The sequence below is a fragment of the Chelonia mydas genome, chromosome 12 (genome assembly GCF_015237465.2).
Source record: "Chelonia mydas isolate rCheMyd1 chromosome 12, rCheMyd1.pri.v2, whole genome shotgun sequence".
NCBI lineage: Eukaryota > Metazoa > Chordata > Testudines > Cheloniidae > Chelonia > Chelonia mydas.
Window position 1 is genome coordinate 11362171 of NC_051252.2, and position 72089 is coordinate 11434259.

The window sequence follows — 72089 nt, forward strand, 5'->3', positions numbered from 1 at the left end:
TTGTGTTTCAGAAATCTCTCAACCATTGCATTTTACAGCTTTGTGCATACGAAGAGTGTGTTAGCAAAGAGTTTTGCAATATAACTAAGTGTTCCATATCCAACTGCTGCACTAATTCAATTTTAATGCTCTATTTAACTTTGGATTATACAAATCAGATGTGTAGTTTGAACTAAATTTAGATCCAACTGAATGCCTAGATCTATTCACGGGTGATTATCTGAACCAAACCACACCAGTCCTCCATGTCTTTTGTGGTTTGCCTACCAGCACTTGTAACCAAGTCTGTACTGTGCCATATATATGTGAATTTCAGTCTGTATCTCCATTTTAATTCTTCAAAATGTTTTAGGAGTTTTTTCAGATGGATAGGCTTCATTCTGATGGCTCAAATTAACATTTATTTGTGCCAGCCCGTCATTGAGTATCTCTGAATATAGGCCCTGATATATTCTTTGTCTCCCCATCTGCTTTAACTTCATCTGCAACATAACCTTACTTTCACTTTGTTTCATGAAGACATTAGCCATGCTCTATAAGATCTCTCATAGATTCATTGTGCATATGGCTTATTTGGAAAATATGGAGTCTTCAGACACTGAACAACGTATGCAAAATTAGGCTAGGTTGCTCCTTGAACTGTATTAGTTATCCAACATGTTGACTTTATCAGCCCATGTTAACTGGTCACAAAGATTCAAAATTGTATTTGAGACTATTGCAGGGCAACAAATGGTGATCCAGGGTCAACCTGTTTTGTTTTTGTTTTAATGGGAAACAGCCTAATTAATAGACTTGACTTCTACACAGGAAGTGAGAGGCTAATCTGGGAAGCTGCATGCACCCATTGCCCTGAAGTAAACAGACAGACATCTGATTTCCAAACCATTCTCATATGAATAGATCAGTGTTCCTAGAAGCAGAAAATTATACAGGTAGAGATCAATTCCCTGGAGATTTGTTCTTATAACTAGAAATTGCTTTTTCATCATATATTTTTTAAAAGCAGGGATACAGGTATACTACAACTGGTCTAAAGCAACTATAATAAGAAAGACTTTTTGTATTCATCCCCTCTTAAACAAAAACACGGTACAAAGCCATTCATTTCTTCGGCTGTTCGCGTCAACAAATGCTCTTTAATCACAACCCTAATTTTATTGCAACAAATACCAGAGACTATTAGGTCAGGGGTTCTCAACCTTTTTCTTTCTGAGCTCCCCCACTCCCCCAACATGCTATAAAAATTCCACGGTCCGTCTGTGTGACAACTGTTTTTCCACATATAAAAGCCAGGTCCAGTGTTAGGGGGGTAGAAGGCAGGGCAGCTGCCCGGGGCCCCACACCAGAGGCAGCCCTGCAAAGCTAAGTTGCTCAGGCTTCGGCTTCAGCCCCAGGCAGTTGGGCTTCGGCTTCCTGCGCTGGGCCCCAGCAAGTCTGATGCCATCCCTTCTTGGCGGACCCCCTGAAACCTGCTCGCGGCCCCCTGGTTGAGTACCATTGTACTAGAGCAGGCCAGCATTGTCAAATACTAGCGATCAACAATTTGAGCATTTTCCAGATGTACATGCTTATTTCTAATGTTTCTTACTCTATTTCTAAGTCAGATCCCTCTGTTTTTCAGTTTAAACACACTTAAATGGATTGAATGTGACCAAATTAGACATTCTTTAGGAAAAGCAACATTTAGGTTTCATATGGTTTTTAAAAAGCCCGTCTCTTGGACTTCTACTTATACTAAGAGTTAATTAGAAAAATGATTGCTCCCATCTTAGTTTAAGAAAGAAAATATTGTAGTCCATAGTGTGATTTCTTGTGCTTTTAAAATAATCATACCATTTATATTTTTTCCTCTATGGGTGCAGAAAAAAAGCATTGACACGAACTTTCATAGATTTTAAGGCCAGAAGGTACTATTATGATAATCTATTCTGACCACCTGCATCACACAGGCCATAAACTCTAATTAAGCTAGATCACTTCTTAATGAAAGTCATCCCATTTTGTTTAAAGAGTTCAAGTGATGGACAATCCACTACATTCCTAGGTCTGTTTTTTCCAGTGGTTCATTCTCTTTACAGTTAAAAATTTGCACCTTATTTCTAATCTGAATGTGTCTAGTTTCAGCTGCAAGCCATTGGATCTTGTTATGTCTTTGCTAGATTACAGGTCACTCTGCTATCAGAAATCTTCCCATGTAAGTACTTACAGATTGTGATCAAGTAATTTCTTTAGTCTTTGACTGTAAGATTTGTGTCCCAAATCTCAGGTCATTTTTGTAGTTGTTTTCTGAACACTTGTTAATTTTAAAACATTATTTTTAAAGTGTGGACACAAGAACTAGACACAGTATTCCAGTAAAGGTGTCACTAATGTTCTATACAATTACAATACAATTCAATATTCCCTTGTTTATCATCCAAAAATCACATTAGCTCTCTTAGCCACTACATTGTGTCGGGCACTTACATTTAGCTGGTTATGCGCCATGACCCCTAAAGTTCCTTTTAGAGTCACTACTTTCCAATACAAAATGGTTGCACCAAATTTTTTTAAAACCTGCAAAACACGGCAACAAAAACTCCCGGACACTCAAATATATCAGATTAAAATCTTCTGCCTAGCTCTGTGTATAATCAGTTTCTCCTGGATAAAATGTCAGACCTCAGGTGACTGGTCTACAGAGGACATAGCCCTAATCATACTGCAGCTAGCAGAGACTTCACCTTTACTCAAATTGTAGAGGTCTGGTCTTTGGATTAATTGCTATTTTTGAGCCCCAGTGCTGAAGGGGTGAGAGTTAGCTGGCAGTTTGTGTCCTGTTTGTGATCGTGGATTTATACACTAGATGTGTGCACATACCATAAGAGCTCTGTTCTGGGCCCTCCAAAAAGTCTGAGAAGTTGCTAAACCGCTTTCTGTACACTAGCCAGTATTTGGTCCCCAACAGCAGTGCTAATTCTAGTTTTCGGTTCAATTTTACATCCCCAGATTATTGGGAAAAGATGTGTTTTTGCACTTTGTTTCCTTTTGTGAGATTTTTTAAAATCACATTATTATAAATCAACAGTAGATAATTAGATGTGTGTGATGAATTTGTGATAAAGTTGACCGCATGTTAACAACTGGTCCTATGATTTTTTTGTATATTCTCAGTGTTCTCTTTTAACAGTACGTGGGGTTTGTCCATTTGAACTAAAATCACTAAACACTACACATTCTTGGTGGCCCACCAGCATTGCTTTTCAGATTGGGGACTTTGCATTGCTATTCAATTGCGTCTTTCTATGTCTGTGAAGAAGGCCTGGAATCAAGACTTGGGAGTGAATGGAGAACTCTTTGGGATCAGCAAGGCCATCTATTGTAGAAGCAATGTGTTTTGTCTCTTGCTCAGATGCCATACCCAATCTTATTCAATCATTTCCTGACAGATGCCAGAATTACATCATCAGCCATAGGCTGCTTACACCTTTAACCAGAGAAGTAAGTTGTAGATCAATGGCAATAAGAGACAAGGTGATAGGAGGCTATTGAGGGAATAAAGGCATGGCTAATGGACAAATGGCACTGTCTGGAAAGGCTACTGCAGTGGAAAAACATGGAAGCTAAATGTTGAAGTACAGTGCTCTCTTCTGCAGCTGTGGGTGAAATGTAAGGTGCTACACTTAGGGAAGAAAAACCAAATGCACAAATACAGAATAGGGGGAAACTGGCTTGGCAGCAGCATTACTGAGAAGAATCTGGGAGGAGTTGTGAATCAGAATCTCAGCAGGAGTCAGCAATGAGATGCTGTTTCAGAAAAAGAAAATGCAATTTTAGGTTGCATTAACAGAGGCGTAGCATGCAAGTCATAGGAGGTGATAGAACCGCTCTACTTGGCACTGGTTAGGCCTCAGCTGGAGTACTGTGTCCAGTTTTGGTCACCAATGTATAGAAAGGATGTAGAGAAACTGGAAAGGATCCAGAGGCAAGAGACAAAGATGATCAAGGGGATGGAATGCAAACCATATGAGCAAAGGCTTAAAGAACTGGATATCTTTAGTTTGGAAAAGAGGAGATTAAGGGGGGATATGAGAGAGGACTTCAGATACTTGAAAGGCTGCCATAAAAAAGATAGAAATAAGTTGTTCTCTTTTGCCACAGAGGGCAGGACAAGAGGCAATGGGTTCAAACTACAGCATAGCAGATTTAGATCAAATCTCAGGAAAAACTTCCTAATTGTTAAAACAGTAGGAGAATGGAATAGACTGCCTAGGGAGGTTGTAGAAGCTTTTTCACTGGAGGTTATTAAAAAGAGGCTGGATAGCCGTCTATCTTGGATGGTTTAGACACAACAAATCCCGCATCTTGGCAGGGGGTTAGACTAGATGATCCTTGCGGTCCCTTCTGACCATACGATTCTATGAAATATTTGGATTGGTGTAAATTGGTGCAGCTCTATTGAAGTCACCAACTGAGCATTTGAACCTGAGTTCCTAAACACTTCCGATATGCATTTCTGTTGTGGGTTAATATTGTCTTTCCTTTGACAGACACTCAATTTAACATGCTACCAAAATGCTTTGTAAATTCAAACAATTCAAGGAAGCATGTCTATGAGAATCACTGACAGCGTCATTTGGTTTTATTTGTATCATTGGCATTTTGTGTGTGGGATTTTCTTTTTTTTTATGAATAAAAACATTCCATCAGGCAGTAGATTGAAAATTTTCCATTGCCTAATGTATAAGCAAGCAGGTAAACAAATAAACAAACAAAGCCCCCAATGTTATAGAGAACAAACAAAACAAAATAAAATAAAACAAGTTAAACATTAGTACTTGCCTTTTTATGTATAATGCATCGACCTCAAAAATCTGAGTCATTCTGTCCATATACACAAGTGATAGTAGTAACAAAGTGCATGAAGCAAATTGCTAAATTTTAACTAAGATATTAAAATAAAAAGTACTTTAAAACAATACTTTTAATACAGTTTCTTGCCATGATTCCATCATGCATCAACACAAATCAAATCCTGAGGCAACCTGTGCCTTTGACAGTCTTTCTGTATTACTATGTAAATAAATGGAAACGATGACCAAAACCTGCAAGAAGGTGACAAGCGTTGAGACAAGTCCATCTATATTCAGAGTCGTATTAAAAAAAACTCAAAGTGCACTGCTGGTACATCTCATTTGGGCCTATTTGGGACTGGTACCCTACAGGAGACAGAACCAAGGTCCAAAGACGTCAGTTTCCATTGACTTCACTGGATTTTGATTCAGGCACCAGGGGAATAAAAGGTGATGGATGTTCTGCTACTAGCATCACTATGACGATCATGAAAATTGGAAAGTTGTACCATATTTTTGGGATACGTAAGTAAACATCTTTTGTATATTTAGGAGGTGCACGCTCTTAAATTATCTGATGAAAGAAAGTGTAGAGTACTGGTACTTAGTGTTTTGGTACCAGTACCAGACTGGTCCATTAATTAGCATTCAGATCTATCTCTAATTACAGAAAAGGCATATAAGAAAAAGAGTAAGTATTTGGTTATTAATATTTTATACAGTTCAGCAACCCAACCAATCGGATTTTACATTGCCGACTTTAACAATCTTCAAGCTAGTGTCTTCCAGTTTTAGATAATACCAGTCCTTGAAAAAGTAGCTGTACCCTGTGAAGAGAGAAAAAAAGAAGGATATATATTACGGAAAACACAATTCTTGATAATAGTTTTTGTTTGTTTCTTTATTATTTCAGCTAAACCTATAGGAATAGAAGAAATTTTTCTAAGGATATTTAGAAGAAATTGTGTTTTGTTTTTAACAGGGTTTTTAAAATTACATTTGTATTAATAACTTATATTTATATATGAAATCCAGAGTGGCTATCAAGAGAGGCCTTATTTTGAAGGAAGCCGATTTTGTGAGCCTATGTTTTATGCACACAAATATTTGCTGGCACAATTAATGTCATTTTAAAATTTAGCTACGTGGTATGAAGGTGCGAACAGGTAGGCACCTCCGTGACATCTCACAAACACTTGTGCCTGTGAAGTTGTCAGTGCAAAAATGGCAGGCCACTTCTGAAAACCATGGACTAGGTCCTTAGCTGCAGCTGAGATACATTCAAAGATGGAAGAAGCAAAGGTGGCTCCAAGCTACCTGTATATATTCCCCCAGTCCTGGAGTTTACCATGGTCTGATTCAGACCCTGGGAGAATTAGAGCAGTGCTGGAACATGCTCTAACTGGCCACCCATGATTCCAAGGAGCCATGTGGGGAAATCTCCTGGGCACAAGGAGTTCCTGGTCACACCCTTTCCTCTTGGAACACTTCTTATAGCAGAGGCCATGCGGCATGATCTTATGCTGACCCTATCCTGGACTAGAAGGAGAATCCACAGGAAGTCAGCTAATCTGGTTTTCAGGCTTCACACCACCAGAATGGTGCAAAGCCGAGAAAGTGGCTTCTTTCTCGACATCCAGTCATCCAGACATCCAATCCAAGCCTTAAGGACTATGTCGTACACATTTATAGTGCGTGTGTGTGACTGATTCTTTTTTTAAATTCCTCCACATATAGAACAGGTTTGTAACCTCCTGGAGCATAGTGACAGAAAAAAAACTAAGGCCTTCAAGCTACCCATGGACAAGACATGGCATATAAAACATAAAGCCAAAAAGAAGACCCAGTATACAAATTATATTGACAATGAGGTTAATGTCGGGTAAGTCCCCAACAGTTCAGAATTTGGATTCAATTCAAAAGTTCAGGTGTTTAGACAAAATCTAACATTGCACCGACTTTCTCATGAGAAGTCTCTTTCCCCATGAGGTTTTTGGCATTCTGGTTCTGGTCAAGTATTCTGGAAGAAGACCCTTTCCTGAGGTATATTATTACTTCCACTTCCGGTCCACAATGGAAACAAAGTGGAGAAAACTCCCCCAAAGTAGAGATATGTTCCAGTTGACAAAATTTGGCTCTGGGCCCAAGTTTGGATTCTGACTCCCCTCAGGATTCCATATTCCACAATATGGTTCAAACCCATCTCTACTCCAACCAGTTCTCTAATGGGCTGTTTTAAATATGGTTTTGGAATGGGGAGGAACTGTGTTATCTAATTTGGTTTGCCCATTTCTAAAAAGGGAAAATGAGAACTAAAAATCAAAGGATTCCTTTGCTACTAAATCCCTATTTCTAAGAGACTTCCTTTCCAAGGGACCGGTGTCAGGGGAGCTTAAATACTTTCAATATCAATGGTAGCAAACTTTTTAAATACATGTACTGCATGAAAGTGGTGCTGATTTGAAAGGATGATTGTTTTTTACAGGAACCAGAAACGTTCAGGAAATGTAATAATTCCTAAAGCTTTTGATAATTCCTAAAGAATAAATTGAGAGCAATGGGATATTTAACTGAAAAACTTATTTCAGCTGGCAGCATGCCAAGCAGAATGACGGAGTGGCTGCATGTTCATTAACCACTAGAATTGAATGTCTCCAGGAAGTCTAGAAGTAGACAAGGGCAATACACTCTTGAAAGGAAGCTCTATAATGACTTATGACAGACTGCCGCTCACCACTTCCACTATGATCCAGCACCGCATCTAGGTTATCTGGAACTCCATTCCAAGCATCAGCAATTAATTTAGGGAACCCAGGGTCCATTTTCTTCTTTACTTCATTGTACCTGTAGAAGATAAAACCCCATAATCACATGGCTTTATTTAATTGTAATGTCTGACACTACCTTTCAGGAAGTCACCAGTAACTGTGGCTGTACAAAACATTCACATGTGAAATTCAGTAACTCTGTTTTCACACTGTTTCAGTTTCACTAAACTGGTCCAATTTTGTGAAAATCCTGTGAATTTTTTCAGCTTTTCCGTTTGAAAATGCAATCAGTTCTGAACTGAACATGGACCTCGCTTTCACTCACAGATCGTCTTTTCTGAGCAACGCCATCGAGTTCCCAAAATTCATATTTTAAACTTCAAAACGTAATTCCAGTGAAGGAGCTCTGCAACCAGCAACTTTTCAAAATGGCACAGTTTGATGTATAATGGCCGTTCAAAGCGACATTTCTGAGCCATAAAAATTACCCAGAATGAAATTATAAATAGTTTTGCATGAAATTTCACCCCAAATCTCCACTGTTTTCACACAGCCCTACCAGTGATGATAAAAAAGGTTACAAGAGCTAAACTTCCTTACATGTGTTACTACCAGTAATACTTTAGCTTGGAAAAACAGAGAATTTAAACCATCCCAATTACTTTCATTCATTATACTTTTGGGGCCAAATCCTCAGCTAGTATAAATCAGTTTAGCTCCACTGAACTCATATCTACTTTCCAACATTCTTTTGAAGTGACTGGAGCTTTGCCGATTTCTACCAGTTGAGGATCTGTTGCTTTGTTCACTTTGGGCACTTCGCTCTAGACTAGCCTGTGCACAGGGAGAGGAAAGATGTAAGAAGCCTTTCCCCCATTTTCATAGCCCACATACAGTTAATCCACAAGTGACTGTCCCTATGCACATAGGAGCACAGGGACTAATCCCATTCTGTGACCCTCGGGATGAAGGATATCTAGGGTGACCAGATAGCAACTATGAAAAAACGGGACGGGGGTGGGGGGTAATAGGCACCTATGTAAGAAAAAGTCCTAAAAAACAGGTCTGTCCCTTTAAAAAAGGGACATCTGGTCACCCTAAGGATATCCCCAAGGGGGCAGGGAAGCTATAGCCGGGCTCGCCACCTCACATGGACCTAGTAACTGAGACTGATTCCCAGAAGGAGGAGAGAGGAGAGTATGCAGGATTTACCAAGGGACAGTAGCAATGGATGCACCTATGCCCCCAGTACAGGACTGCATCAGTGAGCCTCATTTTAAACTGTGATAGTGGACTGATCTCTTTATGGTCGTCTTCACTTCCTACACACAAATAGTCTACAGAAGTGTTTATATTCCTGTTCTATATAGAGCCTGATTCTCCTCTCCCTTACTAGTTTTACACACCTAAACTCCTCTCGATTTTGACTGTTACCCCTGGTTTATACTGATGTAACTTAGATCAAAATTAAGCCCATATATTCAGAGAGAGATTTAAAATCATGACTATTTTTTCTATTACTAGTTAAGCAAAACCTACTTTGGGGGGCTAAACCATCCTGCGGTGAAGTTTTAAAAGTTTAGCTGTGGAATTTATGAACCAACTCCCCTCACCACCAGCCCAGTAAACCTCCCTGGCTTAACCATCCTGTTCTGAAGACACTGAAAGGGAGGCAGTGGGCTTCCTTCTTATACCTCAGTTTAAAGCTTGTGATAATGACATGAAAAGGACTTTGCCAAGTAGTTATTTTCATTCTGTCTGGCAGAGTACTTGTATAAAATAAAGCAGCTGCATATTTAACGGTTATAATGTCTGTGTTAAACACAGTTGCCTTTTACCAAATGTTTTTTGATTGCTTGCTATCTTCTTTATACAGATATAAATCAGTTAAGCTGTTTAGTTGCTTAACAATAAATTATACATTCTACAGTGACTGCAACTGATAAGGAAGGGGCTTTGATCGAAATAGTGTCTGAGATCAGAGTGATAAATTTCTTGGAGACCCAAATGTACAGTTAATCAAAACAGCGAGTGCTCAGGAGCAAACTAGCGGCTTTGCTAACTCACGGTCTGTAATTTGAAGTATTACAAGTAGCTATACTGTAAATACTTGAAAACATGAAACATGATCAGCTGCATAGTTAATATTTTCAAAGTGAGCGATAAGCAATCTTTTGCTTTTTAAGATCAATGCCTGATTTTTCAGATAATGGGGAAAAGAAGAGTGCTATTCTCAAAGGTAATTAATCATACTTGTCTTTCAAATGGCAACCTTTCTGAAAGGATAGTTTATGTACTTATAGGAATTCATAGCTACTAGGATATAAAAAAGACACTTCATCTACTCTGTTCACAACATGAAATTATTGTTCATATAAAAAGGATTCACACACCGTAAATATACCTTTGATGTGTGATATAGCTTACATTTCACTGGAAGAATACTTGAAACTTTTGGAATATATTACATCTGTAGTAGGAGTTTCCTGATTTTTCCGTCTTTCTATATTATCAATTATGACTGGTTCTTATTTCTACCTGGAATGTAAAGTGTGTGTTCTCAAAACCAAACCCTGCCCTAATTCCATGTGCGAGAAAGGTCTGTCTGGAGATTAAAGCAGGAGCCAGGATGTCAGGACCTATGGATTCTGCTCCCAGCTCTACTCCTTTCTTGATGTGTATTCCTTAGGTAAGTCACCGCAGTTCAGCGAAGCACTCAGACCGGTGACTAATTTTAAGAACCTATTTTTGTGCCCAAACCTGCTGACAGTTATACTCCTGCAACTCCACTAAATCAAATAAAATGGGTCCAGTTTTCTTCAGATACAACATAAGATATTTGATACTATTTTAATCACACTCATAGACCCACGGTTAAAAACGTTTCCTTCTAGCATGAGACTCAGTTAGACTTTCTAGTCAGGGATGGGTGTGAAGGAGCTGTCCTTTCCTTGTAGCACAAAGTTAGCCAAAACTTCCTGCTGTGCAACTCTTTGAGTATTACTTTGATTATTTGGGAAGGAAGAATAATTTTCAGGAAATCTGGTTTCAGTCCCCAGGTTTACCACAGACTTTCTATGTGACTTTAGTCAAGTCTCTCTGTGCTTCAATTCCCTTTTGTAAAATGGGGATAATCCTTAATTTCTCCCAGTCTTTGTCTGTCTATTTAAAATATCCTTTCTATTTAAAATATAAGCTCTTTGGTGCAGGAACTGTCATTTACTATATGTAACTACTATGCCTAGCATAAAAGGATCCCATCTTTGTTAGAACCTCTAGGCAACATCATATCTGATAAATAACAAAAAAAATAATATGACATTTGAATTCTGCATTTGGTTACTTATGTTGCATAACATTTTAACTCCCTGAGAGGCATTTCCAACATGACTCTTAGGGTACATTAATATACACGCTAGTATTTCTGGGTATCTGTGGACATCCTTACAAAAGGTGCTTGCCTTGTTGTGCATAGAAAACATATGAAAAGGATTGCAGATGCTGTCAAAATAAATTTCAAATTAAGATTTGACAAACGATTAACAGATATATTGTGGCAGGATGTGCCCAGCTCCCCTCAGCCCCAGCTGGATAAGTAAAGCAAATATGTTAGCCCTTTGTTATTTCTGTTGTGACAAGAAGAGCAGTTATCCCAAAGTTTGCTAGCCTTATATCATCCCTTGTTTCCCCATTTTTATGTCCAATGCCCTTCAGGAATAGTGGTTTAAGGGGAGATTTTTCAAAGGCACAGATGGCAGTTAGATGCTTAACTGCCAGTGACTTTCACCTAGCTGCTGTATGTGACTTTGAAAATCTCAGAGATTTATTCCAGGCCTTGTCACCTGACCACCTTGTTTCTGTGCTGCCAAGGGATATAATCTTTTTAGGCTCTTGTCTGGCAAAACATTTTGCAGCAAACACCTGAGCCTAAATGAGAACAAGGATCCATCGCAACAGCTGTGAGCTTAGTTAAGGGCTCACCACCTTAATTGTAATGTGTCTCACCTCCAAAACTTGTCTCCTGCAAAAATGTATGTCTTCTTGTTTTTGCTCCAGTTAAAAGCTGCATTGACGTGTTGTACCTCGGGAGGTAACCCCAAACTGGTGAGTTTCTTTGGATATCCTCTCTCCAAAGTACTGGCTGAATAAACCCAGTACTCATTTCCTAAGTGGGAAAAACACTTAGTTACATGGTAGTTAACTCTGTTACAAAGTGGATTAACCAAAAAAGCTATTTCTGTTTTGTGACACTTTATAAGATCTTTTATCATCCTGCTTATATTACTAGTAAATAGTGTGTTCCAGTAGGCAGAGCACTGGACTGAGGCTCAGGAATTATGGTTCTGTTCCTGGTTCTGGCATTGACCTGATGCTTGGCTTTGGACATATAGCTTCCCCTCTCTGTTTCCCCTCCTGCTTGTCATCTGACTTGTCTATTTAGATTGTAAGCTTTCGGGGACAGGGAGTGCCTCTGACTATGAGCATGCATAGGCTTTGCTGTCAGTTGGGTTTACTGTAATACAAATAATTAACAATGATAATCTGGTTGGATGATGAAGTCTTAAAGCAGGGTAGTCTGAAGGCCAAATGCAGCCCATATCCCACACGCACCTTCTCCATGTATCTGTGGTTTGTTTATTTCAGAAATTTCTATTCATCCATCAAGTTAGATACAAGAATATCATATATTAATTGGTCGTCTATATCTCCATTTTAAAAGGCCCTGATTCTGTGGTCCTTGATTCAGGAAAACTTTCTAATATGACCCAAAATACATACAAATCAAAGGGCCAAATTCTGCAACCTTTACATTGATTGGTACCTTACTCAGTGAATATTCCCATTGACGCCAGTGAGATTACCCGCCGGTGACCATGGAAGCTTTCACCATGAGAGAATATTTCTATTGGCCACAATTATATTACAATAATTATGAATGTCAGAAAGCTTTCCATTGACTTCACTGGGAGTTGGATCCGGAAGTAAGTTATATAACACGAGAAAGGTGTAAGGTGCAACACTGAAGTTCCTAGCAAACTCATAGATTCACAGATTCCAGGGCCACAAGGGATCATTGTGATAATCTAGTCTGACCTCCTGTACAACATAGGCCATAGAACTAACTCAAAATAATTCCTAGAGCCGAGCTTTTAGAACAACATCCAATCTTGATTTTAAAATGGTCAGTGATGGAGAATCCACCATGCCCAGATTAGATTGTTCCAATGGTTACTTATTCTCACCATTGAAAATTTACTCCTGATTTCCAGTCTGAATGTGTCTAGCTTGAACTTGGATCGGGTTATACCTTTCTTTTCTAGACTAGAGCCCATTATTAAATATTTGTTCCTCTTGTAGGTACTCATAGACTCTGCTCTACTTCAGATTCCCCTGTTTAGGCATCTCAGAATTGCATTAGCTATCTTGGCCACAGAGTACAGAATGAGCTCAAAGTTGAGTTGATTATCCACTACAACCCCCAAATCTTTTTATAGTCACAGCTTCCCAGGATAATCTTCTCCATCCTGTAAGTTACCAGCGTGGCCTTTCAGGAGCAAAATGTGGATGCTCCTGTACAAAGGATTTTAGGGTACTTGGGCTACAGGCAGTTTCCTGCTGATCTTTTAGTGTTCGCTAGTCTTTCCTGTTTAGAATTCTTCCAAAGCAATTGCATTTCCCTGGAAAATGTAAAATCCAAAAGCAAAACAAAACAAAAAAACCAAACAAGCAAACAAAAAAACCCCCCACACCAAACCAAACAAAATAAATCTCCGAAGTCCCCAGCAACTAACAATAATATTTACTGGAGATGGCATATCAAAGCATTTTGACTGTGCTGAGTTTTTATTTTTTATCATGTAGCTTAATCCAATAGCCAATCAAACGTGGAATAAATTACCAATACTTTCCCCTCCTGTGCAGAAAATGTACAGCAGCATCAACCATGTGTTTTTTCCATGGTTGGAGATGTTTAGTCATGTTGCAATGGATTCTGGAGCTTAGTTTTTGCTGGCTCGGTTTTCCAAACATTGAAAACAACCTCCCAGCTGCACTAGTTTGGCTAGGCTAGCTGGAGCATATATATGACTCCAACCGTGTTAAAATGGATAGTATATTGATTTGTATCTATTATTATCCTCTCCCATCAAGCTAGCTAGCATGCCCGCATGCATTCTCTCTGCCTCTCTGAGTAATCCAGGTTCTGCATGTTGCTGAGCTTTTCTTTCAAGATGCTAACAGCCTTTCAGCTCCCAGGGGGTTAATGGCAGTGGAGGGTGCTCAGCAACTTGCAGGTTCTGGACCTTTAGTCCTAGGAAAGGAATGGCTGAAATCTGACATTCATAACAGATCTGATATGGCTGTCCTCAGAGGTACATGTCCCTGATCCAGCTTAGCATTTAAAAGATCGAATTTGAATGCAGTGCTTATACAGGCTATGTTTACAACTTGAAACCAATACCTGAAAAAAACACTGTCTTCTCTTCCTGAGGGGCCTCATAGACGGCATCGATTTTTTCTGGCACCTCTGGCCAGAATGTAGCAACAAGCAAGGGACCTGTGGGTTTATTTCGGGGGTTTACAGTCCTCCACATGAATCTGAACAGAACAGAAAATGGCACAGGCTTTACAATGAACTGATTCATCAGCACATCTGTTTCTCATAATATCTGGCAAAGACCTATGTGCAAGCACACGCACATGCTCTCACATGGTCTAGCAACAGCAGCACAAACTTATAACTGCTTGGCTATACGTTCAAAACGGTGCCTGAGAGGTTAAATGAATCCTCCTGCCGCATGCTAATGGAATGGTTGCATAATCTGCCGCACGCCGGAACCCCACTGAAATGGAGTAGATTGATGGCTGAAGGGCTCACGTTGCTTCTTGCGCCAGAGTAGAATGTATTCTGCGCTTCACTTGTACAAATAGAACCATTTACAAGGCAGTGACATGATTACAGTTATCCTGCTGTTGTGTATGGAGCAGATGGACAAGCATTTGACAAATGCAGACATTTGCATTCAATGAATTGCTCTTGCCATTATTATTGTAGTGACGAAAAGTTCAAATCGAAGAACTATATATCAAGCAGCTGGGAAGGGAGCTTGGCTGTAAGAGAAACCTTAAACATTAAAAATGTTCATTAGAGAAATGCTTATTTTGTGTACAAGCGGTATCCTCAATTTGATTTATGATTTTAAAACCTGTAATCGTCTTTCAGTGGCAGGGCATTCTGTAGAAGGCACTTGATAGTAACAAAGGCACTACTGTTTTCCTCCCCTGCTGAAGGAACAGCCTCAACAGAACAAAAGCTTACAGCAGTTTGCCAATTTTTTAAGATGAAAAATCAACAAGCTAGCTGAATCCCTCTTGCAACATACATTAGCTGGTAGCTTGTAAACAAATAATCAGGTCAAATCCAGTGTTCATCAGTCTGAAAAGTAGGAGCTGAAAAAATGGGCCCGTTCTGCTCATCCCTACCTGGAACCCTTTTCTCATGAAACTCTCAGAGTCTGAAATTGTATTTCAGGGTGGCCTAAATATTGGAGGATCAGGCCCTAAATGGCCTTTATAGATTGCTGTACCACCATCGGCTGAAATCTGACAATGAACAAATGGAGCTAGCAAGGACGCACATTGAGAGCATTTTAATATGTATTTATAAGTACGACAGGATTTTGTCTCATTTCTAAAATTAAACAATTATGATAATCGGGTGTAGTAGCTGATATGAGCAAGACAGCAAATGGCTAAATGTGTGTTACTTTTCCTCTTTTTTTACAAAAGTTTTGTTCGATATAACCTGAGATATGGTCTTAATAACTGGGATAATGATGTCTTAATGTGTTCTATTTTTCCACAGATATAAACATCAATTTCATTTATATTTTTATTTTTAATGAAGTAATCAGAGTAGCTATCGCAGGACGACAAAAAAAAAAAAAAAGCAAATGTACTGATACACTGTATGAAAAGAGTCCTTTTCCTATTGCCTATTATATGTTTCTTTTCTTTCACAGAAAAGCAGATCACATGTGACATAAGGAACTCCATGTAACACATATCTGCCACTACATATATAGCTTTTAATTAATGATTAGCCTTAGAGAAGGGCCTAAACTGCAGAATTCTGATCCATGTTAGTGACTCTGCTCCCCTTTGCTAAGTTTGGATCAGATTTAGGCTCTAGTCAGAGAAAAGGGCCAGGGATCCATATCCACATTAGGATTCTAAACCTCCCAGAGCCCAGAAGGGTTCGAAAGCCCCTTTCTAATGAATGGAGCCCACATTTTTGACACAACAGTTTGCTGTTGGAAAATGCAGTTTAGTCAAAATTGATACATTTTGTGGTTACGTGTTGATTCCAGCAAAAAAATTCAATGGCAAAAAAGGAGAAATGAACTTTCTTGTTTCATTTCAATAATGTTGAAACATTTTGTTTAGACTTTTACATGAAATATTAATTTAATAGTGTATATTACATATACATATAATGCATACAATATATTATGTTTTTACATTAGTGAAACAAAATGATTCAGTGGCTCTGAATTTAAATTTTTTGGACTTTTCATTTTGCAGGAAATTTTGAATATTTTTTTTTTTGTTCCAATTGAATGAAAAAACATTTCTAAATGCTGGAATTTCTCACTGAACACAAATTCCAATTTCTTCCCAGCTCTACTGATTCATAAGATTGCTTCATACATCCTCACTGGAAGGGCTGGCAGGTCTTTTAATACCAGACCTCTTGCTTATGTAGAGTAGCACATATGCACAGTATTTCCCTTCCCTCATTTCTTGATTCTACATACATTTGTATGGAGAGGAAAAACAAAAACAAAACCCTTTGTTTTGAAGAGCTCATCTAGTCTTTCTCCTTAGTCCTCTCTCTGTCTTCTATCTGTGTGATATAAAAATTGGATTCTTTGGTAAATTTTATTATTAAGGTGGGTGAGTCATAAAAGTCACAGGCCCCATGATTCAGGGTTATTTCTTAATTCCAGAAATGGATCACAAGGTTGTTTTCTGCCTTCTCTCCCTAATGTTGGGAAATCCAGGAGACTGATAGGCAAATGAATTGCAAAGTAAAACAAATAAGTAGTCACACCCTGTCTTTGCTGAATGTTAGATAAAGTATGAATCAGTTTGAACAATTTGTTTTAGTCTTTTATATTATTCTTGGAACAACTAAAGTATACTGACTGCATGGTGAATTTCATATTTCCCTATGATTTTGTATCTTATAAAATGTTGACCTGGCACAGCTGATGCCTGGTATATACACATTCATACTTGCCTGTGAGTTTCAAGTGTAAGAGACCTATGTGAATAATATAGTTGATTAAAGCTAGGCAATTGCTGATTACACTAATGCTATGACTTGCACTACCACTAGCAGCTGCCAAACAAAGGAAGGAGGGGAGCGAGTTGGAGAGGAACTGCAAGAGGATGTTGCTGGGCTCAGCAGAGGTGCCCTACATTAGGAAACTAAGTATGGCGTATTTATACACCTGACAGCCTCCTTTCTCTTTCCCAGGAGATTGAGTGGAGATTTCTTCAGGAATCTTGGATTTTAAAGGCTGGGAAACTGTTTTTAGTAGGATCTGTTTTCAGAGATGGCCTCTATTTGTGAACTCCATTTGTACCAGAAAATAATTATGGCTGTATTTTTGTGCAATGTTAATATCCAGTGCAGTACTAAGGTGCTTTCCTGAATCAGGACCTGGAAGTCAAAGGGGCTTAGAATCTAAATGCCTAAATCGCTTTTGAAAATGATACTCAGACCGTTAAGTCAGTTAGGTGTTGCAATGCTGAACACATGAATACCTTTACAAATCTGGGCCTAAATGACTACCCATTTACACCAGCAATATTCCATTGGCAAAAATGGAGGCTGGCTTGGGGCCTGGCTGACAACTGGGTGCTAAAAATGATACGTGTGGCATTGGAGTACCAATTTTAATACCACAATTCAGAAATGGTATGAGCTAGCCACCAGTCAGGCAGGTTTTGCAAACGTCTCAAGTTACTTTTGTGCAATGAAACAAATTTGACTCCACAGATCTTTTCCCCCTGCATTTAAAGTTTGTTGTTGTTTTGTTTAAAAGTGATCGACTTTATCGAAAGGCCATTGTTTAGCTAAAAGGAAGCTTGAGCTGAGGGTTGCCCTCAAATATCGAGGTTAGCAGAAGTGTGTGCCATATGTATGGTAAACAGGAAGTGGTTCAGGTCCTGAGGTCCAGCCCTTTGCAGCTCAGGCATGGAATGGTCCAAAGGTGGCTTTCTGCAATGTTTGCATCCATGGACTGCTTGTGCAACTGCCCACAGCCCACAAGGGACCATTCTGGCAGCTGCACATCACCAGATTGTAGGGAAACCCTGGCCACACCTACTTTTGGGGGGGCTGAAAGGAATAGCACAGGAACTTCTATGTGCCCCAATGCCAGCAGAGATTCCTTCCCAAGGGAAATTTCCTGAGGCCCCTTATACCGATAGCACCACAAAGGAGCTTCAGCGAGAGTTGTCTTCATAGTTTCTTCACTGTGTTCCTCTCTCCTCCATCTGTCACCCCAGTCTCTGTTACTCGACCAGAAACCCAGTAACAGAGCAAAAGTTAAATCTTCCGAACCTTGGCCCTTGATTCGGATCTCACATGCATGTAAAGTGGGAGTAAATCAGTTAAATTATTGGTGTTATACCAGTGGAGTTACATAGTGGTGAATCAGGCCCCAAGAGCTTGCTTCTCCCTTCTGCTCTATCTTTTTCTCCGAAAGGATGGGATCAAAGAACATGGCTTAGGCAATATTATTTCGCAGAAAATCAAAAGTGTTCCAGCTGCAAATTAAACGTGGAGGAGATTTCTGGGCTTACAACACCAGCAGGCACAAACGATTATTGAATGGCCTGAGATCGGAAGCTCCACTGCGGATATTTTGTGAGCATGCCCAGTTGGTTATTTAGTTCTGTTCACTGCATCCAAGTCTCCTGTGTTTCAGCCGAGCACATAGCTGTTGTGGTTTCCAGTACTGCTGGAAAAATGGCTTTTGTGCCTGTTTATCTGGGACAATAATATAACCATTGACATTCTGATTCATGCCAATTTCATATTTTACAGCACTGAATAAGCAGTTTTAAACAAGGGAGTCTGCTTCTTTTAAACAAGTTAGATTTGTTTTTACATTTTTAGCTATTATTAAAAAGCATAATTTCTAAAATGAATTTATTCAAGCACAAATGAGTGTGAATGTGCATACATATATACTCCCCCACACATATCATGTACATAAACACATAAGCTGTGTTCATAGATTTAAAGCCAGAAAGAGCCATTATGATTATTTAGTCTACTCTCCTGTATAACAGAGTTCTCTGTTTTTGTGGCAATAATAAAACATTGGATTATTGGAACAATGAATGTACTTTTCACTCTTTTATTTTGTGTTACTTTTTGCAACTCGCAGACACTAAATTGGATGAGTCAGTTCCATTGGATAGTTTGGCCAGGTTCACTTTCTAGTCCTAAATCTGAGCTGTTGTGTTTGAGTTTCACACACACACACACACACACACTATATGCACATGGCCAGAACCTTAGCTATAGCCAGCGAATGCTTGGTGTAACTAAGCAATGGGGGGTGGGGAGCACAAAGGTGCTGTTTATACTCCCCCCAACTAAAGCTGGTTGGGAATTTTCTGACTAAATGTTTTTTCATGACTGATTCATCAAAACTGAACTATTTTGCAGAAACATATTTGGTTCAATGAACTTCTGGCAAAACATAAGTGGGTTCCAATGGAACCCTGCCTGGTTTCCTGCCACCTTACCTGGCATGCTGCTGGGAAGTCCAGGCTCCCAAGGCCAGTGGCTCTTGGAGCACCCCTGCCATTCAGACCGTCTCTGAGTTGGGGACCCCAGAGCTTCCAGGCTCCCTGTGGCAGAGCCCAAGCTACTGCCGAGATGGGAGCCTGGAAGCCCTTGGCAGCTCCAGCTCTAGACAAACCTCCCAAACCTGCAGAGGAGAGCCTGGAAGCCCTGAAAATCTGAGGCTCCTAGGACTTCTAGGTTCCTGGCTCTCTGTCATTTAAACAAACAAACAAACAAGATTATTTCTAAATCCCCCCCTTCCTCCCGATTTCCCTTCCACTGGAAATTTCACCATTTCCACTTTGTTCTGAAACAGAACATTTGGTTTGTTCAGAATTTTGAATTTTCTCTTGGATGGAAATTCTAGTTTTCGACCAGAATTTTACAGAATTGCTTTGACAGTATAGCACAAACTTTCCTTCTGCTCCAAGTAATCATAGAATCGCAGGGTTCGAAGGGACCACAAGGGTCATCTAGTCTAAACCCCTGCCAAGATCCACAGATGCTCCAGCCTCCTTTTGAAAACCTCCAGTGAAGGAGCTTCCACAACCTCCCTAGGCAGTCTGCTCCATTGTCCTCCTGTTCTTCCAGTTAGGACTAGTGTCCTGAGATTTAATCTAAATCTTCTGTGCTGTAGTTTGAACCCGTTGCCTCGTGTCCTGCCCTCTGTGGCAAGAGAGAACAACTTTTCTCCATCTTTTTTATGGCAACCTCTTATCACTAAGCAATTTCTCTCACTTACCTGTCTTTGAAGAAAAACGTTTCTCCTCTAATTTGGGAGATACCATCAAATACAACGTCTTGTTTGCATAACACTGGGGTGACTGGTCCAAGTGTTGGAGCTGGATCTGGCCCAAAATCAGTGGATCCTCCTACAATGAAGAACAGATTTATACTGTAATGTTTGAGTGTATTGTTGTTCTAGTAATGTGAAGACCCCCAACTGCTGTAAATCATTTAAGGGAAGCAATCACTTCAGTTGTCTGGAGGTTATATTTGATGGAAATGTTTCAGAGGCTGTGTAGTTCAGTGGACAGGGCACTAGATTCGGACTCAGAAGGTCTTGGGGCAGAAGGAGTCTATTCCAAGCACTGCCACTAACCTGCTGTGTGACCTTTGTCAAGACACGTCACTTCTATGTGCCTGTATTTCCCCTCCTACCCATAGTTGACCTTGTCTATTTAGTCTGGAAGATTTTCAGGGCTGACAATTTTTGGTAGCAATTTGCAATTATTAACTTTGAGAATTTAAAATAGTAGTTTAAAATATAACAAACTAAAGTTTCTTAAAACAGTGTATGCTGTGGTATCTGAGCTGATGTGCAGATAATTCTGAATAAGGAGTACTATACATACCAGCTTTTTGTACTGCAGTTTTTCCAGCCTGCTAATAGTTTGCAAGTCATAAATACCCATTTTGAGCCATTTATAGCCTTTCTCCCCTTATTAAGAATCAAAATGTTCTCTTCAAAACATGCACTTTGCCATCTGTTGGATTTTATTTTGTTTTGTTATTTGGCCGCAGCTGCATTGCCTGGTGTAGCATCTGGCTGCTCCTTAGCAATCAGGTGGTTTTACATCATTAAACAAAATGTGACTCCGCTGATTTGATGTAGCTCTGAATAATGCTAGGAAATGTGTAATGAACATAATCCCAAAAGCAAAATATAAGTTTGTTTACAGAAATGAAAAGTTCTTTGAGTTAAAGTATTACTTCAGTTACTTAAAGAGGCAGGAAGGATGGTCTTCTGCTTAAGGCTTAGACCTGTGACTTAAGAGACTTGGGTTAAATTCTGAGCTCTTCCAGAGCCTTTTTTCTATGAACTTGTGAATACCACTTAACCTTAGTGTGCCTCACTTCCCAGTCTTTTGGTAGTATGCTGCATCCTTTTCTGCTTTCATCCCTTTGTCTTGTCTATTTAGATTGTAAAATATTCCAAGCAGGGATACTTTTTCTGTTTATGTGCAGCACCTTGCACAATGAGGTCCAATCTTGGTTGGGCTCTCCAGACTTTACACAAATGATTAAATAATTGTAATTAAAGAGCCCAGGAATTGGAAAGAATGAAGATCTAAGTCAGGTTTTTGAATAAAGAACTTATGTCTGGTGGTTATTTGGTATTATTATTAGCATTTCTAAGGTGTCCAGAACTACAGAATCAAGGCACCAGTAATTAAGAAGTGATGCAGGTAGAAAAGTGAGAAGCCTGGCTAGAGAAATGATATGATCCTTTCAAACTGATCAGCAGCCTTCTATTCAGAGATATTTGCAACCCTACACAGTAGTTTACCAAGTGTACAGACTGAATAGATTTTAACTGATCAAAGTCATAAAACCACCACCATGAACTATAAGCTAAAATGATCTCTGGAGAAAAATAAATAAATATTAAAGATGAACGCAAAATACAAATATCTGATATCCCCTTCTTCCCCACAGAAATCACAAGAAACATCTTGTATATACAGATATCACCTTCCACACATTATCTACACATGTTGTTTTTCCTGTTGTACGGCCTAAATCGTTGGCTGATTGATAGGACCGTGATAGAGGTAACAGACTGCACATTATACAAGCAAATTCTGGTCCATCATCAATAAATCAATCAGGTGAGGAGGTTTATTATTCACATATCGTTCTGCAACTTATCAGTAAATAACAAGAAACATCTATCATGTGGAGAATAATCACTAAATTGAGCAGAGTGGAGACAAGAAACTCATGAAAAGCAACTTGTCCCTCCAGCGCAATTTATTTTCATTTTAACCACCACCAGCAATCACTAGTATCTAAGTCTAGGGAGTGACTCCTTAATGAACAAGGTAGAATTGCTCATCTTCTGAAGCATCCATCTTTGAAAACAATTGTATGAGGATGAAGATGACGTGTGTGTCTCCATCTGTGAAATAGCTTTACCCTCTTTGCATTGCTTTTCGACGAAAAAGGCCCTTGGAGTACAGACTTAAATGTCCTTTACAGGCTAAAAGAGTGACCTCCCTAGTTGGTGTCAGAAGAAGAAAAGTGTATACCCAGCCATTAACCTTTATCACCCCATTGCTTTAAGGAGACTAAATGAAGAGCTGAATATCTGGCATGAAGTTTTCTCTGGCTGATGGTAGGTAGTACACTGTCCTTGGGAAATGTCTACCCCCATGTTAGGCCCAGGTTCTGCCCGGAACTGTGCATGCACATCTCCCATAGAAACAGGGGTGTGGGCAGGAATTTAAATGTTACCTCTTGCTGGGGGGAGCACATTAAACACACACACATTATACACATTAAACCATATCAACACATGCACATGTATCATATGCAAAGAAATAAACAGCTACGTATTCACTATTTCAATGACCTGTATCTTTAATCCACTTCGAATACAGGCTCCTTAACCATATGGGGGGAACATGTGCAAACCAAGTAGGTGTACATGTATCCATAACCTCACATTATGGGGATACGTGTATGACTCACTGAGTTTGTGCACTGCATGTTAGGAGGAAATACCATAATAGAAAAAAGGAGGGGGGGCAGAGAGCTTCTCCCACCCCGGGGCTGCAGAGTGAGCTCCTCCTGCACTGGGGGTGGGGCATGGTGGGGGACGCAGAACTCCTCAGCAGGGAGAAGGAAAGAGCTCCTCTCCCCCAGGGCTGTGGCCCATACGGAGAGTGGGGAGGGTCCATACCAGGACCCTTGAACTGCCCTCTGCCATTTAGTCAGGATAGACCACCCCATTTAGCAATATGCAGGGCAAGGAGATTATGATCCCCTGACACCTGGTCATGACCCCTGAGTTAGGGACTCCATGTTAGAGAGCAAGTGGCCCACAATTCCCAGCATGGCGTTTCACAGCCAAAGAGAGAGAGGACCTTTGAAAGTTCCACCTAAAGATTTGGGATTAACCTCTGCAGCTCTGGGGCTTTCACAGCTCAGAAGCTTAAGTGGCCACTTGTTACTGAATTGTACCATTAATGGGAAGTAGGAACACTAACAATATCTTGAGTGAGGCAGGCGAGGAAATGGAAATTTGCATCCTTAATTGGTCAGAAGTGCACATTATTTACAATAGCATCTGAAAACAACAGAGCAGCCTGTACTTTTGATAAATGCTGAATACTTTACCATAAAGTTCCTGGATTCCTTTAATATCATCCTGAGATAGTCTGAAGTTCTTGGTAAATGTGTAGATTGGAGCCATTAGAGCTCCTGGGTCCTCAGAGTGCTCTAGTCCCATGGCATGGCCAAATTCATGAGCAGCAACCAAGAAAAGACTGTAACCTGAACAACACAATGAGTCAACACAGGTTGCTTGTATCCAAATAAAGATATACTACATCTATTATGCTAGTCCCATAAAATTGCCACCACTCCTCACTCCACCAAAAGATTCCCATAATAAATATTGCTTGATGTGGAATTTCATATAATAATAATAAACATGCCATGCATGTTGCCAAGTCTTAGGAAATTTCATTCTACAGAAAGATTTCTTTTAAATCCTATTGTACAGTTGACACGTGCATGTACTTTCACTGTCTCCCATGTAAAGTGCCCTTGAACATTAACTTAGTACTTCTGAGAAGGAAGGAAGTAGTTTAAGTGAAACGTTTGATTTATTTAGCATGGAAGAATTAAACCACAATCTGGACCTTGAATCTTGCTTTCAATCATTAAAAACCATCCAGGGGATATACAGATCTACTGTTTTTTTAAATTTTATTTTAACAAAATAGCTGTTTTCATTATTTGTCTTGCTTGAGTTGAAGATAAGCTGAGGTGGGAGGAGGCCTAGGATTAGTGCAGTAGCCTTTCACCTCTGGATTTCTGAGTTTAAAACCTACCTTAGGTCACTAGTAATTTTGTTTGCCATCTTAGAGTCTAGTACATATTTGTCAACACCACGTTGTCACCTCCATAATCCTTATTAGTACAGAAGGGCATTGATTCAGTACTGTTAAAGTACTACCAATAGGTAAAAAATCATCCATATTGCAAAAGGGCAGCATTTTACCAACAGTTACCAAATCACAGTGTCTGAATATAGCAGTTATTTCCTGTTCTAAGAAAATGGAAAATGCTTCTGTATATCAGATACCCGAATTTAGCAATTGTTGGTAAAAGTTGCAAATACTGCATTTAAAAAAATCTCTAATTTATTTACAAATAACACCAAAGATTATTAAAATGGAAAGAATTTATTTTAAAAAATCTTTTCCCCACATTTTCAAGAGATGTGGGTTTTTGGGGGGCTTTGGGGGTTTTTTTCTGCTAGCCTTTAGGGCAGTGGTGGGCAACCTGCGGTCCACGGGCCACAGGTTGCCCACCACTTCTTTAAGGGAACATTTATGATTAAAAAACCTGTTTCCTTTGTTGTCTTTTAAAAATATCATGCGAACATTTGAATGTATTTATTTTGACAAGCTTTTTCCAAAACCTAACTTTGGGTGCCTGATGTACTCGGAGAGTGTTCTTTTATTTTCAAAAGTAAAATATGCATTCCCAGATTTTTAGGGAAAGTCATGCAAGTGTACATGAATTATAAATATGGGCCCAAACTTATCCAGGATGTCATGCCAATTACATCCATTACTCACAGCATTTTGGTCAATGTTCTTCTATCATTGGTTAGCCTGAGACAGAGGCGGGAGTAATACACATTGTTAAAGGGTTTCAAGTATTTCAGGAAACTGTGTTACCTTGATCTGGACAAAAGCCCCATTTGCGGTCATCATCATAGTTACCACTGGAAGCACACCACATCTTGCCATCACTACGTCCAGCACTTGTGCAGGATTCATACTTATTGCCAAGGAAAATGAAAGGAAATACACAAGGAGCTCCTTCTGAATTTCCACCAACCGTTGACATTGCTATGGCGAAACAATATTTAAATACAATAAGTAGAGAATCAACCAGCTTTTGTGACATAAAACTGATATCACCTTCTCTTAAATCATACCTAAGCCCAGAAAGCAACTGGAAAATCTGAACTGTTGTAACAAACACGGAAACTGTGACTGAAAATGACAGTTTGAAAAGGAAATTGCCTGCAACAGAGGAAAAGGGAGATAAAGTCTAACTGTTCCTGCTAAAGCCACTGAAGCTAAAGACAAAAACTGCAACTGGCAACCACTTGAAAGAAGCAGTTACTCTACTGCAGCTCAATGGCATGTGCAATTGGAGGGGGAACTGATTAACAAATGACCTGGTATCAGCCTAATTAATAAGATCTTTTCTGATAATGCTTTCAAGTGTCTTCCACGAGTAGATTTATTGATAGAAACTTTATAATATTGTTATATATCAGCAGATTGTGAAGTGTTGAACTGAGGTTTAATTAGCTTCTAAGGACAAAAAAAGATCTTAGAGGAGTAAAAAAGTCAGATCTTGCACGCTGAGATGGTTGAGGTGTACTGATAGAAAGGATCAATTTAAAAGCTGTAGTTTTTAAACTAACTCTAATGAAAAGGATATAAGCTATAAGTGATACTTGCTGTGGGGTAAAATTTCTACCTTGGTACTCATGGAGACCACTTTTGTCTTCCTACTCTACCATATCCACCCACACTTACATATGGTACTCATGTGTAAACATACAGAGAGAGAGAGAGAGAGAGAGAGAGAGATGTATATATGTTTGTGTGTGCAAACATGTATGTCTATTTGAGCATAGTGCATCAGGAAGACCACAGTTGTACTTGTGTGTACCCAAAGTAGAAATTATACTCTAAAGCAGGTATCACAAACAGAGAATACACTCCCCCTACCCCCCCCATTAAAAAAAATCATTTGCCTTTTTAACACATGTACAGTACTAGCTAGCTGTTGTAAAGTCACTTGTTCTTGTACAGGATTCAAATTATAGTTGGCAGCCGAACATTGCCTTAGAAATTTAAATACATAATTATTTAGTGGTGGAATATATGTAATTCTCCTGCAGTCATGAAACTCCAGCTAGTAGTGTTCAATAATGCATACAATACACACAGCACAGTAACAAATATTTCCAAGTCCAGGTTTAATGCTAATTGGGACACATACCGTCAGTTGTTTATGTGCTAAAGGTTCCTGAACGGAAGCTAATGCAAGTAGTAACATTCATTTTATATCAACAATTTGTTTTATATGGACATAAGGAAAATATATAAGGCATTTAGGCAAATGAAGCAAAGTCCTCCACCTACAGCACTGAAGTGGGTGAAACAGGTTTACAGGGGCTACAGAGACTCAGTACAAAAAGACACCATATTCCCTTGCATGCCATAGTGACCATCTCTACAGCTCTCTGCATTGGGAGAAGGCCAGGGAAATGGCCACAGCATCCAAAACTAGAACAGATCCACTGGACCATAAAACTGCTCAGTGGCTATCCATGGGCTGTTACGGCTATTCCAGCCTCAAGACCAGCAGTTCTCAAACTGTGGGTTGGGACCCCAAAGTGGATCACTGCCCAGGCCCAAAGCTGAAGCCTGAGCCCCACCACCCGGGTCTGAAGACTGAGAGTTTCAGCCCTGAATGGCGGGGCTCAGGTTACAGGCCCCCCAGCTGGGGCTGAAGCCCTTGGGCTTTGGCTCTGGTCACCCCACCCGGGACAGTGATGTCTTTGGCTTCCCTGCCCAGGGCCGTGAGGTTCAGGCTTTTGCCCTCCTGCCAGGGGGAGTGGTCCTCAGGCGGGCTCAGGCTTCAATTCCCTCCTCCTGGGGTCATGTAGTAATTTTTATTGCTAGAAGGGGGTCATGGTGCAATGACGTTTGAGAACCCCTGCTCTAGATTCTGATTATAGTGTGCTGCAGCCCAACTTTATAGGCCTGTAGGGCGGATGTTTCTTCCCCTTATTCCTCAGTGTTTAGTGGAATTTTCACTTGTGGATTCAAGACTTGGGCCTTAGGCTGTTATTAATTTTGCCATTCCTACATGGAACGAACAAATCCACCAAGCAAACCCCAAACCTGCCTTACTTAACTTTCTTCTTTACACAGTGGGAAAGTCACTACCTCCTGCATGAAGCCAGCATCGCCGACTTGGGAGTTGGGTAGGCAGGGCAAGGTCTTGCTGTGAACTGTGGAAAGGGCTTGCATTACAACTCTGACCAGGTCAGTGCGGGCCGCTGAGAGAGAGGAAGCTGGATCTGCTTTTAAATATGGCCAAGGGGTCAGAACCTTCATGGAAAGGATGCTGAAGAACAGTGCACCCTATTTGTTGCTCAAGGTTGGAATGAAGGGTATTGAGTAGCTACAGTGCAGGAGCCTGGCTTAGCCAGCTCGCATGTAGATTGTACAGGATTCATGTGGGACGTACGGACTTTCATGCTGTGGAAATAGGAGAGTTAAATATGGCAGGATTTGGGGGTTGCTTTGTGGATTTGCAGAATCTATGCCAAAGCCATAGGGTCATTCCACTTCCACACCCACTGTACCGAGGCGTCACTGGGCTTAAATGGCACAGGGGGCTTTGTGCCATAATTTGGAAAGAGCTCCTATATTTGCTGTAAATCTACAGAGAGCTGGAATCAGGACTAACCAGGCCACTTAGAAGATTGGTATTTTGCATAAACCAGACATAAACAATAAACAAATGCAAAGCACAACAGTCTGATTATGTAGTAACTTCTGCCCAAAAGTTAGTAATTATTTGTATTACCAGAGCACATAGGAGCCCCAGTCTTGGAGCAGGATCCCACTGTGCTAGATACTGTCCAAAAAACAAAAAGAGGGTCCTTACAGGTAAGTGTTTGAACTACTTCTAGTTATTGTTAAGGTTTTGTGTAAGAATTTCAGTATATTAGTTCCAATGTTCTCCTGCTCATTTAACTATCTCTTAGATTTTTCTGTGTCCCCATTACCAGTTATGCAAAGTTTGATACTTTTACATTCTTTTTTACTGTTAAGCGGAATGGTGGCTCAGAGGGTCAGAAATAATCAGCAACCAATCAAAATGCTCCAAGTGCCTATTTTAAACAGAGATGGCTTTTTAAAAAGCCTGGAAATGGAGTCAATCTGTTTGTTCATCAGCCAGCCATTGCTCCAGAGTTAGGCTTACATTTAGTTTGGGTTTCATTACATTTGGTGGCTTCACCTTGGCTCCCTTAAGTGCCAAGAATGCTGAACCATCATAGGCAGTTTAAACGAGTAACTGTGCCGTTAGTCTATATCTCAGAAAAACGATCCCTGCCAAGTTATACAATCCTCTAAACTAATTTTGTCCCTGTGACATGCTACGTAGTAACGACTGAAGTTAACAAGCATTAAAAATTGTCAAGAAAGCGGAAAGATCATTCTTCTGGAGTGAAGGGATAATTTTCAATTTGTTTCCTAGTATGTTGTAAATTCATAAAGGCATGTTTATTGAGTTAAATCTGACTGTGCTAAACGCCCTTTTAAAAAAAGAAAAAAATTAAATGTTGAGCATTAGTCATTGGCTGTTTAAGTTTCACATTTCCTTTGTACTGATTTTTTCATTTGCGGCTCATATTTCAGGGATATTAAAAAGTAATCATCTACCCACATTTACCATGTAGTGCTAGACATTTATCCCTAAAATTTGAAGGCATGCTCCTACATACATGTGTGCTTATGCTCATTCCTGATTTAGCTGTGCAAATTCCTGATGTCCATGGGCAAGCTATCTAGGATTGTGTGTATGCATCCAAGATTTTTTCATCTGAATTGGGTATATGCAAAATTGCATGCAACCTTAGATGCATATGGGTTTACAAATTTGGGCCATCCTTTGGTTGGCCTGCAGTATACCTCAGATATATGACTGTTGTGGGTAATTCCATTTCCATCTGGAAGCTGAAAGAGCCAAGGAATCTGGGAAAGTTGCTATTTGCGACTTATGTTAGAAAAATGCAAGCAAACTCTTTCAAACCTCAGGAAAGCTTCAGCTCTGAGCTTTGGTCCAATGTTCCAAGTGTGGTTCTGATTACATCTGAATGGATATATTCACTGCTAGTCAGGTGACTAGAGTGGTGAAGGAAAAAGACATACCAAGGCCTCAATTCATTTTTGGGTGTTATTCAAGGGGTTAGTTCTGATCTGTACTGCACAGCTCTCCCTAGCTATTTTCCAGCACTTGGGCTGATAGTCCAGAGATTTATTTATCTGGGGCCTGCTGGAAGAGCATACACAGTAAAGGGGACAGAATTCTGGAATCCACTTCCCTTTTGGTCTGACAGAGCACTGCTCCCTACCTGCCAGGCATATTGAACAGCTATTTTATTTTCTCTGACTTTTCCTGAGATGCAGAAATGACTGGAGGATTTTTGTTCTTCCTGGGGGTTGGAGGGTCAGATGGGAATTCAGTAGTTCTTTATTCTTGTTAACTGACGTTGCCTTGGTTTAATATTATATTGCATATAAACTCATGTAGGTTTATGTATGGGCTCATCTATAGGTTATATTGTGCATGTACCTAGAAGCCACAAACAGCAGATTTTGAATAAAGTGGAAATATCAGCACATATGCCCCTAACTCAACTACTTGTAACTCTTCAATTAAAGGGTGGAAAATTACTTGTGCGACATACAGATCAATGACAAACTAGACCAGCATAGCAAATGTCTATTTACCAGTCTCTGGGCAGAAGCCATATTTCTTATCTCTGTCGTAGTCTTCTGTAGTTCCACACCACCGGTACCCATCTGTCCTTCCTTCTGTTGTACAGCTGTCATAGGATGTGCCTTGAAATTTGAAGGGGAACTTACATGGCTGCCCTTCACTATTTCCACCCATCGTGAAAAGAGCTGAAGTGAAAGTGAAGCAGAAAAAACAAGAGAATATTTTTAAGGAGTAATTGTATACATTATAACTAGAAATTGGTAAGAAAAAACATTATTGATTAATTATGTGTAGTATGACAGCATGAAGAGGCCCCAAATAACATGAGGGGCCCATTGTGCTCGGTGCTGTACATACGCATGGTAAGAGACCAGAGAGTTCATGAGCTAAACAGACAAGGGTGGGAGAGAGGAAGTAATATTCCCATTTCACAGATGGAGGAACTGAGGCACACAGAGATTAAGTGACTTGTTCACAATAATTATTAACATGGCTCAAGTGAAGTCCACTGGGCTACTCAAGTTTATGGCAATATATCTTTTATACCCTGCCTCATAATATATTACTGCCTATTTGTAGCTAATACTTCTGCTTCAAACAAGGCTTTGAAGGAGTGTTCCAGGAAGCCATCTATTTTCCTTAATGTTTTGCTAATTAATTTACACTGTGCTACAGAGGTTGCTAAAATAGCATCTTAAACATGTAGACAGGTTTGCCTGTCGCTTTAGATGACAGTTTTCCTAATGAGCATGTTATGTGACATTCCTCTGTTTGTTTAGTCTGCAGACTGCAATAGAAGATACAAGCAGGTGAGACCATACCCTGGCATTTTTACTATCCCACTTTTCTTTCCTTTAACTTCTCAATAGCTCTGCTTTACTTTTCTGAGTGCCCACACAACAGTCACTTGATGCTGCAGTGATTGACACTCTATAAATATCCAAGCTAGATAGACTGAACTTCACTCCTCTGACAAAGAGGGACAGATGGGCATGCCTCCTGAGTTCCCTCCCAGTTAATAGTTTTGGACATGAGATGCTCCTCTTCAAGAAGTTCAGGTTTGCATCCTCCCTCTCACCCACCCACACATAAACAAGCCTCATGACTTACGAACATTCCCAAGATTTCTATAGTCCCTGAGAATCATGACTCCTTCTATCACATAAATGGGGAAGAAGGGTCTTGAAGTGAAGCCACAGAACTAACTCTATGGCTGGAGATCTGGGTTATCTCCTTAGGTCTGCCACAGACATCCTGTGTGGCCCAGGAAAGGGCAATTAAATGGTCTTGGCCTGATTTTCAAAAATAGGTGTGAAAATGAGTAATGTATGTGTGTGATAATGACGTGGTATCCATCTAAAGGGAGCATCAAAATATAGCGGGTAAGAGAGTTGCACCTAGGACACGGTATCTTTCCTTTATGGTGTATGTTACTTTTAAGTCTATATTTCAGCCAGTTCTGACTACTGAAAAATTATCACAGACATTTCGTATTTGTGGGATTAGTTTTTCCCTGGGCTTAATCTGTTATGTAAGCAGCAAGATGGCTGTATTTACAAATCCATTGTTTCTTGGGTTGATTTGCTTTTTTTAGGGGGAAAACCACCTTCTAGCTCTATGGGCTAACTGAACTGAGTGGCATCACTGCTGAATAGGGAAATATTGTGACACAGATGACTCCCTTTCCAAGTTAAAGTATGTACTCACTAGGGCATTAAGGATCCAATCTTTCCAGTTAGCGTGCTTTGGTCCCATTGCGGGGAGGGTGTTCGGTACTTTCCAGGACTGGGTCAGAAGTTATAAAAGAACAAGTTACTGCTTAAATGTAGCAAGCATGGTCTTCTGGTCTGGCCAAGCTATCCTCTGCACAGGACCCAGGTGAGTGGGGCTTAACGCCATATTTATGCTTCACTAATCCTGCAATCGGCCACATTAGGAACCTATCTCTAGGGGGCACTGCATCCTTCAGGGACCTCTGGATCTCGAGACGCTCTGGCAATGTCCTAACATATTGTCCCTATGCTGGGGGAGCAGGGCAAAAGTGACAGAGCCGGAGACAAGTCTCTGACTCAGTATTTATGTCTCAGATTCTGGTGGTGAGTTAGTCAGGACACATACATTAAACAGTGCTGCCTTTATTTTGATTGGTGAAAGATTTTTAAGAGAAAAGACACTTGGAAAGCAAAACAAAATTGAGTTGTTTGGATGACTCATTTGCTGCATATTCGGCTTCCAGGTACAGATCTGGCAGCCTCGGTCTATGAGTAGAATTTTTGATTGGTTTGAACAGGGAGGAAGGGAGGGAAGGATAGCTCAGTGGTTTGAGCATTGGCCTGCTAAACCCAGGGTTGTGAGTTCAATCCTTGAGGGGGCCATTTAGGGATCTGGGGCAAAAATTGGGGATTGGTCCTGCTTTGAGCAGGGGGTTGGACTAGATGACCTCCTGAGGTCCCTTCTAACCCTGATATTCTATGATTCTAGGGATACATTGCAAAATCATTTCAGTACAATATTAAGACACAGTCAAAATAAGGTTCTTTAATTTACCCACAGGTAATGACAAGTGATGCTAAAAGTCCCTCATTCCAACAAAGTCCTTCAGGGTTTTTTTAAACTTTAAATCTCTTTGAGTTTTATTGTAAATGAAAAATAAATGTATCACTTGCTCAGAGAACTGAAATAAAGGTGCAGTTACTTATCATCAAGCCATCATCCAGGGCCTGATTTTGATGTTAAAGCAGGGTAAATCAGGAGTAATGCTAACGCAAAGTTACACTAATGTCAGAGTACAATCAGGTCCAGTATTTCCAGCCCTCAATTAAGTATCAAACTTATGAGGGGTGCAGCACCCTCAACTCTTTGAGGAAGGTCATTCAACCCTGAACATTTCTCAGCTGCTGGTGTGTGTGGGACTGAGGCACGGCTTTCCCACGGTCCCTCCACTCCCCGGAGCACCAGGTCTGCGATGCAGTTCGGCCTTCAGATGGGCCCCACAAAATGAGATAAAGGTTCTCTACTCCTATCCTGCCCACTGCACAAAACAAACCTTTGGGTTTGATTATCCTTTACACAAAGGGCCTTCTGCACCACTTAGGCAGTATAAAGGGGCCTTCAAGTGGGTTATACCCTAGGCCCTGTTACACTACCAGAATGTTGTCGAAGGACTTCAGTGTAAATGAGAACCAAGGCCATATGTTCTCAGCAGTGAGCTGTAGCTCACGAAAGCTTATGCTCAAATACATTTGTTAGTCGCTAAGGTGCCACAAGTACTCCTTTTATTTTTGCAGATACAGACTAACACAGCTGCTACTCTGAAACCTGACTTATATATGTTAGTTGATAGCTGGGTTGGCGTTCTGAAAGGTGCACGTATAGTGTTTAAAATACCTATACTTTTTCTGGGCAGAATAGCTTTAAAAAAGCCTTCAGTGCATATTCAGGGCTTAAACAGTTCTTTTAATCATTTCACATGTATTCTCTGGTTATATAATGTTACAGGAAAACTAAAGACACTGACTTCAGAAATAAAAGAGCAACCTACTGCCAATTAGAAATCTTTCCTGACCCAACGGACTCCATGATGTAAATCCCTAATCCTACTGTATTTGAATGTATTCCTAGGTTTTAGAAAATGGTGTCTTGGAATAATAAGTGAACAATACCACGTGTTTAACAAGAAACATCTGTGCATAGCTGTTCAAGGATCTTGCAAAACAATTACATCACAAACAAACAGCTCAAAACCACCAATTCAGTTTCAAAACATTGACACCAGAATTTTGGCCATTCAGAATCATAACTCCCCTTGACATTTGACAAGGCTGTTTAAATTCTCTAACCCATGTAATTTTAGGCCCAGAAATAGCCCAAGATACATGAATGTCTATCTGTCCACCTACCTACCTAACCATCGTCCCTGCAGTATCTAAGCACCTCTAGTATTTTAAAGAAGTAACAACCGCAAGTTCTCTCTACTCCTCCTTTCCAGCTTGAAGGAAAAGTAACTTGATGAGTTTATAAGGGAGTGATTTCGGGGAGGTGGGGAAGTTGGCGGAAAGACTGAGGGCTTGCTGACATGGCTGAAGCAAAGTGCCCCACAGCGGGGTGATTTCTAGAATGCTCTAATGAGCTGAGCTCAAGCTGCCCAGTGTAACTGCTGACCTACTCCAAGAGGTACCTAGTGCGCACTAAGATGATGTGAACTCGGTACCTCTCTGAGTGCACCAGCAGGGTTTACTTGGGGCAATTAGAACGCAGCACCTCAGAGTGCTTTGCAGTATTGACATGCCCTCAGAAATGAAGGACCCCCTTCTGTCACCTCAGGGTTGGAATACTGAAGTATGTGCCACTATACCTGAAACTACTGATGACTCTGAAAAACCCTGGTTCATTTTGCTAATAGTGAAAACCTCCTGTTCTGAAAAGGGAGCCCAAGAAACACCTCAGATGATGATTGCCTCTGATTACTCGTAGGATAAGAAGACAAGCAGGAAAGCATTGAAAAGGAGGGCATGAGAAAACATTTTTCTACACAACAGCTATTATGGTCTCAAAAATTATGGTTGCTGGACTGATAAATATATAAATAGAAATACCCATGTGGGCAGTTGTTTTATGTGAGCCACTGCTGATCTCCGCAGTATATGTTACATGGTAGTTAGGGTTGTTAGACTGGGCTGGCATGGGCTTGATCCTGCAAGATACTGAGCATATCTGGTTTTATTAGCTTTATTTTTAAGCACTGGATAAGATGTTTATTAAGATGCACTCCCTTTCCCAATACAATCTACAGTCTAGATATACTCCAGCCGCAACCTTGCAAACAGGTGCACTTCAAGTGTTCCAGGGAGGAACAGCATAATTCCAACAACTTTTGGTTTCAAACAAAACCTCCAATATATTTCATTCAATCATTCCTTTCTGACTCATTATATTATTATTATTATTATTAACTATTGTATTACAGTAGAACCTGGAGACTTCCAATGGGATTGTGAGCCCATTGTTCTAGGCACAGTATAAAACACACCAGGGACACCCTCCAGAAATTTTTCATATGCTGTGCACAGCTGAACCACTCTCACTTTAACTTAAAAAATCATGACAGAGGGGCTGATGGGCCAAATTTCAGTGAGCAGAGCTTGCGACCTGGAGCGTGGGGTCTCAGCACAACTCATTATCCCAGCAGACACTCTGTCAACGGGCTGCCGGGTGAAATCTGAGTGATGCCATGAGCCTGTGTGCCAGGTTGCAATGCCACTCAGTTTGGGGGCCCTCCCAAATGGGGCCCCTTTTTTCCCCCTGTTCTGGGCAGCTCTGTCCCCCAGTTGGTGCCCCTGCCAATGGTACACAACATGCGTACAGCTGTGAGCAACACTGAGGATATGTCAGTGGTGGGCAGCGATCGATCCAGCAGGGATTGATTTATTGCATCTAGTCTAGACGTGATAAATCGACTCCCGAGCGCTCTCCCGTCGACTCCTGTACTCCACCGCCATGAGAGGAGCAGGCGGAGTTGACGGGGGAGCAGCAGCAGTCGACTCACTGCGGTGAAGACACCATGGTAAGTCAATCTAAGTACATTGACTTCAGCTACGTTATTCACGTAGCTGAAGTTGTGTAACTCAGATCGATTCCCCCCAACACATCAGTTCCTGACTCCAAGATCTTACAATCCAAGTAGAAAAAGAATGGAAGGGGGATGTAGAGGTAAAATGACTTGGTCAAGGTCACACAGTAGGTCAGTTGCAGAGTTGGAAATAGAACCCAGTTATCTTGAGCTGTAGGCCCCAGCCCTACTCACAGGGCCACACTTCCTCTCCAGAATATTTCCTGCAGTTTGACATCCATTACATCAAATTAAAGTTCACATAACATAGGAGTTTTCTGTAATCTTCTACTTTGCAGACTCACCCTCAAGTTTTAAACAATGGACATATTAAAAATGTATGAAGGGAAAAATGTTCACCATATTAGTGTTACTTTAAAAACAATCACCACATTACATATATGTGCAAAAATTGCTGAGTGAATGAAATTGTTATACAAATTATTTCATCTGTATATGATCTTTCCTAAAAAAAGTTCCAAATTATCTGTGAGTCCTAGCACTCTGTTCACAATTCAAAAAGCTTAATAAAAATACCCTACATATGATCTCAGTTTTTCAAAACCCACTAGAATTTTTCCATTAATATGGTTTCTAATATATGGTTTCTGAAATACTCAGTGTCATTCCTCTGTCTGCACTAGGCAATTGAAAGTGCTTTTTAAATAAAAGAGTCATTTGGCATTTGTTAATAATAAAAACCTAATTCTAAAAGCATGCTCACTTACCTGATTAGCATTTTGCAATATACCATTAACTATATAACTTCTGTGACAGGGCCGGGCCAGATGGCTATAGGAGAGTAATAGAAGGCAGATATATTAGCCCCAGGCTAAGTAGGTCCCTTTTCCCTGGGTAAGGTAACAGGGAAGGTTCCAGAACAATCAAGAACTTTCTGGAGACAATTAAGACAGGCTGATTAGAACACCTGCAGTCAATCAAGAAGCTGCTAGAATCAATTAAGGCAGGCTAATCAGGGCACCTGGGTTTTAAAAAGGAGCTCACTTCAGTTTGTGGTGTGCGTGTGAGGAGCTGGGAGCAAGAGGCACTAGGAGCTGAGAGTGAGAACGCGGACCGTTGGAGGACTGAGGAGTACAAGCATTATCAGACACCAGGAGGAAGGTCCTATGGTGAGGATAAAGAAGGTGTGGGGAGGAGGCCATGGGGAAGTAGCCCAGGGAGTTGTAGCTGTCACACAGTTGTTCCAGGAGGCACTCTAGACAGCTGCAATCCACAGGGCCATGGGCTGGAACCCGGAGTAGAGGGCGGGCCCGGGTTCCCCCCAAATCCTCCCAACTTCTGGTCAGACACAGGAGGAGTCGACCTGGACTGTGAATTCAGAAAAACAGCCAAGCTGAGGGCTGCCGTGAAGCTCCAAGGTGAGCAAATCCACCAATAAGCGCAAGACCCACCAAGGTAGAGCAGGAACTTTGTCACAACTGGTGTCAAAAGTGGGATCTGGTGTCCACAGTGCGGCGGAAGAAGGAGGATGTTTGGAAGGAAAAAAAAAAGGGAAGAGGGTCTATTTTTATTTTTTTTTCATCACAATGGAGGAGGTAGTGCAGGCACTGATACAAGCCATGGCTGCACAGCAGGAGGCTACTCATGTCCAGGCAGCCGCCCAACAGGAGGCAGTGCAGCTGCAGCAAGAGACTAATCGCCTGCTGGTGGACCAGGCTGCTCAAGACTGGGCTATGTTGCGGGAACTGGTAAACCAGGTAAAGGCCCTTACAGAGCTGAACCACGGTCATGATGGGACACAGATCATGCGGGCTAGCAATTGGCTGCAGAAAATGACGTGGGAGGATGATGTAGAGGCATACCTCCTGGCCTGCGGGAGGCTTGGCCCCGAGAACAGTGGTCTGGCATCCTCGGTCCATTCCTGTGTGGGGAGGCCCAGAAGGCCTACTATGATTTGCCTGAAGAGGCTGTGGCAGACCACTCCCAGCTGAAAGCAGAGATCCTGGCCAGATCTGGGGTAACGACCGCAATGCGGGCCCAGCAATATCATGAGTGGAGGTACCAGGAAAACAAAACCTCGCGGTCCCAATTATATGACCTCATCCATCTCGCACGAAAGTGGTTATGAACTGAGTCCCGGAGTCCGGAGGAGATACTAGAGGTTCTGGTCATCGACCAGTACATGAGAGGACTACCGCCAGACCTTCGCACCTGGGTAAGCCAGAACGAACCCTCCACCTACGACGAGGTTGTCGTGCTGGTAGAAAGGCAAAGGACGGCGAGGGAGCTGACCCGACCAGTTAAGGAAGAAGCACCCCGGGTTACACTAGCAGCACCAAGCTCTAGAGCTCGGGTGACTGGGCCACCAGGAGAACCCAGGTGGAAAAAGAGAGGGGCTGAAGGCCCACCAGAAGCCACAAAGAGTCGGAGCACTGAGGGGGAAGAGGATCGTGATGTTAGACTACCCAAACCAAGAGACCAGGGAATGCCTAGGGCTCCAGACAGATGTTACGCCTGCAGGGAGTGGGGACACATAGCTGCACAGTGTCCCAATGCCAAAGAGGCTACGCAGTGTAACCTGGGGAACTGGGCAGACCCATGCTCCCTAATCCACCTTGTGGGGGTGTCACTAACCCCACATATGTACACTAGACCAGTGAAGCTAAATGGGGTAGAGACCACAGCACTGGTTGATTCAGGGAGTGCTATCACGCTTGTCTCGGGGAAGCTCGTGAAGCGTAGTCAGCTGCCATGGGCTAAGCGTATGGGGATAACATGCGTCCATGGGACAGTTGGTTATTATCCCACCATCCCAGTAAAAATCGAGATTCAGGGGAACACTACTGAGGTAGCAGCAGGTGTAGTCCCTAAACTCCCATACCCAGTGCTCATAGGGAGGGACTTCCCAGGGTTTGGACACTTACTCCCGATAGGGGAATTGGAGAAAGGGGGAAGCCCTGAAAGTAGTGAGGCATCCACAGTAGACTGTCAACCCCCAACCTTCTCTGAAATATCCCCAGATTTGTTCTCCACTCCCAGACAGCGTAGAAAGATGAAAAGGGAAAGAAGGGCACTAAGGCCTTGGGAACCCGAATACTGGCCCAAAGCCAGAGGGTCGCTCTCGTAGGTAGGCAGACCTGAGCAGCTGAAAAGGAGGCCACCCAGGAGGGAGAAGCACCCAAGTCTGACCCACACCTTAACGCCTCTGAACCAGTAGAGGCAACAGAGACTAGCCCTCTAGATCTCGGGCAGATTAGCCCCGGGAGAGGAAATTTTGGACGGGACCAGGCTGAAGACCCAAGGTACGACAACATTAGGAAGGAGGTTACTGAAATAGATGGGGTCCCCGTGGAAGGGAAAATCCAGGGACCAGGACCCTACTTCATAATGAAGAAGAATCTCTTATACCGGGTTGCACCAGTACAGGGGCAGAAGGTACAGCAGATCCTAGTACCTCAAAAACACCAGAATGCTGTATTAAGTCTGGCCCATAGTCATCTTTTTGGGGGGCATTTGGGGGTAGAAAGACCCTGGCACGGGTCCTGCGATGATTCTTCTGGCCCGGAGTATATGAAGAAGTGTGGAGGTACTGTGAGTCCTGCCCAGAGTGTCAGCTTCACAGTCCCTGTCCCCACTTGAGGGCACCTTTAGTACCCCTTCCCATCATAGAGGTCCCCTTTGAGCGAATAGCCATGGATCTAGTGGGACCCCTGGAGAAGACAGCCCGGGGCCACCAATATGTACTTGTCGTTCTGGATTATGCTACTCGCTACTCAGAAGCCGTCCCCCTGCGGAACACGGCCTCTAAAACGATAGCTAAAGAGTTGGTGGGGATCTTTGCCCAAGTGGGGCTACCAAAGGAGATATTAACAGACTAAGGTAACCCATTTATGTCGAAGCTAATGAAGGACCTCTGTACGCTGCTCCATGTACATACCCTGAGAACTTCAGTCTATCATCCTCAGATTGATGGGCTGGTAGAAAGGTTTAACCGAACCCTCAAGACAATGATAAGGAAAGTGGTAAGTCGAGATGGGAAGGATTGGGACACTCTACTACCCTACCTTATGTTTGCAATCTGGGAGGTACCTCAGGCCTCAACTGGGTTTTCTCCCTTTGAATTATTTTACGGACGCCACCCCCGTGGCATACTAGATATTGCAAAAGAAATCTGGGAAGAGGAACCCAATGAGGGGAGAAATATAATTGACCATGTGTTGCAGATGCGAGAACGGATAGCCCGGTCACCCCTATTGTGCGGGAACATTTGGAAAAGGCGCAGGAGGCCCAGCGAACCCATAACAATCGCCAGGCAAAAATCCGACAGTTCCAATCAGGGGATCAGGTGATGGTGTTGGTGCCCACGGCAGAAAGCAAGCTTTTGGCCCAATGGCAGGGGCCCTATGAGGTGGTTGAACCCGCTGGGGAAATAACCTACAAAGTGTGGCAGCCAGGACGCCGGAAATTTATCACGTTAACCTCTTAAAGCCTTGGCACCAAACGAGAGGCGTGTGTAGTGACCCAAGAGACCCCGATCCAGGGAAATAATATGCAGGAGCAGATCAGGATATCCACTGATCTGACACCAAACCAGAAGAAGGAGGTAACTGAGATGATCAACCGATACCAGGACATGTTTTCAACCTAACCAGGCCAGACCACCAAAGCTTATCACCACATTATCACAGACCCTGGGGCAAAGGTAACTTTAAGGCCCTATCAGGTTCCAGCGGCAAAAAGGGAGGAGATCAAGGCAGAGGTAAAAAGGATGTTGGAAGAGTCATCGAAGAGTCCCACAGTCAGTGGTCAAGCCCGATTGTGTTGGTGCCCAAACCCGATGACACCACTAGGTTTTTTAACGACTTTCTCCGGCTGAATGAGATATCTAGATTCGATGCATACCCCATACCCATGAGTTAGTTGACCGCCTGGGCAATGCCCGATTTTTGACCACTCTTGATTTAACAAAGGGATACTGGCAGATTCCCCTTGCCAAAGATGCGAAAGAAAAGACGGCATTCTTTACACCAGAGGGTCTGTTTCAATATACTGTTCTTCCTTTTGGACTGCATGGGGCACCTGCCACCTTCCAATGTCTTATGGACAAGCTCCTACAGCCCCATACCAGTTATGCAGCGGCATACCTGGATGATGTGATTATTCACACCCCCGACTGGGAAACCCACTTAGGAAAGATGGAAGCGGTTCTGGACATGCTAAGATAGGCTGGCCTCACAGCCAACCCAGCCAAGCATGCTATAGGGCTAGCCAAGGCTAAATTCCTTGGCTACATTGTAGGAAGGGGCATGGTCAAGCCCCAACTAGAGGGTAAACAAACTAGAGGCTATCTAAAATTGGCCCCGGCCGAATCGGAAAAAGCAAGTCCGGGCATTCCTGGGTGTGGTGGGGTACTACCGACAATTTATTCCCCATTTTGCTACCAGAGTGAGTCCCCTGACAGACCTGATAAAATCCCGGGGTCCAGCCATGGTGAAGTGGACAGATGCTGCAGAGAAAGCATTCATGGATCTACAGACAGCCCTCTGCAGTAATCCCATGCTTATAACCCCAGACTTCAACAAATAATTCATTTTACAAACAGATGCATCTGAAGTAGGATTGGGAGCTGTCCTATCGCAGATGGTCAGAGATGAAGAACACCCAATCCTCTACCTCAGCAGGAAACTCCTCCCGAGAGAGCAGAAGTATGCCGTGGTTGAAAGAGAGTGCCTAGCTGTGAAATGGGCCATGGAAACACTACGTTATTACCTTCTGGGACGACGGTTTACTCTTGTGACCGACCATGCACCCCTCCAGTGGATGCAGCGAAATAAAGAGAAGAACACAAGGGTGACCAGATGGTTCCTGTCCCTACAGCCTTTCCAATTCACCATACAACACCGGGCTGGAAGCCACCATGGCTATGCAGATGGCTTGTCATGAGTACGCTGCCTGACGTCCCAAGTTGCCCATCCCCGTAGTGTTGAGCAGAGGGGGGGATATGTGACAGGGTCAGGCCAGATGGCTATAGGAGAGTAATATAAGGCAGATATATTAGCCCCAGGCTAAGAAGGTCCCTTTTCCCTGGGTAAGGTAACAGGGAAGGTTCCAGAACAATCAGGAACTTTCTGGAGACAATTAAGACAGGCTGATTAGAACACCTGCAGTCAATCAAGAAGTTGCTAGAATCAATTAAGGCAGGCTAATCAGGGCACCTGGGTTTTAAAAAGGAGCTCACTTCAGTTTGTGGTGTGCGTGTGAGGAGCTGGGAGCAAGAGGCACTAGGAGCTGAGAGTGAGAACGCGGACCGTTGGAGGACTGAGGTGTACAAGCATTATCAGACACCAAGAGGAAGGTCCTATGGTGAGGATAAAGAAGGTGTGGGGAGGAGGCCATGGGGAAGTAGCCCAGGGAGTTGTAGCTGTCGCACAGCTGTTCCAGGAGGCACTCTAGACAGCTGCATTCCACAGGGCCCTGGGCTGGAACCCGGAGTAGAGGGTGGGCCCGGGTTCCCCCCAAATCCTCCCAACTCCTGGTCAGAAACAGGAGGAGTTGACCTGGACTGTGAATTCAGAAAAACGGCCAAGCTGAGGGCTGCCATGAAGCTCCAAGGCGAGCAAATCTGCCAATAAGCGCAAGACCTGCCAAGATAGAGCAGGAACTTTGTCACACTTCATAACAACATTTATTTCCAATCATCAGAATTCTGTAAAGGAGTCAGAGCATTTCAATGTAATGTGATGTGATGTAACAATGTATTCCATTGCAGAGAAGGGGGGCCTGGATTGTAACAGAAGACAATGGACTAGATCCTCGGCTGTATGAATTGACAGAGCTTCAGTGACGTCAATGGAGGTACAGAGGTTCTGGCCCTCTGACTCTTTCTGCCTTCACCTTGTGAGTTTCACAAACAATGGTCTCAGTTGTTGCTTTTGTGGGAGCTACAATTCCTGCTGGAGCGGCATGGTGTTCAGGGGGAAAGATTTGCTGCCCCAATGCGTAGATAACTGCAGCACACTCCCCTCTCTGAATCTGGCCCCATCTTGCTAGGAGAGGCTGACCCTATGATTCAGGGAGCCTGGGGAGTGTGCTTGTACTTGGCTGCTGGGTGTCAAGGAACAAGCGCACAGGAGGCTTCTTGTGCTATCTCCTCCTGCTGAGCAGCAGGTTCAACCTGGTCCTATATTGGTGATATTTAATATCAAGCAAGTCAAAAATCTAGGCATGGTGAATCAAGTGAAAAAAATCTTTCTTTTATCTGTTCTCATTCTCTTTGCAATTACACCACACCCTTAGTGCGACTGTTATCCAGGGGAAAAGCCTGTGATTTCCTCAGCTGACCTCGATGTGCCATAAGACATTTGGAAACTTAGGACCTGTATAAATCAAGATTAGTTCCTTGCAATGCTCACTTGTGCTGTGTGGGGGAAAATGCTAATCTGCTCGTTAAAATGTGAGTGCTTACCCTTGCAATGGCTGCATGCCCAGTTTGGGCCAAATCCTGGTCCCACTGAAGTCAAAAACCAAATGCTAGTCCTTTCCATTGCTCCCCTGTTATGTGGACCTTTCTTTGGAGGGGGCCAACTGACAGGACTGAAAAAAGAGGAGGATTTCTTACTAAGCAGGCAGATCATTTACTTTATTCAGTTCACCTGACCTGAGCACAAATTTCGTCTGTGATGCCAAGAAGGAGATGGTGGGGAGTTGTTTAGCTAGCGTTTTCTGTTGACATCCTCCTCGTAATTCCTTTTTTTGATTTTTTTTTCATGTAGTTAATAAGGACCGACTGTGCTCCCGTTGAAGTCAATGCTATAATTAGATTCCAGGAGCTGAGGATAGTGGCCCAGATTCTCTGCTGGGTGCACTGAAAGGGGGAAGGGAAAGGACACAAAGGAGCTGATACCGCTACTTGTTCCTGGGACTGAAGTCTCGATATCCGTTTCAACATACTTTAGAGCATTCAAAGTAGAAAGGTACAATGATATCCTTACATGCAGAATAACTATAGCTGACACCTCTTGGCTAAAGTCAGCCATGAGACAAGCCTCCAACCCAAGTGTTCAACTTACATTCATGGGGACAGAATCCGTATTTGCCATCAGAATCAAAGTTGTATGTGGTTGAGCACCAAAGGAATCCATCATTGCGCCCTGCATCAGTACAGCTGTTATATTCCTTATCATTGAACAGGAAGGGAAATTTACAGTATTCGCCATCTGCATTCCCATACTTCACCTTAACAACTGTAAAGGGAGAAAACACAACAGTGCATCCCGTCACCAATTGTTTTCATTCACTATGGTGTCTGCATACAGGTTTGTTTCTTTTCTGCAGTGAAACTTTAGTTATAAGGGACATTGGTATAGAAATTTCAGGTGCATTTACACTTTGAACTAATAAATTCTGCTGGTTTCCCAATTGGCATGATGACCAAAGCTGAACTGTAACAAGTAATTTTGAAAAAACAAAAAGCATCGATATTACTCGTGTTGAAGGATCCAGAAAGATAATTATAGTAGTTGCTATAACAATGCAAATTTATACCCAAGCTGTTAATTTGTTTAGTAATTTAGATCCTTTAATAGCATAATCTAAAATGTGCACTATAATTCAAAAGGTTCCAGGGAGTAGTTTCAGCGTAATCTTAACATGCCTCTTAATCCATTTTGGCATTTTCAGTCAGAATTTAATCTGATCTACTGCTGTGCTAGCGGATACATTAATGCATACATCCCCAAACCTGGTTTTTATTTCAGGAGATTGTAATATATAGAAACTTTCCTTAAGAATACAACACTGACATGGTAACTTATTTTAAAGTGCATTCGACCTAGTTTCCCTTAGTGATTTCTCAATATGAGGAACTAATTAAGAACATAAGAATAGCCCTACTGGGTCAGACTCAGGGGCCATCTAGCCCAGTATCCTCTCTTCCGACAGTGGCCAGGTTCCCCAGAGGGAATGAACAGAACACGTAATTATCAAATGATCCATCCCCTGTCACTCATTCCCAGCTTCTGGCAAACAGAGGCTAGGGACACCATTCCTGCCCATCCTGGCTAATAGCCATTAATGGACCTATCCTCCATGAATGTATCTAGTTCTTTTTTTGAGCTCTGTTATGGTCTTGGCCTTCACAACATCCCCTGGCAGGGTGTTCCACAGGTTGAATGTGCACTGTGTGAAGAAATACTTCCTTTTGTTTGTTTTAAACCGGCTGCCCATTAATTTCATTTGGTGACCCCTAGTTCTTGTGTTATGAGAAGTAGTAAACAACACTTCCTTATTTACTTTCTCTGTACCAGTCATGATTTTATAGACCTCAATCACAAATTGACCATTTGTAGAATAAATCCAAATACAGTTTCCTGTTCATTGTTTCCTGTTCATTGTTACTCTTAGGCAAATATTCAGTCCAATAATGACAACCACAAATCTATTGCTTCTGCTAAAGTTTGAAGAAAGCCAAAAGAGATGGAACTTGACTACCAGGATATAAGGATTCAATTATTTTTCCAATGAACAAATGACTTCAGAAATTTTGAATTTGAAGTGAAATAAAGAAATAAGTATGCATTTTAAATTCTGCTTTTGTGAGCTTCCATTCCTGTTAAATTTCTGGCACAAAGAATTATAATCAGTAGACTATTATTTTTGTCAAATTAAAGTGAAAAAATGACAATAAACATCAGTAATATTTACTTCTAAAAGGTGAAAGAAATGGCCAAATCATGCATGCCTCAAGTGAGTATTTTATTGAGATCAGAGTTTGGTTCACAAGGTATAAGGCAAACAGTATTTGGTCAATAGTTTGTATAAAGAAAACATCCCCTAATTCTCCAAAAGACAAACTTGCAGACATCTCTAAGTCCCGTTTTTTCTCAGCCCTGATATGGATCTATATTTCAATTCAAGTCATAAACCTGCAGAGCTCAGAACTCAGAAGCTTTTGACAGATTACATGAACCGGCAAATCCTTACTCATCTGAATGGTCCCACTGAAGATAATGGGGCAACATTTTCAAAAGTGATCACTAATTTGTGGTGTCCAACTTAGAGAGGCCCAGTTTTCAGAAAGCACTGAGCTCTCTTCCTCTAAAAAGGAAGCCCCTTTAAAGGTATCTCAGTGGTTGGGACCCAAAAATGGAAGCACTCAAAATCCCTAGTCACTCTTGAAAATCATGGCCTGGCCCTTCTGCTTTGAGGGCTCTTTACTCACTTCTCTCTGCTCACATGAGTAAAGGTTTGCAGGATCAGGTCCATAATTAATTCTAATTTTGGGGAGAAATATTCAACTTTTTCTAAAAAGTTATATAAACGTTCAATAAAAGCAGAATTTCAAATTATTAAAATGCATAACCATCAGCTTCCAGAGTCATAGTTCTGTTCTAGCATTTACTACTTAAGTCATTCCAGTAACAGATCTCTGGCCACCATTTAAGACACAGCAGTCTATATTTCAAATGCTTTGAAACATTAAAATGTTTGGGTACCTTGTCCCTCTCCCAGAGTCCACTGTTCATCATCATCAAAATGGGAGTCACCTCCAACACCTGGCCCAGGTGCAAAAGCATGAGCTAGGAGGCCATCCTTGCCATCAAATGGATATCCATCACCATGCTCTGCAAAAGAAAAAACACAGAAGAGGAGCACTTACAAGTTATAATGGGCCCAACCCTGCAAACACAGTTGTGAGTAAAGATAGTCACATGGGTATTCCCAATGAAGACATCACTGGGAATACATCACATGCAGAAAGTTTGCAGGATTGGACCCTAGGAGAGGAAACTGTTTCATATAAAAAAGAAAGCACACAAGATTAGTGTGTGTATTACAGCATGTTTCTTTATATGCACTAAGGATATTTGGAAGGTACTCCGGAGTTAGTGAAGCTCTGTGAGATACTCACACATTACACTGTGCTATACACATCCATGATATGTTCTTGATTTTGACTGGTGAGAACAGTAAAATATACATTGTAGTTAAGTGATATTTTCAGAGGAATATAACTGTCCTTGTCAGTCTGCAACTGACAGCATCAGACATGAGGACCTATTTGTCTTTGCAGGCTCCTTTAGTCAGTTACTCAGCAAGCTATTCATTTACAATGTACTCTGCTATCTTCCCCTGTATGTCCCCTTCTCTTTGCACAGGCTACCAGTGCTGCTCACAGGAAGGCAAATTAGCTTCATTTTTCTCAGTAGCGAATCCCTGAAAAGCTGACTCCTATTCAGTGTCCCGATGTCTGTGGTTCAGCCCATCCTACTTCCACATCAACCATGCCTAGCCTCAGCCCGCTTGCCAGGCAACTGCCTTTTCAGTAGTTCTCCTGTTACTACACTGAAGGCTTTTCTTGGAAGCTCACCACACTTGGGTAACACAAGCTGGCAAGGGCATAACCCAGTTATTCACAGCTCTCTCACCACAGTGACCTGACCACCGAAGCTGCCAGTGTCTCTAGTTACATCACTAAAAGCCTTTTGGTCTGATGTGTTGCCATTTGACAGAAGCCCTAAATACGCAGGCTGGAGTCTCTTTTCCATTGCACCTATTTTGTGCTGGCCTCACTCCATTGACATTAATGGAGTTTCTTCTCCCAATATTCCCAGGTATCAGGCATTAGTCTTCATCAGTAAAGACTCGGTTTGAGAAAACTTGTGAACAACAACAACAAAATGCTGTATAGGGTCCCCACCAGTTTGACTCTGACACACAGGGGTGTGAACAGTGATTACAAAGAACTGAAACGTCTATATTGTATACTTAAGTATAAAATACTACAGGGGAAGCAATTCTTGTGCTATTTCTGGGCTGCTGTAATCAAGAGGTACTAAAATCAGCATGAGCACTCTGGATTTTGTGAGACTTCAGTTTTGTGGACCAAACAGGCCTGGTAAGAATCAGAAATTTTGGGTGCTTATCCATCTCTGAGCCTTCTGAGGTTGACCCATCACTAACTTAAGCAAAGAAAACAAGCTTGAAACACAGACCTCCTCAGAGAGTTTAGCTTTTTCATGAGCTGTTCCCTTTGGTTCCAAATGCCGTCTCCCAAAATACTGAACATGTGAATATATTTATTAAAAAGTATATGGCTCTCTACAGCTTGTTGGTTAAAATGCCAGAGGTCCCTTATGAAACCCAGGCTCTTTCTATGTGAAGTAAAATTAACAAATCAAACTGGATCAAGTCTAATAACACTGGCTGTTCAGATCTAGATTTCGGAACTCCCCAAAGCTAACTACATTTGGATTAAGGGCCTCAGTTCAGCCCATAAAAGTAAATAGAGGCTAAGTGTGAAGTTCAGATGCCATGTCCCAATTCATCTGTAGTGTCTAGGAGTATTAGAATAGTCTACCCTCTGCAAATAACCTTTGAAGAAGTTTGAAAACCTAGCAGAGATTTATAAATTAACAGTATAATATCATTCCAATCACTTCAGTGGACCTATGCCAATTCACATCCGCTAAGGATCTGGCCCAATATTTCCCAGTTTCTATTACTGATAGTTTAAATTCAGAAATATTTTTTGTCCCTTAGCAATTCTCTTGTAACAGATAAATCAAAGGTGTATGTGTATGCACACACACACACACACACACACACACACACCTTTGTGAAATCTGACATAGTCTGTACAAACCAAGTGGAAACTAGGTCATGGTTTGCCAGAAAGGCTCATTGGAGTGCTCACTTGAAGGTAGGTCATTCCAATACTGAGGATTAATGGAAGGAAGAAAACCAAAAGCATATGTAAAAATAGAAAATATACCCCATCGTCCAAAATTAATCATAATGTCCGCTTCTCCATCATTAATTCGGGAAAATGACAGTGGTGTGACATCACTCCAGACTTTAAAGGCTCGGGCAAAGGCATCGTCTACTGTTTCAGAGTCCAAATCCGGTGTATACCCTAAAATCCTTAACGGTAAAAGGAAAAAAAAATCACCGTCTCAAAAATTAAACAACACATAAATGTGCTGTTCTTTACAGCTTGCTGTTTAAAGTATTGAAAGTACCAGTGAAATTAAGTCCTTTGGTAAAGGGAGGTGCCAACTGTGCAAAAAAGATCGGGACATTCCCCAGGCTCAGGGGTATTGAGAATTTGTTAGGAACAATCTCTAATAATCTGCCAGAGAGTTACTGATATTTCCTTTAAGAATGAGGACACTGCAGGAAGCAGCATCATACATAAGCGGTAATTTGACCAGTGTCTGTAGTACTTACATTTTTAATGCACTCTGAACTAAGAATATGGATTGTATGTCAGAGCTGGCATACTGGAAGAGCCATAGCTAACAATATTTTGCTTCACTAGAATTAAAGATCCTTCCAGTCATATCATCCTATTAGACATATGTGTACACAAGCACCCACTGAGTCATCAGAATTTTGGGAGCCTCCTAACTACCAGAAGCAATTTGGAGCTCCAAAAATGGGTACTTTGCCCCTTAAGCTTAAAAATCACCTTTTTGTTCTTAGTCATGTTTTGGGTCAACTAAATGATAGTTAATTCCTTGCCGGTATGCCCAGCAACCCTGCCATCAGGGATGTGGTACAGACCGAGAAGACTGAGAAGGGGAGACACAAGCACATAAAATAGAGGGACAGCTCACAAGTGCACCTCTTTCTTCATCTTGATTTATGCTGACCGGGACTTATTCATGCATCTCATTTCAGACAATGATCTTCCTGCTAAAGAAAAGCTTCCAACACCGTGCGGCCTCTTGTGGTTACTGGATCGGCTTTGTGTCTGGGATTACTGCAGTGGGATGATATCATCTGGAGCACATCGGCAAAAGAAGGCCTGCAAATCTACCACAATGTTCTCCACAGTTCGCTGGGCTACTCACACTATGAAGGATGCTCTGACCCCCCTGGCCAAAGAAGGATGAACACAAATAGAAAAGCAGCTAGGAGGAATCTGTGAGGATTTCTGATCCCCTCATTAAGAGCCTCATCTTGGACAACTGAAGTCAGTGGGAGTTTGGCCATTGATTTAAACAGAAGCAGGATCGGACCGTAATTCTTTGTGGTTTTATCATCTATGAAATACGTTTGCTGCTTCTTAGACAGAATGCCTCACAGTCATAAATAAAGCTGGTCAAATTGTTGTGAGGAATATTAATCCTTTCTCCCTCTTTCCCTCACCTTTGCAAGTTTTTCATGAACCAGTCTGGTTCTGTAAGGGCCTTGTCATTCATAAGTATTCACACTTGGGTGAAAAATGTTCAGCCTCCATGTTGTTTGAAAACTGTTCACTTCCACTATTGGCTACTCATTATTCCTTATTTAAGACGAGTTACTCAAGTCACATGGTATTCCTTCAGATCCCTGACTGGATGAAAAATCTTAAGATTAGACACTAAAGAGCAGTAAAAAGGGAATAATTTTAATGCCTTTGTTTTAGTAGCTTCTGGTCTTCATTGCCATAGTTTCTGAACACTGTTGGGTTTATCCCCATAATTATCCAGTGCAGTCAGGAATACTATTATGCCTATTGTACAGACGGAGGTGAGATTAAATGACTTGCCCAAAATTTCAGAGGAAGTTTGCAGCAGAACAAAATAAAACTCAAATCTCCTCCACTTTAACAACAAGACAATCCTTTCTCTCCTTGAATTTATGGCACACATTTTGGATGAATGTTCATTAAACTTTAAATTCTGGGGATTCACAGACATTTTCCAGTGGTTGTCCACACACAAAGGGATTATAATTTGGAGATCCCTGGTTCAAAGTCTGGAGCTCAGGCCACTAGAAAATTCCTCCATTTCTAAATGCCACATTGCAGGACTTCAATTCTCAAGGCATCCTAAGTTTGTGAAAAAGCAATATTACTAAGGCATTACCTGTACGTTATCTGATTTTTTTCCCATTTTGGCTTTCTTGGAAAAAAGTTATAATTAGCCACATCTGGATTACCACAGCGGGGCTTCTTCATCGTCTCAATAGTGTTTTGATCCAGATCTCCTGTTTCAGGCAGCCCAAAGAATTTCTGCATTTTCTTCAAAGTATCTTTCAGCACGAATAAATTGCAGTTGTCTTTTGGGCACCCATAGTATGTATTCAGGTATTGCTTTAAAAAAGAAAAAGGAAAAAAACGCACAGAGTAACAAAGGTTTCAAAACTCTGCAACCGGAGAGACATCCCTACAATTATTGACACTGCATGTTAACTTTTCTGTCTATACTTTGTAAGGTTTTTTTAAAATTACCATGTTAACAACCAACATTCAGATAATCTTCTTAGTTGACACAGACCTCCTGGGACACAAAATACTGCTAAATTAAGCAATCGTTCCAGTTATTAGAAACATATTGGAACACTTTGTTGTCTTTATTTCATGAATTGCTTTATAAAAAGCAGAGCACAAAGCATTAAAAATGAACTACAAAGGAAATGATGGGTTCATCTTTTATGGGTTTCTTTATTGTGTATAAACCTGCTTGTTTTATACTTTAGAGTTTCAGGTTTTGTCTATCCTTTTTTTCCTGGAAGAGTCTATGGATGATTGAAGAACTCTGAGGTCATGATATCAACGGAAACCAATGGAACCATATTAATTAAGAGGGAAAGTGCTTTTTATTCAGACTGTTAGAACTGACTGGGGTTTTAGATTTGTTTTTTGTTCCTCTGTTTAACTCAAATGCTTGAGAAACAGTTGGAAGAAAAGAAGTCCGCTAAAGCTTCACTTACTGTTCCCCCCATACAATCAAATACAAGAAGCGCACAATCCACATCTCTGAAACCTCCTCCAAGTCCTCTAGCAGAACAAGGAAAGACTAACCTTGACCTTCCTGATATGTCCATGGTAACAAACAGGCCACAAAGTAGTCTTTCTTTAAGAAACAACATTCAGGCTTCATGATGAATTGTAAAGAAACACAAAAGGCAGCACTTACCCATTTTTCCTTCTCACTGTGTTTCCTCTACATTGTTCTATAGAAACAACTCTATTTTCATAAATTTGATTCATTCATCAGCCCTTGTACGGTTAAAACACATGAAGAGAACAAAAGGGCATGTAAGGTACTGGTTTGCTTCGTTTATCACTTGGAAATAACTTTCCATTTAAAATGGATGAGGGTATGCCTTTTGTGGCCTGTTGTGTCTAATCACTGATGTGCATTACACTTAGTCTGTTTCCTAGCAATCACCCCAGTTAAGAAGTCCTACCATTCGTCTGTATGTTGATTAACTGGATACCTCTGTTTAACACAAGAATTAGGCATACCATTGTTGTTATGATTATCCTTTTAAGGTGTGTGTTTTCCTCCCCCAAATGTGTATATGCATAGCATTAACTAACCAACCTACCAACCAAAAAAGCAAATCCCTATTTTATGCTTCCCTTACCCTAACCCATAATTTCCTGGTCTGTCTCACTGTGAGCTTCTTGGGGCAGAGACCATCCCTGTTTGAATGTCTGGAAATCACCTACCATATTGTGGAAGCTGCCATAAAATAATACATAAAACATTGTGTAGCAGTCCTATTCTGAGTTTCAAAACTTGATCCTTCATTTCCCCTTTCAAAGTACTCTTCTTCCCCCCCCCCCCCCCCCCCCCGGAGCTTTTAGAAGACTTTAAACTATTTCTAAAACATACAGTGCATGCTATTATATGATGCAAAGCAAACAGAAGTGGGTACACAAAAGGCTGTTAATTTAAATTATAATTAGAGGGCTTAGCTTCAAAATTTGGATCCACAGATGGATTTCAAAAGCCCTACCTAATCTTCATAGCTCAAGGTGTTCAGTCCTGGGGGACTGGTTTGACTTATAACAGAAACTGGACCAACTATGGGATTTGGATTAGGAACTATGTTCCAATTTGGGAATGGATATCCCTACTAAAGTTTGATGGTGTTCAGATACATATTGAGGATATTGGTTTGGGTACATCTGTAATAATAATAATGACTAACTGATATTTAGATCATAACTTTCATCCAAAGATCCCAAATGCCTTGACAAACTAGCTACAAACTAATCGCCCTGATCTCACAAAGTGATCCTTGAGGAACCTACACTTTTGTGTAGAGACTCATTGACTTCAGTGGAACTCCATGTTGAAGTCTGTTGTCTGCAAATCCCTGTGCAGGTTCTGAGCATGTGTATAAAAGGATCATTTCAGCCATTCCTGACACACATTGTAGAATGGAAGGCAGGGTATGTGCTGTGTTCAAAAAGTGAAGAACCACCCTAAACCAACAGAAAACATGGCAGCTAGAATACAGTTATTCTAGTTGAGTTTAGACAAGATACCAGGGCAAACATCCCTACAACAGTAAAAAGTAGCAAGGGATTTTTTTAATGACTAAAAGTGGTCAGGGCCTGGACCTCATCAGAAAGCTGGCATGTCCACCAACTCAGCACTCCATATCACCGTGCCAAGGAAATAGTTCACTGTTGACTCAGAAGGAAGGTTGCAATATACTAACTTTGTGCAACAACTTGGGTTCCTCTGAAGGTGCTTCATTCAAGTACTGACCAGGTTTGACCCTGCTTAGCTATAAGATTTGATGAGACACAAGTCTGAGGTGGCATTTTTGCTCTGGAGACCATTGCATCAGCATATAAATTAACAAACAAATCTTATGCAAATTCTTCATGCTGTTCTGCCACCATGAGGTTCCTTCCACCAGAGCATAGTTAATGGGGCCTATTAGCTTCATGTGAAATGGTTCAACACCACATTTTACCCATATCAGCACTTGGGATAGGTTATCCTGATTTTCATATTGGCATGTAAATATCCTGATCATGCCTCTGTCCTTAACTCTCAACTATGTGCCATGGTCTCAAAACTAAGGTGTATGGGGCAAAAGTTTATAGGCAGTCTGAAGGGGCAGGGTGCTTCTGTTCCCATATACTATAGTTTGGGACATAGCTGAACAATAAGAACAAAGAGGCACAATAAAGGTATTTACTAGCTAAAATATAAATCAGGATAACCCATATCAATCTTCCCTACAATGGAGTTAGGGTTGAAGAGAAATGAACATAGCCAGCTTCTCTATGAGAACAGGCTTTTAGTAATGTAAATTATATCTTGGCCTGAGCTACAAAATTCACCTCTCTCAAAGTCAGGAGGGAAGTGTGGTTCTCTGGGGTTTTGATTCAGGCCATCATAGAAATAGAGTCCAGCTGCAAAATATTGATCTAGGTTCTGATTCTGAGCCGTAAGTTTACTCAGATCCAAGGCCCAAGGAAAACCTAGTCATGTAGCATTATCTAGGAATACTATAAGAGAAACCAAGAAGAACTCACACATTCAAGCAGCCGGTGATTTTCCTTGGAATATACACAATAAATCAGTTTGCTGAATGAAATGCAGATGAGATGATTACCGTTATTCAATAAAAGCCTGACTGTGTCTAACAAAATGGAGAGAGTATTTAAGAACAGTTGAGGTACCGTTAGAAATATATGACCCATTGTCATGCTGCCAAGGTCAGTAAAACCTTTGGTGATTTGTCCTGTGAGAGCCAAGACTGGAAATTGCTATTTTGGGTCAGTTAGCTTGCTTTTGCTAACATCTCCACCCCCTTTTGGAAATTCTCCACCCCTTGTCCCCAAACCTCCCTTCTGCCTGGCAAGTTTCCCTGAGATGCACATCAACTCCTAAAGAAAGGGGGACCAACTTTCTATCATTTACATGCTAAAATAAGGATAATCTATCTCCATCTTCCTTAAAATGGATTTACTGTTGAAGAAGAGAAATGTCTATAATTTATATGCTAAAATAAGGATAATCTATCTCAGTCTCCCCTAAAATGGATTTCCCCATTATATCATTTTAAGAAGGTCCACAGGGTTACAATAAGGTTAGGATAAAATCCTACATATCCATAACTTGCTAGTGTCAAATTCAGAAATCCCAAACTCTTTCCTTTGTTCTGGATTGAATTTGGCTTAGGAAAGTATATTGCAAAGTTAGAAGTAGTCATTATCTTCTTTGAAGCTCAGAACAGCTTTAAGCTATAATTGTCCCTTAAAGCTGTGCTTATGCAATGCATAGTAAACAACAGGGAAAACAAACTTTTGAAAAGCTGTGGAAACTGCAAACAATAAGTTCAGGTTTATGTAAGTGTTTTCCTATATTTTTCTATTCCATTTTATTTACTTTGAATTTAAATTTATCTATTTCTCTCCCCCCCACCCCCCTTTACCACTTTAGTGAAAGTCACAGCAATTAATGAAAGTATTCTTCTGACATATTCAGACTTCAGAGTGGGGAAAAAAAAGACTCTCCGTTCTGGCTTTAAAAATTTTAAGAGAGGAAACATTATTTGGCTCTAGCTTTTGCATATGAAAGCTGATATCCTTGTTAGCCAGCTCTCCCTTCCAGAGACTCTAGAGAGAAAAGGCTACAGTCAGTCATTCCCTAGTCTCAGCTGAAACTAGAAAGAAACATCTGCTATGGAGAACAACAATATCAATCTGAAGCAAAAACCAAAACTTACCACTGCTAGTTCTTTGTCTGTTTTGGGGGAGCTGTCTCCAGGAAACTTAATGATTGGGGAAGGTGCAGCTAAAGTTTGGTGAAAAAAATATAACTGGAGCACGAGTACTTTAAAAATGAAGGCAAAAAGGCTAAAAACAATGTGAGTCTTCATTTTGCCTGAACTTGAGTTACCCTCTTTGCAAAGAGATTTCTCCTCACGGACTGTCGGTCACTTTAGCTGCACAGTCCACCAGTTGCTTATCGGCACATCTTAACTCTCTGCACCGTTTCCCCTTTTGCTTGCTCTAGCAATTCCTTTGTATGTTTAAAACATCCAGATGCGCAGTCTCAAGCTACCACAAGAGGAAGTCTGAAAACCAGTGGAAACATGAGAAAAAGGGCAGTTACCAGATGTGATTTGCTGTGATTTTAAGGTAGCCACAGGCAGATATAGTGATTTAGGCTGAAAGAGACAAAAGGCCAAATTCTGCCCTCATTTAATTACATTCAAGCCCTAGGTTTGCCGAAGTGCAACTGGGAACAAAATCTGACCGAAGATTAATTGCTGATGAGGTATCATACGCATGGTTAGTAAATTTTAAAAATAAAAGCCTAAGGATTTTTTTTTAAGGTTTGGTATTTGCATCATTTTGTTCAAACTATTTTCTTGCCCCAAACATGCTTCAGTCCTGTGTGTCTCAATACATTAGGGTGCATTTTAGTAAACATTTTGGGCTACATTTGGAGTTAGATTGTACACCAACACAGGAGAGAGAAGTCTTGTTACACTCCTGATCAGGCTACATGAACCATGGATCCATGCACACAGGACTCATTGGGACTCCCTCTCTGGCATGTACAGAACACATAGTATGTGATATAAAATTTTTATCAACACTCCTTTGGGATAACCTGTATAACCGACATGTGGCTTTGTCCTCTGAAAGCAAAGTACATTCTCTCCTTCTCTCAGTACAGTTACAGTCAGGCTGATTTTGCAGATACAATAGCAATCTCATGTGGATGCAGTGGGATCCAGACCTTGTCTATGCTAGGGATTTTATCCATCAGTGTAACTGTACCAGTGCAACCTCACTTGGCCACACTCATGGGTACTTTTCATTTTTATCTCATGCACAGTGCGGCCAACTCTCATGGTTTTATCACAAGTCTCATGATATTCAACAATTTTCTTAAAGACCCAGCTCCTGGAGTGATAGGCTTAGATGTGAATCTCAGCTTTTATTTAAAATAAAAATAAATTTCTAGGCCTTATGCTTGCAGAGAAAAACTTGAAGATGTGACCCAAGTGTACTCTAAAGGCTTGGAATAAAAAAACCTAAAAGAACCCATAATTTGGTTTAAAAATCATGAGGTTTTTTTTAATCTCATGGCTTCTGGGGCCTGACTCATGATGCTGAATGCCTGGGTTTGGTAATACTGCATGCATACCGTGTGCACTCTAATCAACAGAAAACCACAAAATATGTTCTGTTAAATGTGAAACAGCCCGCAAAGTGTTCACCAGTGCTCCTGTGATCCAAATGGCACCACAGAGATTGCACTGGCATCATACTAATTACGACTGAATGCAATTTTTGCAGGATGTCCTGGAACCTGTGCTTTTTGCCAAGTGCAGCTGTTTGAAAAATGGGAATTTGTTCACAAAAAGTTTTTATATTGGACATTTTGTATCTGTTCTATTGCCAAGCCATTGTGCTAACTGCATGCCAACAGAAAGAATAAGGGGCTTTTACCATGTCTCTGAACACAACCCTCTTATAACCGGGCCACAGTTTCAGGGCAACTGCACCTATACTTGCCCTCTGTGGTTCACCAATGGCACCCACTCTCAGGCTTCCTGTGGCCAGCTGCCACCCCTCTTGGGCCAAGACTTGCATCTCTCTCCCTATGATACAGGGGTTTTCCAGGCTGCAGTGTTTCCTGCTTTACATTGTGATATTCCCAGCTGTGCACTTTCTCTTCTCTCCAGAGTTTATGCCCAGTGTATTGCCTGCAGGCACAGGTCGCCACATAGCTCTTCCTAAGCAAGCACATTTATTCTTAAGGTGAAAGCATTATAGAGAAAACATATTAAAACAATAAAATAACCTGTAGACACAATAATAAGCTTGCCAAAGGTCATCCCAACTCCAACCTCAGGTTCTGGCAGATGCCAGTCCTCCAAAACCCACGTGGTTTCCTTGTAGTTACAAGTTCATAACGGCCTTAGATTCAGAGCCAAAACAAAGGCTGGACGAAGCAGCTGTTTCTTTATACAGCTCAGGCCTTTGATCTTGGCCGTTGATCAGCAGACAGTGACCCACTCTTCAGGGTGTAGCTTCAAAAGGCTGAGTTTTTGTATAACCACGGCTGGGGAATTTGCATTAATCTCTCCCTGGGTAGTCCTCAGGTAATCCACTTCACATTTAGTGTCTCAAAAGTCCATTCTGCTCTGGCATATTTTCAGTATAGTCTTTGAACTCACAGGCCTCACATCACATCTCCCCCTAGAAATGTTATGTGAAATCCTGGCCCACAATAATACATAACTTTTGCATTGAATACAATGGACCCTAAAGATACTTAAACTTAATTCAATAAGGTCTCCCAAGGATATGCAAGAAATTGCCATGTGTACCTCACTGTGGTCATGGGGTTCCATGTGAAATCCGTAGAAGCAGCTTCTGTCTCAGTGAGTACTACTGTCATGAAATGAGCTTAGTTTCCTCATGAAAAATCAAACTTCAGGAGCTGAGCAGCCATTGGAGGAATAGAAGCATAGGAGGAAGTGCTGAACCACCACCAGGGGAAGGGCAGTCCAGGAGCTGATGCCATGAGGTCTTTGTGGAGCAGGGCTGAGGGGAGGAGATCCCTGCATAGCCTGCTAATATCTGAGAGTGGGTACTGGAGCTGCCCTTTCTATACAGAGCTCTTCTGAATCTTGATTTGCCCTAATTCTCCTTTGGACAGGGCTTCTCTGACTGTCCAACAATTTAACCAATTCAGGAGATGTCCTCCAGCCATGCTGAGAGGGCCACTTGCCTCTCTACATCCTCCACACCCTCTTTATTTCATTTCCTCTCATGCTTCCGTGTGCCTTGCAGTTGGTCTGCCACACAGGAGTTACAATGAATGGTTCCCTCCACTGGTCCAGTTTGGAACTACACCTCCCAGTTTAACTTTTCCTTGAATGCCCACATTCTCCAAGGACATGTCACTAAACTCTGCAAAAACACCAATACAAAAAATATGGACCCATTTTCCACAGCCCTATGCTAAATTGAGGAGGGCAGCTTTTGTCTTCTGTTTGTAATGGCAGGTCCTATTTATATCTGGCCTCATGCAGTTATAAAAGAACAACAACTAAGAAATCCCAAGTTACATTTGCTAATTTGTCCCTAATTAAGTTGGTAGAAATTTTAGGATCCGTGATTCAGGATTCTGAGATCCTCCATCTACTGATACATTTTACAACAGGTCGGGTGTTACGGTAGTCTTATTACATAAGGATTTTCCTACTTTCATGGAACCCTTAACATTAATTTAATATAGCTTAGTGTATTTCATTTTCTAAGGGTATTGTAACGCCAGCCATTTAAAACTGAATATTTCCCGGCACATTCTAGTTGCCCTCATAACCCTCATTGAAACACAATGAGTGCTCAGGCATTCTCATTGCATTTTGATTAATATAGCATCAGAAAGGAATGAGGAAACTCATGAGTGCAATGCGAGATCCCTTGAAGTTTGAAAAATCCCTTTTGTTTCCCAACAGCACTGACAACAAGTGTTGCTGAAGGTTCCCACTGAAATGAATTCCCCTATATAATCCCTCTTTGAATTAACATGGCAACAAAGATGTCACAGACTTTGTTCTGAAATGTTGCTTCTAACCTTTGACATTAGTTGAACAGATACATTCCACCACTTCAGCTGGTGAGCTGTTCAGCAACTTATGTTAAATTAGGAACCTTAATAAACAGAAGAATACTGGGTATTTGGAGATGATGCTAATATTTCAGTGAATGAAATTCTTCCTTCTAAGTCAGTATGAAATCAGTAGTGATCCAGAATAGTGTGAAAGGGCACTCGCTATGTTGTAAGAACTGCTATAAGACAAAAGCCACTTTTGTTGTTAAAAATCCTATGGTAGTGCTTTTCAACAAGTGTTTGCCATGTTCTGGCCAAATTCCAACTTGTTTGTTTATTTCTGGCCTCCTTAAATTCCAATCTAACTTCCTTAGCAAGTGGTCAGACTGGATGATCACAATTGTCCCTTCTGGCCTTGGAACCTAGGAATGTGTTGTGGTATTTAAAAGTTTGTGTCTTATGGGCCCACATAATTCAAAAATCAGAATGTTAAAATGGTTGCATTTATAGTAAATAGTTATTTATGGCAGCACCCTTCTCTTCTGTAGAGTGGGCCAAGTTCATCCCTTTCTTAAAACCACTGGAATCAGTGGGGTAACACCAGAGATGAACTTGGTGGAACCTCAGTATTGCCTGAACTGAATATGGTGAAACTTGCTGAGAAGAACAAGGAAACATGATGTTTAGGTGGATGCTCCTGTCTCAGCTCATCCCATTGTGCCTCATTATAAATCACAAGTAGGGTTCACCTCACCCCACTTCTGTGGTTCCTATCCTCTCACCATATTTTTTAAAATATGGGAGGCTCCTGGGAAGCAAAGTAATAAAACACTAGTCGCAATATCCTTTCAAGTAAATCATACATTTAGGGTAGTGGGGAGAATAAATCCTGTATTTCCCTTTCCCTCTTCTCCCCCTGCACCAGGTGGCTCCACTTCTCAGATCCAGGGTACTGGGGCCGATCCTATTCCTCCAGGAAGAAATAGCTCTGAGTGGGGCGAAATCCAAGTCACAGTGAGGCAGGCAATGCTGGGAACGGGGTAGATATGTGTGCAGGAGGCTTCTGACAGTGGCAGGCCCTCTTCTTTTAAGGGGCTGGACTGGGAAAGCTGCCTAGATTGGATTGGGACTAGGAGGAGAAGCCGTAGGAAGAGGAGCAACATTTGAGACTTTATTTGTAATTGTTACATTGTAATTAGTTGAGAGATGCTCATTTATAACAGAAATGAGGGCTGTTTAAGTTCCCAGGTAGATAGGGGAAGGAGAGGGGAATGCCCTGGAACACAGGGTAAGCCAGTTAGTAGGACAGAGGCTCCCGTACAGTTAGGGAAACAATAGCAGGAAGGCTAGAAAAGCAGGACTAGCAATTCTTGGGCAGCAGAGGAACCTCTAGGGCCCTGTCCAGCTACACTAGTGAACTGCCTCCTGCCCTGCCAACTTAATCTCCCCCCATGCTTGCATCGCTCAACTGTGTTCTCGAACACTTCCCAGCTACCAGCTTCCCTGCTCCTGGGCTCTTTCCCTGTTCCCTAGGGCTGCTACATGGCTCCTCTGCTGCATGTTGATCATGTTCTATAACTTCTTCTCGTCCTGCTCCTCAGTTCTTTTTCCTTCCCCTGTCCGGGGAGAAGGAGCTCAGGAGGACCGGGGAAGTCAAGGAGCCAGAGGAAAAGGCCTGGCATGGATGCTGATTGAGGCAGAGAAGAGAAGCCGACACTCTGTACATCACCTCTTTTTCCACTGCCTAGCACAAAGCGCAGCCAGAATCTAGCACTGAGAGGGCCACTAGAGAACTGCCAGCCCAGTGCTCCACCCTCTCCAAGCTGCATATGATCCATCTATCTACCCACTGCTGCTGTCTCTAGGATGCCTAATATATGTCTGAAGTCCGCTTTATCCTGAGTGTAACAGGAACAATGCAAGTTCATTGCGGCTGACAAGTGCTGACACAGGAATATTCAACAGAGGAAAACTTAATACTAACAGTTTATCTGTTAGGGGAGAACTGTCTCCAGGAGACAGTGATTAGCGACAGCAGCTCTAATGTGAGTTTAAAAAAAATAACTGGAGCAAAACCAGTATACACGGAAGCCAAGTGAGCTCATCTAAATACAGCATGTGTATTGCTTGCTGTGTGATAGATCCTTTCCAACACATAATAAGCCTTAACTTCTCAATCCCTTCATTTTCCCTCTTATTTGCAACTCTTTTCTCCCTGCACTGTTACTGGCTCAAGCCATTGCTTTTGTACTGAATATGCCAACATGCAAATGTGCAGCTTCTGACTACCACACAAGGTAGTCTTTTTTAAACTATTGGAAACCGGAGGGAAAAGACAATGGTTGTCACCGGATCTGGCTTACAGCATTTAAAGTAGCAACAGCAGTTGTTGTTTTTCTTTTCCTTTAGTTTCTGGAATTTAGGTCCAAACGACAAGAATGGAATCAGTTTGTCAGCTTGTCATTGAATTAGAAATGAATTTTTGGCAATTCAATTAATCAAAGGTTAAGGCCTTTTCTATTATGGCTGAAATCCTGGCCCCCTCAAAGTCAATGGGAGTTTTGCTGTTGACTTCAGCAATGACAAGGTGTCACCCTATGTTTTGATTTATTATCCATTTTGCATTCTGTCTAGATTGCTCACCAAGATGTGACAGCAATGAACACATAATAAATCACTAAATAGATAGAATAAAGCTCGGGTGGCCAGAAAGCTGAAAAAGGGGGTCCAGCCAAGGAGGGGCAAAAGATTTACTGTTTGGGTTTGGAGGTGAGCCCAGGATGGGAGAATGACCGTGTGTGTGTGAAGCCAAGCCCAGGAGGGGCAAAGGAAGTTCTGGTTTAGGACCAAACCCCAGAAGGGGGCTTAATTGTGTCTGATTTGGTCAGAGGCTGAGCCTCAGCAGACCGAGCAAGGGAGTCCAGAGAAGGGATTGACTGGGTCTTATCCTCAAAACTGGGTAAGCGGCTGCCAAAACAGGAAATACATTTACACGTGGTACCAGAAATGGTGTCTGAATGGCACCTGGAATAAGGGGAAAGAAGGGATGGACCGTGAACGAAGAAAAGAGAGAGAGAATCAGAATACAAGGAGGAAGTTTTTTGGTGGTGCTGCCCTTCTTCCTTGGTGTGTAGAGGGACAGATATGGACACCGAATTTCATACACCGATTTCTGGGGAGGACTGAGTCTGTAAAGCAGCTTCAGCAGCTCAGTGAGGCTCACAGATCCTCTGGGAAAGAGACAGCAATGGCTACCACACCGAGTAGACAGGCGGGACCCAAAGGACTGGAGACTTAGCCAAGGAGATGTTATGGAATGGACAGATGGGACATCTAAGAAGAGCGTCCCTTGGGTGAAGTAGGGGGAAAAGTTGCTGGGGTGAGTTGCCGAGGTGAATCAGGGGAAGACCCAAAGAAACTCTGCCAGTGGCTGGAAGATAGACAAGGCTTAATTGCTTTTGTTGTGGAGACGTGGGCCACATAAAAAGATTTTGCCCTTTGAAGAGGTGGACATGCTGAAAAGAAGAAATGTAGGGGAAGCAGAGGGCATGAATGCCTAGAAGGCAGGTTGCACCAAGCTGTTACTGGAGACAATGACAAGTGCTCAGCAAACCCATCTGGGCAAGGGTAAAGGAGAGTGGAATGAAATAATTATGTCCACTGATGCAAATCTCCCCGAGGCGTCAGTGCCCATAGAAATGCCCCATGGGCGCCTAGAGCTGACAGTGAAGAGCCCACGAGAGGAACCAAGTGATGTTAGGCAGACTCTATTGGCAATCCTAAGTGAACAGGAGTTGGTGGTGGAGGCCTTTTGTGAAACTTGGGAGGAGAACAAAGCTGTGGGTGGGGCACAAATGCAGCCTTGAGAGGAGAGGACATGAGAAGCCTCCTTCCCTTCCCCACAGAGGAGTAGTGAAGAGAACTTGATGCTATGAAAGACACCCGATGGAGAGCCCAGAAGGAAAAGGAGCAGTTGCTTGTGGAAGTGGACCAGATGAAGAAGGAGCTTGTGAGAATGAAGAACAGTCTGAAATCTGGATCTTAATGTGGCCCAGTGAGGACTGAGTAAGGAGAAGAAGGGGAGGTATGTGACAGGGCTTAATCCCCACCACCTGCAAGGCCAGAGAGAACCTACTTAGGGATGCTCCACACTGGGAGGTGATTAACTGATTGCCTCCTGGCCTAAGGAGGTGGACCTAGGAGGTATAAGTACCTGAAAGAGCTCAGTTTGGCAGGAGAGTGCTCCCTCTTACTGGGAAAGGGCCTGGAGGAAGGTCTGACAGTTTAGGATCGACTATGGTCAGAGGTAGAGCTATAGAAACAGGGTTAATCCTGGATGGGAAGGAGTCTTGAGCTAGGGTTTGTAAAATCCAGGGAAGGAGGTAGAAATCCATAATGGGTAGAAAATCAGGTCAAAACCCTAATTATGAAGCATAGGGCATGCCTCCTCCATAGGGATCTTTTGGTGGGTGGAGTTACGTTTAAGTCTCTGTTTTACAGGATATGTGGTTCCTGTGCCATCATATGGACAAGTGTGATAAAGCAACAGGGAGCTCAAAGGGCGTGGAGCTTTTTGTTGATAATTTAGATGTTATGCACAGTAGGTCATTTATTTATTAACAGAAGCAACAGCAATCATGTCTCTTCGATGATGCGTACTTAGCATAAGCTGACAGGCCCTACTTACAAATGGCCCAGAAGTCCAGTAAGTGCAAAAGCCTATTAAAAATATTAAATCATGAGGTCTGTGAGGTGGAAACTTTCCAAAAACCCCATGAAGGGGACACAACGCAAGGGTGAGTCTATGAAATTACCCAGAAGAATCGTTTTTTCTATAAGAACAATTAATTAAAGAAATAATAAATTGAACAGCTACTGTGCAGCAGTGTGAGATTGAATATTGATATGTACATCATCGTCACCTCAGAATCCAGCCAGGGTAGCAACTGAATCCTTTTTACCATACAGGTGCACCCTCATTTAAAGAAAAGCAGCCTGACTTTGCTGCTAGATAAGCTGCTATGTGAAACAAAGGGTATGTTTACACTACAGTGGGAAGGGTGGATGTAGCTCAGGTGGGCATACCCAGGCGAGCTTAAATCTAGCATGCAAAGCTAAAAATAGCAGTGAAAGTAAAGACCTGACAGCACAGGCTTCAGGGCCTGAGCCCGCTGTGCCCTCGCTCCTTCCCCTCCCCCCAGAGCCTCCTGCATGCCACGAAACAGCTGATTGAGAGGTGCGGGGAAGGACGGGGAGGTGCTGATCGGCAGGGCTGCAAGTGGGCAGGGGGCGCTGGGAGTGGGGGGAGGGGAGGAGCTGATGGGGGGCTGCTGATGTAGTATTGTGGCTCTTTGGCAATGTACATTGGTAAATTCTGGCTCCTTCTCAGGCTCAGCTTGGCCACCCCTGCCTTAGTTTTTAGGTATGTCTCGAGTGCAGCTGGAGCTGTGACTGCAGCTCAGGTAGGTATACCTATAAGCTACCTAGGACAGTATGGACCCAGGTATGGGCTAGCAATGAGAATACGTACCCAGGGTTCAGGGTAGGCTTGAAAATTAACACGGCTGTTACTCTGAAACCTATATTCAAATAAGTTTATCATGGGAATTAGTGCCTGCAATTTATATTACCGTTTTCTGCTGTAATCTAGCCCTATTTCTTTTAAAGACCTGATCAGGCAAACCCTTACCACTGAGATTACTGCTTACTAGTGCACAAAGCCTCATTGGCGTCAACATAAGAAAACAATATCTAGAAACCTGAACGCCAGATTCTGTGTCCTGTACTCACATTAAGCAACACTTTGTGAAGTAGTCCCGCTTCTTAACCTGGGCAAAGAAAGAAGCTTCTGGCTGATTGCAGCTGTCTTTAAAATCAAATTCTATATTAAGACAAATTCAGTTGCCTTAAAAAGAAATACATCACCCCATAAGGCCTGACAGAAGAATGTAGTCCTGATGTTACTAGATTTGCCTAAGCCTGCGTAACACAGCATAATCATAAATAGTATTAGGGGCAGATTCTACCACCTTTATTGATGTTGAATCGTGTCTTTTTCTGTGAGTAATCCCCTTGATCTTATTGGAGCTACTAACAGAGTAAGGTACTACTCAATGTGAGTAGGCTTGGAAATATTAGGGGTTTTTTTTTATCAGTAAATGTTGATTTCACCATACACACACAAACTGATCAAAAAGTACTGATGAAAGCTACAGCTAGGCAAAGTAAGAAAAACGCTGCTTGAGAACTTATTGGCGTTTGATGTCAGGATATTTACTTTGTGCACTTTGACATGGGATGTTACAATTTGTGTGTTAATGGTTATAAAGTTTTAATTTTTTGAATCCCAACGTCTACCATTGTTAAACATGAATTGTCTGACCTCCCCATTGTTGGACCCCTTCCAAAATTTCCCACAACTGTGAAAATTAAATAAATAAAATTTAAAAATGCTTCAGACCCATAATTTTGCATAAGTGTGAGCATTTAAACGGATAAAAATAGAAAAAAAATGCTTAAAAATAAACATTGCTATTACCTGTTAAAATGATTAAAAATGAATCTAATTCTGTCAAGCCTAAATGTGAGTAAGCATGGAAGAATCTAGCCCTTAGCCAGCAAGCCACATTGCAATTGCACTCCTATTAAAATGATGGCTACTTACAGTAGTGAGCATTAGACTTAGCAACCAGTGCTTGCAGGATCAGATACGCAACCACATAATGTGGGCCTTTGTTACTTTGCTTTTTCTAATTTCTTAGGTTCACCCTGAGGAGTAGATCACTGAGTGACCTATTTATTTAGTCTGAAGATGTGCATGGTACTTCCCGCCATGTGCCATTCCAAAGTGTCGCTATTCCCCGTTGTGGGTGTGTTTATATTCTTGGGAGATGTCTTTTCGGTAACAATTGGAAAGCGCAGTCCCGAGCATGTCACAATAATAGTTCTGCTTGCTTTGCTGTCGCTGCTGTAGAGCCGCTTGCTGATAGGCACTGTCCATCTCACTCGTCATTACAATGTTAGTATGCAGACACCAAGGGGCTTTAATTAATGACTGTGGAGATCTGGTCTTTTATAATTCATGGCAGAACTTTAATTAAAATCAAATGCATAGTGGTTGAAATAGCAAAGGATTTGAAGTGCACAATCTTTGATGGGGAAAGTGATTCCCTCTGACCACTAGCATATAGCCTGAATGCAAATGACTTTTAATTAGGCTAGATTCAGAGAAGAGAATGTGCTTTTCTTAAAGCAAAGAGGTCCCTGTTGTCATGCTCTTTGTGAAAGGGGAAAGACTGAGAGCCTGTAGTCATTGGATTCTATTATTTTCTTTACAGAGTTCACATACAGGTGAAAAGTCTGCTTGTTCTAAAAGAAATTTGCACAGGTTTGCTTAGCGCTTATATATTAATATTGGGGTGGCAAATGCTATGAAAGTGCACTAAATAATCATCTCAAGAATCCTGTGCAAGATATCAGCAAGATAATCCTCCTTTTACAGATGCTGAAACTGAGGCACACAAGAGTGAGGTCACTTGCTGAAGACAATGAAGCAAGGATTACTTAGAACTCCAATCCAAAGCGAATTAAAATCAGCAGGAGTTTTTGCCTCTCTTTCATGAGCACAAACTTACTTTCCACGCTGGATCCTTAAATAGACACAGATTTGGAACACCACCACAAACAGTCATTCAGGAATTAATGTTAACAGCATTTCTAAACAGGTCACACCTGCAACGGTTCAGCCCTTCTAAGGACAAATGACAATATGTGGCCTTGCTCTGATTGAGACTCAGATGTTTGCAGCAATGTTCTGCTGAGGCAAAGCTGAGAATGCCTCAACTGCTACCACTCTCATCCAGAAGATGGAGTGGAAGTTGGTGAGTAACTTAAAGACTGCAATCTGACTGCTAATCAATTATATTTATTGATGGCTATGTTATAACCAAGCTTAGCAAACATTGTAACATTAAGGTTCCATTGCTCTGTTTCAAATACAGTAGTTTGTGCTGGGGAACGTGTTTGTTTGAAGGCATTTAATTTGTTGCCACTCATTTTCTTCTTTCTTATTCAAAATAAAACTCCCATTTAACCAGAAATTCTTAATTTAAGAAACTTCTTATCTAAGGGATTTGTACTGCTGCTCAATTACTGCAGTATCTGAGCACCTTCCACATAAAATCAATAACAATAGCGAAGACCCAGTGGGCTGCACAGGCTCTCTGCCACTTCCCTTTTATGGGCCGAAAACTCTGCTTGGGGTAGGATTTGTGGTTTTGATTTTTAAAATTTCAGATTATTTTAAAGGTGTTTTGTTGTTCCTGGTTTTTATTAATTGGCTGGTTATGTCTTACTTGATGTACAGTCATTTATTTTTGCTAAATTCTCCCCACTACATAGAGAAACCTATTTCCGTTATTTCTCCCTCAAACAAACAAACATACTCAAACCCGTAAACTTACAAAAGCTAGCAAGTTAAACACGTTACAATTTACCAGAGCTCAGGAAAATTGGATAATAAGTCAAAATAAGGCAGAGATGGTCTTTAACAGTGTAGGCCAGCTTTTACAGGTGATTGAATAGTGAGGGGAAATTACTTTATGTTGGCAAATTCAGGAAGAGTTTATTTACTAGCCACAGAAATGGGAAAATTTTATTTGCAAATCATTTATTCAATAGCTGACGGAAAGTGTATTTATTAAACTATTTTTGAACAACATTCAACCAGCCGTAGTTGCCATCTTTACCTATATCCAAGTAGTAAATTCTAGCTTATTTCATATAAAAAATAACTTCCCTGAAAAAGAGAGACTAGCAAGAGTGGGTATTCAAGATATTAATAAATCTTGGAGAGAGTTACAAAGTGTGCCTGCTTTATATTACCAACTTTTCACATAGTAATTCAACCAGCTGTTAAAACTAAAAATTGAGAAGTGTCTTAACAAGTGGGCATGATCTTGGGGTGAGAGGCTTTTCTAGAGTTTTTCCACTTTTTTTTTTTATCAGCTGGGTAAAGTAAACTGTTACATCAGTTTGATTATTTAAGGCTGCTTGCCTGACAGACTTAATGTATTTGTGTATTAGTATTAACACTGCTGGTTGTTATAACAAGGCTAGTTATTATCAGGGCATTTAGAGTTCTGCATGGATTTTTTTAAAAATTAAATTTAAATAAAATAATTTTTTATGGGGTCTTCCTGTCTGATTAGCAGTCCTTACCTTTCAGGCAATTTTGGTTACTTTCAAAATTAGCCATGTGCAATTGCAGGTCCAATTTGTGTGCAGAAGTACCAAGATTTTGCAAGCAGTTGAAGTAACTGTATACACACAAGAAACTCCCTGTTTGAACATATGTAGTCCTGCCTCAGTTCAGGGGATTGGACTAGTAGGACTAGAAGAGACTGGAATAGGTCATCATTTCTATGATTCTATGCAATTACCCAATTTGTGAATGCAATTGAAAAACTGGTCTCTTAATTTTATTTAGTGACTTTCTTTTCTGTATTATTATCTGTAACATTCAGCATGTTTTCTTTTAACTAGACCAATAAGGCAGCATGAGCAAGACCTGTATCATTATAGGTCTTAGTTCTATGAGGCAGACGTTGTGATAGAACTATGACCTTTGGAAGCCAGTAGAGGGGAAAACTATAGGGAAGCAATGGGAATCCCAAAGGGGAGTAGCTGGTTAAACCCTAACAGCCTTCAGAGGTATTGAGTTCAAAAGAAACCATCCATTAGAAGGAAAATGGGAATCAGTGGCACCACCTGCATTTCTTCAAATGCCTTGTGTTAGTTGTTAACAGGAACAGTTGAATAAAGGCAGCATTTAAATGGCCAATGAGAATGTGTCTATAAAAAGATTAAATTCCAGTGTTTTGTCTATCAGCATTTTTATTGCCCTTCCTATGCTTTTTATGAGCTGTTAATTTCTTTCATACTTGACTATTATTAATACAGGACCAATAAATGGCTAAACTGCTTCCAAAGGCAACTTGATCAGCCTTACAGTACTTCCATGTTTTCCAGTTAGTGGGCTTGAGTCTAGTCTCCCGGGCACCAGTTTTACATTGGCTTAACTCCACTGATTCAAACTGAATTGTTTTCTAATTTTAAGCCTGTGGCAGCTCTGGATCACACCAATTTTTCTGTTCCAAAGAATAAAATGTCTAAGCGTTTAGCTAGGAATCTAAATGAAGATTTACTTTGCCTAGATGTCTGTCTTTCATCTCGCCCTTTCTTGATGCTGTAGAGAAATTGAATAGCTGGGCAAAAGGAGTTGGTTGGGCAAGTGTGATCATGACCAGATCAATCCATGTTTTCTGTTAAGAATAAAACAAGTAATGGGTACTCTTCTCTGTGCACGTATGTGCCCTATGATAGATAAAAAAGCAGAGTGAAAACATCCAGCCTGTTCTGTTGATACAGCAACATTGGTTTGTCTAAGTACAGTAAGTTTCCTTTTCTGTTTCTTAACTTTGCCTCCTGTATTGTGTACATGGGGAGTAACTACTGTTTAGTGTGTTGGTTGGTGTGCTACATATTAAAAGTTGTCTTTGAAGAAAACAGATTCTCTTTGTCTTGGTAGTATCCATCATAGTATCCATATGGGGAAAGGGTGAGGATGAAAGATGTGTTTGAAGGGCAGAAAAAGGAAAGCGCTGGATGTATGAATTAATTAACCCGATGACCAGACAAAAATAAGACTGTGCACTGTTAGGGTTCTACTTGATTGCACACTGAAGTCAATGTCAAGCCTCCTATTGACTTCCCTGGGTGTCGATTCAGGCCATCAATATGAGACAGACACCCAGCTTGTCTTAAATACCCAGTGCCAAAAAGGGAGCTAATCTGCCATGATTTCAGCCAGTAACCCCCAGGGGAAAAAATAATCCCTGCTCCCCAATTTGAAAATACCCTTTTTTTAGAAAAAATTACATTTGGATACAGGACACTGAAATCCTGATGTTTCTTTTTATGTGACAATCTACTAGAGTGGCACAAGACAACAGAGGGTACACTATGTGATTTCAGCGCGGCATCATGTTAACCTATTCATCTGACAATGGTTGCTATGAGAATGGCAATGCCAGAGCCACGACAAGCTGATTGTACACACCCCACCTGTCAAGGTTCCTTCCCCACTCTGAACTCTAGGGTACAGATGTGGGGACCTGCATGAAAGACCGCCTAAGCTTATTCTTACCAGCTTAGGTTAAAACTTCCTCAAGGTACAAACTTTTACCTTTTGTCCTTGGACCTTATGCTGTCACCACCAAGCGTGTTAAACAAAGAACAGGGAAAGAGCCCACTTGGAGATGTCTTCCCTGCAAAATATCCCCCCAAGCCCTACACCCCCTTTCCTGGGGAAGGCTTGATAAAAATCCTCACCAATTTGCATAGGTGAACACAGACCCAAACCCTTGGATCTTAAGAACAATGAAAAAGCAATCAGGTTCTTAAAAGAAGAATTTTAATTAAAGAAAAAGTAAAAGAATCACTTCTGTAATCAGGATGGTAAATACCTTACAGGGTAATTAGATTCAAAACATAGAGATTCCCTCTAGGCAAAACCTTAAGTTACAAAAAGACACAAAAACAGGAATATACATTCCATTCAGCACAGCTATTTTACCAGCCATTTAAACAAAACAGAAATCTAATGCATATCTAGCTAGATTACTTACTAAGTTCTAAGACTCCATTCCTTTTCTGTTCCCGGCAAAAGCATCACGCAGACAGACAGACCCTTTGTTTCACCTCCCCCCACAGCTTTGAAAGTAACTTGTCTCCTCATTGGTCATTTTGGTCAGGTGCCAGCGAGGTTATCGTAGCTTCTTAACCCTTTACAGATGAAAGGGGTTTGCCTCTGGCCAGGAGGGATTTTATAGTTCTGTATACAGAAAGGTGGTTACCCTTTGAGAATGGCAGTGACAGAGCCACGACAAGCTGATTGTACACACCCCACCCCACCCCTGTTTCTGGACAATGCTATGTAATGGTAAACTGCTCGTGCACAGTTTCTCCGACGAAGCCGGGTTAGACATTCTTTCAAACTCCAGTGTTCCTCTGCCATGGGAATGAGTTTACTTTATTTTGGCATGTGTGCAGGAACTACCAGATGGGGCTAAATGGTGATTGGCTGAACCAAAAGGGGAACCTCCTATACATCTGCTCCCCTAGTGTGGGGAGAGGGAGAAGCCAGTGGCTGAAAGCAGGCCTGGCTTCTGCATACCTTCAGCATGTGCTACATTTTAAACACATGAATAGTCCTATTCAAGCCAAGAGAACTACTTATATACATACAATCTTTACTGGACTGGGGTCTATTGCTTGAGGAAAAGAAAATATATTTGTCATAGCTGAAAGAGTAAATTCCACTCCCTATGATGAGCTTTAATAGGTGAAGTTCAGTCACGTAAATAGCCCTGCGTGTAAGTAGCATGAAGCGAGAAGAAGACACCTCTTAGGCCACATGAGTAAGAAAAAACAATATTTTATACTTGTGATACTCCCCAGGAGTACTTGGGTTGTGAGAGACCTTGCCACTACTTGCCCTTAGTGTGAAAAGGCTCTGCCTGCATTCAGCTCCCTACAACCAACAGCCTTTGTCTCCCAAGCACTAACTTCCAACTCTCCGCAGACAACCTCACCCTTTTTGTGCAGCCTAGTGCTAAGTACACACCAACCCCTGAGTCCTTGAAACACTCCCTGTGGTAGCTAGCCACTGCCACTGGACACAGTAATTACTAGGTAAGCTGTCCCCAGAGAGACAGTGTACACACAGCCTGAGTGGTACAATTCAGGATCAGGTCCTTTCTAACAGCACATCACCAAATACATTTATAGTGAGAACAATTTATTTATATAATACATTTATTATAAATTTATTAACTAAGATTAAGATTTAAGAGAAACTTAGAACGGATAATGAGTGAAAACAGAGGTGGTTACAGATATAAAACAAAATATAAAATACAATCCCAGGTCTACACTTATTAATGGTTATCTTTTCTATTTTATAACGTAGTTTTTCTCCCCAGGATTCAGTCTTTGACACAGCTATTGGTTATTGGTCCAATTTTTCATGAGTATCCCCACACCCTACAAGGGGTTTCTTCAGTAAATAGATACCAAATGGCTTTTTGCTTTTCCTTATGTTTC

General features: G+C 41.5%; 1 protein-coding gene across 1 annotated transcript; it reads right to left on the reverse strand.

Annotated features, from left to right (window-relative positions):
- Nucleotides 1-4806: 4806 nt before the first annotated feature.
- On the reverse strand, nucleotides 4807-55541 carry MMP2 (matrix metallopeptidase 2). The gene is made up of 13 exons (XM_007053996.4): nucleotides 55072-55541; nucleotides 50454-50680; nucleotides 48374-48522; nucleotides 46095-46223; nucleotides 43671-43844; nucleotides 30044-30217; nucleotides 25169-25342; nucleotides 23595-23750; nucleotides 20215-20344; nucleotides 14064-14200; nucleotides 11609-11768; nucleotides 7570-7679; nucleotides 4807-5662 (listed from the first exon to the last, which is right to left on the reverse strand). The coding sequence occupies exons 1-13, from the start codon at nucleotides 55222-55224 to the stop codon at nucleotides 5559-5561; spliced, it is 1977 nt and encodes a 658-aa protein (XP_007054058.1). The 5' UTR covers nucleotides 55225-55541; the 3' UTR covers nucleotides 4807-5558.
- Between the last annotated feature and the right edge of the window lie 16548 nt (nucleotides 55542-72089).

Excerpts from the sequence above, each read along its gene's own strand:
- MMP2 (XM_007053996.4), bottom strand. The coding sequence starts at position 55,224 with ATGAAGACTCACATTGTTTTTAGCCTTTTTGCCTTCATTTTTAAAGTA. Across the intron at positions 50,681-55,071 it reads CAGACAAAGAACTAGCAGTG|CAATACCTGAATACATACTA; the intron begins GTAAGTTTTGGT and ends TCTTTTTTAAAG. Across the intron at positions 48,523-50,453 it reads AAAAATCAGATAACGTACAG|GATTTTAGGGTATACACCGG; the intron begins GTAATGCCTTAG and ends TTTACCGTTAAG.